Consider the following 64,380-nt stretch of genomic DNA (forward strand, 5'->3'; position numbering starts at 1 on the left):
ACAGAAACAAGGTTAAGAAAAATACGTAATAAAACCAGTATTTTTGGCAATGGTAATTTGCTCCGTCGTTACTACGAATAATTAGAACCATCCCTCTACAATTGCAGTTATTATTTTTCTAATTAAACAGCTTTCTTAAAATTTTCCTACGTGATGTTTTTTTTTTGAAAAATATAGGCTATAGAACAAAGTCGCGGATCTGGTTGCGATTTATAATTGTGTAGCGCAGTTCTGCACTCAGCCGTCGGCATCGTAAACTGAGCGGCAAAACGCAAAAGAGCGAACTAAAGTAAAACTTTCCTTTTCAATACCCAGGCTTTTAAAGGAAACGTAGAATAGACGAATGTATTTAGCTTTATATCTATGTAGGTACTTACATAACAACAAATAATCACACAATAGTAATTAGCTAATAATTGACTTTTTAAATTTGTATATAAGATATTATACACCTAAGATGTATTTTAAAGTACGCACTTGTGGTTAAATCAAGATTTGTTTTTTAAAATCTTAAAAATTAAAAATATTTTCAAATGCAATTAGTTCTACGCGATCTATCCCGACCGTTGGTGTTCTACAACATGTACCTGTCATGTGTCATGTCATGTAATATAGGTAATATTGTATGTGTAAAGCCTGTTGTTTTATCCAATATGGTAGTGAGCGAGCTTTGGATTATTTTATTAAAAATTAATGTTGCTTGAAAAATAAATTGAACTAACTTGATTTTTAATTATTTGCATTTAATATAGTAAAGATGGGAAAGTTGATAACGACAGTTGCACTGAGAAAATTTGCATTTTTCAGGCATCATCAATGTGGATATCTATACAAGTCTCCAAGGGTAATCCTGGAGGATAAGAGTCCCAGAAAAAGAGCACCAAGAAGACAAAAGTGGAGGAATGTGAAAGAGAGGAGCCTGCACAACTACTCAGAATTGAACATAATGCACATAGGTTTCATTTCATACCAACCGCTAAACTAGTAGGTACCTACCGTGTGACGGTGCTGAATTAACTTTAATTAAATGCTTATATAAAACAATTGCATAACTCGCTTTGCAGTCCACGAAGAGAATATAGAGACAGGTATAAAAATAAAAATAGAACAGTAAAAAAAGCCTTCGATTTACAAATTCCTATTAAAATGCACCAAGGTAACGTGTGGTCGATTCACAACCAACCAAATATTAGTTTTAAATAAAAAACTTTTTACTAAAAAGGTTTGTTTTATTCAACATAAGTGTATAAGTTCCTATACAAAGTATTATTAAGATAAACATTTTTAAAATATGAATCGCTAAATATTATAACTTCAGTTTGGTTATCTACGTATATATTTTTGTCTAGTATTAAAAATACTAAGTATAACAGCTTAAAGATCATTTTAGGGTTCAATGGTCTTTGTAGTTATTCATGTTTTTATCTTATTGGTTACATAGACAATATTATACTTACTCGCAGGCTTGCGTTATGTTTTGTGTTATAATTTAAGTCTAATTAATTATGTATATTTACTATTTAGTAATTATAAACAGAGTTTTATTTCGTCTAGCCCGCATCGCTTATATGAAATGCGTTAAACACGAGTACCCCCAGCTAACAATCTCTCAGAGTAATTAAACACACGTGTCACATAACATTCATTCGGTCTTTATTATAAATATATTATGATTCATTTTAAATAGGCATCCAAGTGAGTACATTAGATAGATATTATTAATTGTGAACGCAACTTGCTTAATATGTATTTAAAAAAATAATCTACTACTTAGTATAAGTTGATTATAACTATATTTAATTGTATTATGAGTAGTAATATTATATGTTTAAACCTAAAGATCGTAAATTTAAAGGTATCATAAATATATATATGTAAAGTTCAGTATTATTTAATAATTCAATAACGTCTTCCTCGATCTTTCTTTTTCTCTTCTTATTGCTGTTGCTCATGCAAATCTGTAACAATAAAAAATAATTAGTTTAACCATTACATAATAATTACAAGCGCATAAATATGTACGGAAAACGTACACACAATAAACGGAAATAATATTTACGAGTGTTGTAAGTGCGCAATTTATAATGGTTTTTCCTCAAATAATAAAACAGATCATTTTGATTTGTTTTCCGTTTAAATCTATGAATCTAGCAAGAAGGTTTTTAGAGCCCCAAATTATACTATCGGCAGCTAGCAGTTGAACCTCAGGCAATAAATTCCGGTATATATTTAGTGCGTCATACCCTAATGCGATCGAATGACGAGAAATAACGGTCTTGATAACGAGACTAATAAACTGACGCAGGGAATTTCACTTGAGTGCCTTGGGGTGCTACGATTTGATAAGGAATATGGAATGATTAAATACAGTCGTCAACAGTATTTTGCAATAGATATACCTATTGTTTATAAAAAAATCAAGGAGGTTTTATTATAGGATTACAAATTAATGAAGTAAATTATTAAAACTACCATATAAACTAGTGTGAAATTTCCTACTTATATTTTTATTCTTAGACATATTTGTGGCTCATTGTAGGCACAACAATAGAAATTCTTTATGATTTTATTATGTTCTAATTAGTATAGGTAGACTGTAAAACTTTGACATTGGAATTTTCGTAAAAGTTAGACGAACTTTCATTTTATGAAAGAATTTTAATTCCATTTGGTTTCGGTTCTTTGTTTGTAATTAAATCGGATAATTAGACATAAATTTACTTTAAGGCCTATATAATTTGTTTGCTTACCTTGCGGGTGGATTTAAAGGAGTTATAGACCTTACCTAATTTTTTTTTTATTACCAAAAAATATAAAATTCCATTGGTACAACTAACACTATATTGAAATCTAAATTACCAAATTAAATTTAAATACCTAATTATATTTTGTTTTTTAGAACCGATTCAAGTATACATAAGAAATGCAGTCAACTTATGATGAAAATCGTCAAACAAACGCAAAATATCTACGTCAGACAATTCCCGCAATCACCCTCATCCTTTTTGCTAAGTTTACTTTGAAAGTTGACACGATCTGCACCCCACATCTCATGTCTCTGTCTCTCTCATTGACCGCTAATAACTGTCTCACTCTGTCAAGAGCGTAATGGCGGATGCTGTAAGGTGGGGACAGGAAGTTTGAAGGGTGGAAGGGTGCTTATTCGAGTGAAATGAGACGATTTTAAGGGTAAATTTTGGAGGGGACCAATCAATATACTTATTTATAAAGCGCACACTTCCCTTTGTAATGATCGAATTTACAAAGTAATAATATAAATTGAAGCTGTATTTATGTATGAATGTACTTAAAGACATTAAATCTATTTTTCTATCGTAAAATATGTTATATTGAAAATATATTTTTTCGTCAGCGTCTTTGTACTTTCATAATTGATTACAACTTTTTACTTACGCCAAATGTTTGCGTTCCATTAAATTACTGTAAAACCTTTCATGTCAAACTTAATCACTCGAATCTTAAATAATACTTTATTATTTTATAAATATAATTTAACTTCTTTTATTTCAATGTTATCGCTAATCCGTTCGTATTTGTAAATTAAATTGAACTGCTTAACGCTACTATTGGCAAGTTAAACATAAAATAAAATAGCATTAAAAGCTACGAAAGTTAGGCTTAACTTTTTATTACTGAATAATCTTTATTCTATTTTAATGGTTTTCTTGAAATAATTTAATGATTAAATTCTACCAATAAATATATAAGTGTACATAGGTACCTATGGTTAAATAACTAACTTGAACTAATATAGATTACTCCTTTTCAAAATCAAAATTATAAAAAAAAACACTATCATTTTTAAAATGAATTATTTAAGATAGCTACTTACTTGGTACCTTTATTAGAATAAGTGCAATATTTAAATACTTATTAAACCATTAACACTACATCAATTCCCTTACCTACAATTCGATTAAATTAAACGATATTGTAATATAAATTGTACCTATACTTAAGTATTATTATATTGTTAAAACATAACTCGATCGTTAATAAATTGTTATTTTATTACCGTTGTTGTGCAAATCACAATTCCTAATCATGAAATTCAAGTAAGTTTCTTTACATTTATCACCAGATCCTCGAACACGGTCCATTCCCCATTCCCGTTGATTAGCACTAGAGGAATTTAATGATTACTTTCAGCTGTGTAATTATGTTCGACGCTACCGACGAGTTATGACCGCAGTAATAGCCAGCCGGTAATGGATCTTGTACAGTTCTTCTGCTTCGGACTACATTAGTACGAGAGTTAAAGCTATTACGTATTATACTATAAGTAGGTACAATAAATACTTTGGTGTTGCGTTCTGAGATTGTAATAGAATCATAACTACTTAATTCTAATGATAATTTTATGGCTAAAATAAGTATTATTTTATTAAAGACAATCTAATAGATATAAGTACCTACTTCCCGTAGCACTAAGTAGGCATATTACCTATTCCATTTTCACCATCACCAAAATGTGTACAATTCAGTTTTAGTTTACTAGATATATACATACATATGTTTTATGAGATTTGTTTTAAAGCTACATAAGGTGGGTGGACCATGGAAGGCCACGCTCCTTTGAAGGCCAACTATTGAAAATTCGTAGTTATTGACATGTGAAGACATATTCCTTCTGCTATACACTAAGATGTATCAAAATCAAAGCCACAGATGCAGCGGCAAGGCGCATGCGCCGCTATTGTGGCTGTGGGATCTCATGCTTTGTAGACTTTGTCGTCGACATTACAATTGTTAATCGCGCGCACAGAAAAACGAAAGTTGTTACTTTAATAACGTATTATTATCTCCTATTTGTTATGTAAATTATCGTATAAGGATATGTTTATGGTATTTTAGAAAATTAAATAGTTTTACCTCGATATAAGTTAAAATATTGGTAGTGTTCTTAGGATAGCCGTTAGTTCCTTATAAGGCCAATCAAAAATTTGACGGTTGGCCTTGCTAGGGTACATGGGCCTTACAAGGAACTTCTACAAACTATATAACATATGAACAGTTACTTTTTAGTTATAAATACGTACCGTTACAGATAAAACAATGTTTTATAATTATAATATTTTTATTTATAAGGTTTATTAATTTTTATAAGCCATATTGAATAGACTCTTTTTCAAAATTATTTTGACAAAACAATTAGAAGAGGATTTATCACAGCGAATCAAACGTTTTGCAAAACTGGGTATGTGTGGTTACGCCTAAATATATCAGTAAAGAAGCCTTTTTATTTTGTAAGAGGTTTAAAATCAAGAACACTTTCAATATGTATGCACAAGAATGGCCGGACACAAATGGCTCAAAACCCATCTATTTCAAAAAGAAAACTCCAGCTAATGAATCGAGCTAGAGCTCAAAAAATGAATAAGCCCATCGTAAAACATCATTTTGAAGAATCTCACTTCTTAAAAAAAGTAATTGATAATAATTGTTAGTTTGGCCTTCTAAGGAACATTTTGGCCTTACAAAGAACGGACCCATAAGAAGGCCGTTTTAGGTAAAAAAAAAAGTTTTAAATTTTATTACAAAACGCGTTAGCAAGTTATTTGATGTCAATATAATACTCGTTACTACTGTTTTTAAATAATTTCCATGAATATATTCTTAGTTATAGGATGGTGTTCAAGTAATGTTCGTTGAGTTTTTTATAGATGATAAAAACATATTGAGCATGTAATGTTTGGCTTAAATGAAAGAGCTTATTATGTAATTTTAAGAAAAGCAGATATATCATTTGTTACAATTCTATTTTTAAGATAAACGACTGATGTATAATATTGGCCTTGTTTGTAAGGTCATTTGGAAGAGCTTAATAAAACTTAATTTTAATAAAAATTGATTAAAGCTAGCTTAAAAAAAAGTGATTTATATGGTACACAATAAAACAAAGTATTACATAAAAATTTGATTCCTTAATTTATCCAGTTAATTAACGAATAAAAAGTGTTTGTTCGTTAAGGTGGCCTTCCAAGGTTCACCTACCTTAATAAGAATGTATCACGATGTCCAGGGTTCTAATAAAGCTTTCATAACAGTCCGATGCTAATTATAGAGTATCATATAGAGTTATGTCTCTCTAATTTAAATTATTTTAATTTAAATATACGTATTTTTAAATACTTTTTTATCAAAGTTAGTTAAGAACCAAGACATGAATCGAGTTGATAATACCTTTAAATACTTTAAAAATACATCCATTAGAAAACAACTTTACTTGTATTCTCAACAAGAGCCGAATTAGGACAACCAAAATCTTATATATCTTTCAAATTTTTATTTTAAATAAAAATACCTAAGTATCCTAATTAGAAAAGTTACATAATTTATTTTACTTGGTGGTCGAGCTTTTTCAAGCCCGCTTGGGTAGATTATGATATATTCTACCTTGAAATAGCAACACTTACCTACTTATTATGCGTTGTATTCCAGTTTGAAGGGTGAAACAAAAGACATAACATAACATACTTATCTTACCTACTGACTGAGGTTAACGGCGCATTGGCGATGTAAGGAATGATTAATATTTCTCACGCAGTGACCACTTACCGTCAGGTCAGGTAGCCCATTTGCCCGTCCAAATATGTAAACATTCCATTTACTTAATTACCTAGTTAACTAGTACAGAATAATAAAATGGGTAAAAATAAAATATTCAAGAAATGTGTGACCAACGCCATCTATAAATTCAATTTGTTACTAATAAGCTAAAACTTTGTGGCAAATGTAAGTTATAAAAGCGACATCTACACTTTTTTGCACAAACTATTACAAGAGTTTTGAACCACGGCATTTTGACATATTTGAACAAAGCTAATTGAATTTTTCTTCTTTATTTTGTGGCCATTCTTTTTATTTATTAAAAAAAAATGCGAATAAGAAGTGCGTGTTTTTCTATAAGTACTTCATAAATAATATATTCATTTTTCGAGCTACTTAAGTGTCATCTGTTGTAAGCATTATGAACTACTTTAAAAACTGTCATACCTTAACAGCTTACATTGTTAAGACTAAACTTTTTCCTGATAAGTTCTCTTTAACTAGATTTACTTTTTTCGATAAATATATTTTATTGAAATTTAAAATCAACAAGGCTACTTTAAATATAGAACGCATTTAATTCAATATATATTTAATAAAACAATTTATTGTTATAGTGACATCTCTTATTACTATTGCGAACCACCTGAACAAAATTATGAGCTTTTGAATTGTTACATGAAGTTTTTGCACGATGTATCTTCGTTCGCATCGATAGATACTTCATGAACGTCACAGTCGAATCTTAATATTATTTATATCATCCAATCGAATTTCCTACAATTCAGTAAATTATTATTAAACATTTTTTTTTAAATAAGTATATAAACGATTAGGTACATAAACGAACGCCCATTGTACATTCATGGTATTTTTGATATTGTAATATTTGCTGACGATAGGTAGGTATCTACTTATAATAAAGGTGCTTCTATAATTATTATTTAGTTGACAGAAAATAATATCAATAATGACGAGGTAAACAATGTACTTACTTAGGTAGGTAGGCTTACTTATTACCTGTCACTGATACACATTACCGTCTTTACCATAAGGCCACACGGGGCACGTGCCCATGGCCCTTTTGAGGGGGCCCCGAAGATCCAACAATTTCTCTCACACGTTGACTGCTATGAAAATTTAAGAATTTGAGAAGGAGTCAAAGACTGGTGGAACATCTTGTCTGATTGGCGGTACCTACATAAAGGTGTTGAGGTGCTTATACGACGCGTTTTCTATAACCACCCAAATCCAAAACCGCCCGGTCTAAGCCTATCCCACAGACTGGGGAGTGTGACAAGTGGATATTATCTTCCCAAAACTGTTCACTACGGCATTGGAGGATGTTTATTGCCTAGTATGCGGTATAAATATAAATTAATGGTATAGCACACACTTACGATTTACAAATGCTTCCTACTTTATAGGGACGCTTTTGAATAGGAAGGCAATTTGCATAGGCCTAGGTAATCAGGGTAACCCTTCTTTACCAACAAGTGGATACTTTATCACAATCGTTGCCCTTCAGTCGTACCTATTCCTATTCTGCTAACGTAACGATTCAGTTGGGGTTCGATTAAACTTGGATCGGAATATAAACGAGATCGTAAAGTAACCGATATACTTAAATAAATAGAATAACTTAAGGTAAGTTGGGTCGGAACAGAATCGGAGACGTATCGTTACCGTTATAAGTACCTACCTTAAATTGAAAGTAGGTAGGTAAATACAAGAGCCGAGATGGCCCAGTGGTTAGAACGCGTGCATCTTAACCGATGATTTCGGGTTCAAACCCAGGCAGGCATCACTGAATTTTCATGTGCTTAATTTGTGTTTATAATTCATCTCGTGCTCGACGGTGAAGAAAAACATCGTGAGGAAACCTGCATGTGTCTAATTTCAACGAAATTCTGCCACATGTGTATTCCACCAACCCGCATTGGAGCAGCGTGGTGGAATATGCTCCATACCTTCTCCTCAAAGGGAGAGGAGGCCTTAGCCCAGCAGTGGGAAATTTACAGGCTGATTATATTTTATTTTATTTATTGGTAAATACATTCTTCCTGGAACCAGGTAGTCGATTCTACAATAAAATCTATTTAATTAATAAATTTAAAACTCACGTGAAAAAATATATGTCAAGGTGACATAGTTAAATATTTAAATTCATTCATGTACCTAGTTACGTTGTAAAAAACTTTTTATATGCATGGACAAAAAATGAAATCGTTATACAAAATACCGCTTTGTTAAACTAAACATTGTGGAGTTTTATAGTGATCGTAAATAATTCGATTTTTAAAAGGAGTGATTATCACACGTATTGTTACTAAATGCGCCCAGTGTTTTTTTAGGTAGATGCAACCCGAGTTAGCGAACACCGCAGATACAGGGAGGTATTCAACTAAAAATAAATAATTGCTGGTTTATTAGGAAATCTTTATTTACTATACTAAGTAAGTATATCATTAATGACTACTAATGCAGGCTGAACTAATTAAATATTTTAAGTTTTACTTAGGTAAATAAGTACCTAATATACTTAGTTAAAATAGCTCTGTTGTTTAGTTGGTTACGTTTTAAATTACTTTTTACCCAATAAATACTTGACTTGGATAAATATACCGATATATACCTTATAATTTGTATAAGTACAACCCTGGCTCACCTAAATGTCTTACAAACTTTACGTCATGACTGAAAGATTTAGGGCACATAGTGTAGCTTGCGATTTTATTGACGTCACACAAAGGGGTGAAGCCAACTTACCAATCAAATAAACTTTTGAATTAGGTCAGTTACACGTTAGACACGGTCGTATAGATACCTATCGAATAAACAAACTAAGTAGGAAAGTCTAAACTATGAAAGTCGAGTTGAGAAATTAATCGTGATGTTACTAAAGTGTTATTGTTTCACGTGGTTAAATGGTATGTACCTACCTTGTAATTTTATAAATAATTTTATTTTCCTCTTTATGATTAATATAGTAGGTATATAACGGTCCTTGTATAGATTACGTAGGTAGGTAGGTACTTACGTACATACTGTCCAGCAACCACCGTTGTTAACATGCCTTTGTTAGCTATTAAAGGTAGGTAATAATAGATAGCCCTAAAAGTTCAAATAATGTATTGAGATCATTTCGGTTAAAGGAACGGTAGGTAGACAGTTAAAAAACTTTTGAGGAAAATTCAAACCTAACATACCTACGTAATTAATAGATCCCTATCTATATATCTTTAGGTAAGTTCTTTGGTTTGAAATCAAGAATCAAAGTAGGTATCTTTGGAACAGGTCATTAAAATAGGACCTAGTATCTAAGTTATTAGTAAGATGCGATACTAAAATTAGACAAAAGAATTTGGATAGATAAGTATTATTATTTAACTGCTTAATGAGTTAACTACCTTATTGAGTTAAATAAGAAAGATTATTTATTTATTATATTACGATTTTACATAATTTGATTTATCATAAGTATTTTAATTTTTAGTTAATTAGTAAAATAAAAAAACTTACCCGCTTGTTTCAGTTGTGCCCACTCCAATATTGTTACATTATTTCTACTTTAAAAATACAAAATCGTATAAGTAGAATACTTAATCATACCAGTGACAATACCTATTTAGTAAATGTTCCGATTTCAAACTTTACCAATCCGAAATGTTTCATGTTCTAAATTTAACCGATACCGTGTAAAAGTATTGTAAATAAACACCAATCGCAGCGCGCCGTCTATCAAACTGTCACTTTATATGTATAGAAATGGCGGCGCCATTTTGAATATGCGTTTTAAAGCGCATGCGCTCGCTCCCTCACTACAGGAGAAAGCTTTGGGCTGGCGAATCAGACACATTCTATTACCGCGCCATTGCTATTGAGGCGGGAACAACTGTCAAATTTGGGATCGATAAATGGTTTCTTATGAGACCAGACTTAAGTTTTTGATAAATGTAGATAGAGTAGGTATGGATAAAATATCGGTACTTAGGGATTCTTTTAAATAAAAAATATCCTTGTTTTTGTAAGTTAAATTAATTCTAAGAAAACTCAAAAAGCTTTTCATTTAGAAAAACTACAATAGATACATATTACTTACACCTTAACACCTATAGTATGATATACCTACTTACTTAGAATACTGTGATGTAATAATGTGTTAGTGACTAGTCACTTCAAGTTAATTTTATATTCTTTTATTTAGTAAACAAAATAAATTTATTTAGATACCATACAAATAAATTTAATATCCTTAAAAGTATGCATAGATATACTTATATTTGCATGTACGTACCTAGGTATATAAAAAAATTAATCATATAAATGATGGGAATTATAGGTAGGTATAACAAAATGGATTCGATAGAAAAAATAAAATATAGGTACCTATATCGCTTATATTAAATCATTTATTTGTGTTTCTTTTTCATTTGATATCTCAACAATGATCATTGATGGATATGTGAAAACTACACATGACCTTAATTATATAGTTTTTTTGAAACAACAAAAAAATACAGACCACATATCTCGTATTATGACGGGAGAGTTTACAGCAAAAAAAAAACAAAATTAACTTTCAAGATGGCGGAAAAAAATTTCTAAGTCTCCCTTACATACCTAATATCTAAAAATCAGCCTTTACTCGCATTTTAAAATGGAGGTAGGTACCTATACTGACATGCCTAATTGTATGAGCCTTATTTTTAAAAGATGTCAGAAATAAATGATCCTGTCCTTATATCAAATAATGTAGTAAAATTTTACTACTTTTTGGAGCTGCAAACAAATCATATACGCCGTGTACCTACCTACGCCTTTTTTCAATATTCCTCTTATATTTCAATATCTACATTTTTTTATGGTGTCAATAGGTGGACGATCAAATGGGCCACCTGATAGTAAGTGGTCACCACCGCCCAAAGACAATGGCGCTGTAAGAAATATATTTAAATGTAATTCTTACAGAAAGGAATGGCGCTACTTTTCATTATTTTTTTTATTATTTTTAATGTCTGTGTAATTACCTACTTGTAACCTTAATATAATACTTACATAGATACTATTAGTAACTATCTATTTTCAGCTTTCGAATGAAATAAACTATGCATATTAGGTAGAAAATTTCTATAAAATAAATGCATACTTAGTTTATTTCATTCGAAAGTTTATTTCTACTAGAAATTCCCTTTCTGGATAAAATAATTTTAACGATGTTTATATTGTAAGTACCTACTGGAAGTAGGTATTGTAATTTATACATAAATGTTTGATATTGACAATACAATATACAGAGACGAATTTGATTTTAAGCGCTTAAAATACTTATCTAATAAATGAAGAAAATAAATGTAGGTTGGTAGATACTTAGTTTCAACCTCGAACTTCGCTATTATTATTCATGTAAACGTATTATACGTTTTGTATAGATATGCTTAATGTTGCATAATGGATAGACGCAGGTTTATTTTACCTATACCTACCTTTTATAGACGGCAAACGTAAACGCAATTAAAACGATAATTCAAATCAAAATTATATACAGTGTTATTGGTAATTCGACGTAGGTATTCCCGTTAGGAGGTGATAGGGGTGATTATTTGCGATAATTTTAATCCCCATATGCATAATGCAAAAGTGAACCATGTTTGAGTTATCACGTTTTTTAGATTTTATCTAGTAATTTAGCCTAGTTCTTGCTCGAAGTGACTTCCCTTACTTATTTTGAAAAAATCTAAAAAACGCGATAACTCAAAAATGGTTCACTTTTGCATCATGCATATGGGGGTTAAAATTATCGCAAATAATCACCCCTATCACCTCCTTACGGGAATACGTCGAATTACCAATAACCCTGTATATGTAGAAGCATTACTTGGTTATTGATGAACAATACCATCGGTTCGGAAAAGAAAATACCTAAGAAGAACCGACGAAAGACTTAGTGGATTTATATTTTTTTTTTGTCAGTTTGTGATTTTTACATATATTCAATATCAAAAAAGAAATAGCCAGGAGGCGATCGTTTCATTCCCAAGGTGTGCTATCAACCATGTTCATCGCTCATAAATTGTATAATAAACTTTCGCACAAAAGTTCGTTTCGTTCTTTAACATTCTTTTTTTAAATTTAGAAACAGAGGTTTTCTGGGATACTGTTGTAGAACTCCCACGGGAGTTATTTACTCTATGCAGTCGAGTACCAGGAGTAACAAGATTGTGTTGGTCCTTGTGGTACTAGTCTATGTCACATTTTCTCACAAAATTATTAATATTTTTCCGTGCATAGATACATAACATTATAAAATATATATTGAGAAAAAACAATTAATATATTTTTTTTAGCATTAGCAGCCTGTAAATTTCCCACTGTTGAGGAAGAATTATAGGAGAAGGTTTGGAGCATATTCCACCACGCTGATCCAATGCGGGTTGGCGGAATACACATGTGGCAGAATTTCGTTCAAATTAGACACATGCAGGTTTCCTCACGATGTTTTCCTTCACCGCCGAACACGAGATGAATTATAAACACAAATTAAGCACATGAAAATTCAGTGGTGCCTGCCTGGGTTTGAATCCGAAATCATCGGTTAAGATGCACGCGTTCTAACCACTGGGCCATCTCGGCTCTTATCGCATCGCATCTTAATATCTTGAATTCTTTAATTTATACCTTAATGATTCCTTAGCTCCTAGGTTAGGTATAGATTGCGCGAATAGTTCTTTTCTGCAGCACAAATATCGTATGCATAGCGGGTTAAAGAAAAGAAAGAATAACACCGTTAGATTACCTATATACCTAGTGAAAGAAGCTGAAATATACAAAGCGAGCAGTATTAACGTCGGTAAATAATCTGAGTTTTTAACCACAAATGCCTTAGACCTTGGAGTACTTGCTTATATGGGTCGCTTATACGGGGGTATAGTCTATTGCTTATATTCCGATTCGTCCATTGTCCATTGATAAGAAGGTACATCAGGTTTTACATTTGTCAAATTTGGTGTATAAAATTTTTGTTTTTTTATTATTTAATCTAAGATGTAAATGACATTAAACATTGTTCACATCATCTTACTGCAGGTACCTGCTTTCTATTAATTAAAAAACATAAGGAAGTATCATCAGCAAACAAAACTATATCATGTTTGTTCCCTACAAATAATATAGTATGAACATTAATAAAATTTACCAACAAATATACCTAAACTCAAAATCGACATCAAACCCTGCCAATCTTTGCTAAGTTTTGCAGGCCCAAAACTCATGAGTCGGAATCTCGTGTTGCAACAAAGTACGTACAAAGTATTAAGTTGTGAAACTTTTTTTGTGACAAAAACAGCAACAGTGCAAAATTTTAACTCAATTAGATGAATATTATATAAAAGTACTTAGTATAGTTATGCACGAGGGACAAACAAACATTGTAGGTACCTATCTACTAGATCTACGTATTTACCTACTAAGTAAACGAGTGATGATAGTGACTTCTAATCATAACGATGAATAACTAGCAACTACTAGGTATATTTGTTTTTATCAACACTTATGTACTTAGGTATTAGTTCGACGACCAATTTATAAGGCCCAGCATTTTTTAAATGTTTATAATAGGTAATAAAATTCTAATAACCTTACCAGAAACATATAAAACTAAGTATTTACCAACGTTTAAAAAGTTTTTCATTCCGTTAAGATCGTTGGTTTTATGTCCCATAGTATATGTACAGTTTTATTGATCACATAAATAATTGAAGTAAACGGTAGCGGACACGTCCACAGTAAAAATAAAAAAGCAATACGTAACGTGATAAAAAATGTGCGGTCGTAAACTGAGCTAGCTGGATGTTTTCCTTAAGCAATTTCAGTGCTAGCAAACTCATACTCTTAGTTCCTATTAGTGTTGCCAACAACAAATTACTTAATTGGATATTTTATTTCGTTACGACTGAATACATATACTTACATAACTATACTTCGGACCTATAAAAACATAACCTACTTCCATAAAAATTAAATTAAAACGCTTAAACAATATGCACCTACCTATTGTAGCTATTTGTATAAGATTTCATTCAAATAAGTTGTAAAAAAATACATTAATAAAAAAGTATATTTTTCAATTTGATTTAATTAATACTTGTTGACTTCCAGGAAGGATATTTTATACACATAGGTACTTATATTAAACATTGTATTAAACTAACTTAACTTTGTATTTTGTAAATGTTGGAAATGAGTAACTACTGAGTTTCTTGCCGGTTCATCTCGGTAGAATCTATATTTGGAACCGGTGGTAGCTTCACTTAATATACTTATGTAGGGTACCTACTTAGTTTTGTCAAATGACGATTCAAAAGTGCTTCTGAAAGCCTATTTGAATAAAGTATACCTATTTTGATTCGATTTGATTTGACATTAGAACAATGACAGAAAGAGTAAATATAAACAAATTTTTGATAGATCTACACACATATTGCGGAATACTCATATGCGGATAGCTCTGCTATATTATACAGGAGGTAGGTAGGTACGTACATACAAGCATTTCTTAAATTTTATCCTATTATTATTTATAACTAACTGCACTTCCCGACTTCGCCTGGCTATAATAATTTTACCTCAATTTGGCAACACTTTTCATTGATACTCCGATCCTATTATTCGTAGCGTGATGCTATTGCGCCTTTCTCAATAAAGGGGCTGATAAAAATAAACTGATAAAAATTTTGAAATCGGATCAATAGTTACCCTGATGTTAACGCGGTCAACCAAACAAACAAACAAACTCCTCAGCTTTATAAAATGAGTACCTACCTTTATATGAGTGTATAAAATACTACAACATATTTCTATTTCTCGTACTAGCTAAGTAGGTAGGTACACTTGTTTTACTTATAATTAGAAGTTTAAGCATTGATTTACAAATTTTTGATTTCAAAAATTGCCTATTGCTATGCATTAGCAGTCCTCTATAAGTGATAGGTATATTTTTAAAATCCCTTCTATAGTAAGAAATTTATGTAAGTATAAATATTCATACTCGTAGACCTGAGGCTGAGCATAGTACCAATGTTTTATAAAGTACCTATATATTAAATATTGGAATAATTTATTTTCTTATTAATTTATAATATGAAAAAAATCGGAAAAAATCTCCTCCTTTGAATGGAATAGACTATCTAGAAAAGTAATTAATTACTTATTGAGATATATTAGTAAGTATATTATATTCCTAGGCACACAATTGTTTTATCTTACTGAATGATAGTAGCATCCAGTGTTAATAGAACAAATTAGGTAAAGTCTACCATGAATGTCATAACAAGAAAATCAAAATTCTCTGTTAAATAATTGCTAGAAATTGTTACGTAAATTTAAAAAAGTATCTAATTATGTTAGATATAGGTACTGTACGAAAGAATCGAGAGTGCCTTCAAGATTGAGATATGGAAGGTACTACTTTACTTCATAATAAAAAGAATAAAAAAAAGTATATTGAAACGGAATCTTTTAAAGTGATTCTAGCAAAATGTTTTAATTACCTAAGTATTTATTTTACTTTACAAAGTCCACAGCAACGATAGATAGGTACGTAACGTACCTCAACAACGTACCGTACGTTGCTGAGGATATTGCTGTGAATTTACCAACATAATTAGAATTATATTTTTTTAGGTATTCTAATTATAAAAATATTATTCTAGTTATTTTGCAAACTCTATTATTTTTATTTAAACATAAACAATGATAGGTACATAAGCTAACAAAATTTAAGAATAAGATATATTTTAATTTACTTAAATAAAGTACAGGTACAGTGATTCATTTTTCGCCCAAAGTATCGGAATTGGGATTCAACGGGGAAATCCTAGCCATCCTCCTATGGAATGATGGCTAGAATTCTTGCCATCATTCCACGTGGTGATGATTTGTAGAGTAGGTAACTATTTTTAATTTTTGTTTGTATATCGTTGGAACCTTATTATGTTAATATTTACCTATTACATAAATAATTCAAATATTGTTGTTAAAATAAAAATAAAAATTAGATATGTTATATATCAAATAATGTATATATGTGTGTTAACTTACTTCTACGAATAACTGAAATCGTAACTTATTTTTTCGAGCACAAAGCTTTTACAATTACATTACATACAAGTAAATTAAGATTACATCATTATTTTCCTAGTTGATGCCTACCTAAATGTTAAGATCCGGCGACTGTTTTACACATAGGTATATTAGTAGGTACCTACTCGTACATACGTGCTTAAGTACATAAAACAGAAAAACGACCCATTATCCATTACTACACCCTCTCATATATCCAAGTTATTCGTACTTACATACAAAGTCAGTGGGGCCCGAAAGGATATGGGAAAATATAAGATTTGTTCTGATTAGTTTCGGTTTACGCGATCGACCATAAAATATACGTTAACCGCTAATACGAGATTTACGATATCGTAAATCAGTGCTGTTTGGTCATGTTGTGATGAAAGCGAAGTCGACTATGAGAAATCGTCTATAAATCAAATTACTTTTATTCTAATAAACATCAAATTTCTCATATGGTTCTATTCTGTAGAGTGAATATATGTATTCTGAGTTTTTTAATTATTGGGGTGCAGATATCTATAATACATATTTAAAAAAAAACTATTGTCCATTTAAAATTTATCCTAAGTTTTATAAAGGAAACGTAACATCTGTTCTGTTTATATGGAGGTAGCAATAATTTGAAGAATTTTTTTTAAACCTCTACCATGGTCAGCCTAGAAAGGGTCGTAAAGTTACTATGATATTAATAATGTTATTTTTTTATTAATAAAGATGAATAAATATTTTAGGTTTGTAATCAGGGAATATAGAATACATATATTGCCCTGTGGAAAAGATTTTATCAATTTGTATTGAATCTGCATGTGTTTGGACTTTATTTATGAAATTTCTAAGCTCTAAATTAAATAGGATATCTTGTGCAAAGGTACATCTGACGCTTTGACATTAAAAAAAGTGAATACTTTACATAATTACATGGTTTTTTTTATATATTTTTTTTTTTTTTACAAAATGTTATATGAGCAAAATTACTATTACAAATCAGTGTGTGATATGGAATACAATAAGAGTATTTTGAATTATTTGTAAACTTCATATAGGTATTGTAATAAGTCGTTTAGTAAATTTATAAAACTGAATTTTGTTATTGCTATACATATTGATGTGACTAAAACGTCAAACGTTTTTTTCTAAGTATAATTACGATTGAGTTTGTTAACGGTCTTGACTTTTAATTAGGTATATTAGGTATCTTCTTCTAAGATTATTATCCCAGTAATGTAGGTAAAAAATACATATAGGTAAATATAAGAATAATGTAAAGTAAAAAACCGTAACTGTGTTACTATCGGGAATTAGCCCCCTCTCCTTTTAACGATAAGGTTTAATAAATTCGTACCTTTTCCACGGCGATGATTTATTCCGCGTTAGTGGATACACGTATCGGAATTTTATCCGAGATATTCGAATTTCCCACACGATATTTTTCTCCACCGCGACTGACACGAAATATATATATATTTAAACACATAGCTCATAAAGGCTCTTTAGTCCTTATACATATTTGGTTCGTGCTATTTTCACTAGTCTATCATGACCATAACATTGTTGACAATATTTTTTAAATTAAATATATAATAACATCGGTATATCCATACAAAAAAATGGCAGATCGTAAGTACCAAATCTAATACCTTTTGTAATAAAATTTATTGCTCCAAGGACTGTAGGCACGCATTATGCAGGGCATGCAATTTTCTTCCCAATCTCTATTCTACTTTTATGGCTGTCTACTTGAGTAATGAAAAACTATTAAAGTTTGGGGATGAAGCGAGGGTCGTTGGAACCTTCTACTTTTATTATGGCCCGACGAATGGCGCATCGCTATTTTTATAACTCCCTCAATTTCACGAGGCACCGCTCTGTCAATTTCAAGAGAATTCACCCCACATTTACTCGTTGGAATAAATAACTATGTACGTATACGAAATAAGAATCGATTTAATGTCACAAAAATGTTTTTTCTTTATTTACAATACAAGTGGATAGTTTGATTAAGCTTTATGATTAAATATACTATGGCTGTATTTACTTAATATAAATAATAAAATAATTGTTCGTTACTGACATATTCTGTAATTAAAATGGTGGAAAAGAGGAACTACCGAGTTTCTTGCCGGTTCGTCTCGGTAGAATCTACTTTCCGAAACCTGATACCTTTTAAAAGTGCTTTTATGAGCCTACTTGAATAAAGAATATCTTGATTTTGATTTTGACCTTTTTTTCAAATACGTAATATTAAATAAGTATATCTTCATATTAGGTATATAGGTTTCCTACTTATAAGGAGTTGGTAAGTACATTTCTATACTTATTAAATTAAAAAAAGGAAGATTATCTCTCAAAATCCGTTATAAGTTTTAATAATATATCTAGTTATATTTAGTTAAACCGACTTACTAAGTACTTACAACCTAAGCGAAACAAAAATAAATTGTCACTTTCGATTAATTTATTATATCACTAATTCACTACATACTTATTATAAATAATTTATCCCGCCATGTCTGTGTCTCTACTGATAGCAGTACGCCATAAACTCAAAAACTACCAGATGGTTTTTCGAAATTAGCAATTTTTAGTACTTACTTATTAAGTATTAGTAGCATCTTACCTACTTAGACTTTTCGCATATGGACTGACTCACTGTAATCGTGTGGTATGCCAGATCCACAGCCATTTATACATATATATATAAATGGTAGGTATTTATATTAACTGTCTTAAGTACATAGTCAAAGCTTTGACAATGCTTACGTCTATGCTGTAAAAAAATAGGTCCTGGTCCCTGTTTTTTTCAATTTGAGTTTTGTGGCATAAAAAATAACATATATAATTTTTTATAGGTATTTACAATGTTACCTATTTATTGACACCCTTTGTTTTTTTATCCTTTGTATGTTGGTACATATTATGCTTCTATCTATGGATGTTTACAAAAATACATTACGATATAGGTCCAAAATTTTTGATTATAAAGGCCGTCGGACAAATTCAAACAATAAATATTCAGCATAAGGCAACCATTTTTGAAATTCAAATTACAAAGTAAGTACCTTATAGGTTTGGAACAAGGAGAATTTATTCTAAAATTCATGATAATTAGAATAGATGTTAAGCCATGAATATGAAAACCGTGCTAAATTATGCACCTTTTGACATTCACTACAATTTACACTACTACGCATAAAAATACTTAGGCATGTATCCAAAGAGTACCCTAGGCATACCAATATAAACTTTAGGAAGTTATTAAATACAAAAAGAAGAAGAAACGAAACATCATATTTACAAATTAAATAAATACTTATAATAATATTTAGTTGGATTAATTTTCATAACAAAATAACAGTAAATATTTTCATATTGACGTTATCTACATATTAAGTATGTACAATTTTATAAAGAGGTCAGGTTACTTTTGGAACTAATGGTCGAATTCTAAAAATAATTATACCACTAGAAAGTTTCATTATTCCTATAGGGTATAAATTACATTTAAGTATATCATATCATTTTCTTTATGAATAAATTGAACCCGTGAGAAGCCGGGGTCGCTAATGCAAAATAAAGATGAATAAAGCTTTTGACAAATGTCGAAATAAATAGAATGGGTCGTTTTTATCGACACTGAAATTACACCTTAACACCTTGAAGGTACCGTTAGCCCATACATACATATACGATTATATAGGTCCATACGACCTATTTAAATTATTTTATTATCTTATTATAAGACAGGCAACAATACATTTTATTTAAGAGTTATGATGATTTTATCCTCCTGACCGATTTTGGTCGCGGCGGCCATTCTCAAAAAACACTTACCAAGTGCACTGAACATATTAAGGTGGACAAATGTGATCGCAAGCAGAGATGTACTCCCTATTCCCTCACTCTCATAATCCCCTGGAAACGGAAATCTGACACTACAAGAAAAAGTTTAGGCACCGAAATGCTATTAAGAATTTTTAGAACTTTTTTTACTGGCTTGACTGAGGATTTGTACTCAGAATCGATCAACGAGGCAATCAGAATAATAGCAATATATTATAACACCTAATACTTGACTGTACAGAGTCAGTGACTCTTTTAAAGGGCAAAGTACCCTATACGATATGAAAACAGGACCCCATAAGGCGTTCTAAATGCTTGTTGGTAGTTATGACATGACAGACATCTTGATATGCCATTTCGCTTATTCTACTAGATTTACCTGAGAGGTAACCGTACAACCCGATATACATTTACATAGATATACATACATTAACGAACATGCTGAAAACAGGTATTCCAATAAAAAACATTTATTTTTTATTATAAAAAATAAATGTTTTCTAACAAATACTATAAAAATTAATATTTTATACAAAAATGACAATTTTCATTCTTCTATGCCTTCTTAAATACTGTAAAAATATTCTCTTAGAGAACAATAAAGTGTTCTGTGGACATAAATTTGCTCGAGTAAGTATTGAATTGATTTATAAAACCATTACAATTATGACCAAGTCGCTAACCTCTTATAACTTTTTTGACAGTTTTTTTTTAAACATACATGGGTGCTATGTTTACGCTTTCCCATACCAACAACAAGACAAACCCAGATAAAAGACAGCCAACAAATTGCTAAGAACATCGGTACTAACACCAACCGACACTCAAATTCTGACCAGCCATGGGAGGTTCGCGGCATACTTCCACCGATTTAAAATCCAAAGATAGACCCTCTTGCGTCTGCACTCTGAATCCGAAGATATCCTCTACATAATATTAGAATGCCCAAGATTCGGCCTAGGAAGACTAGAACTGGAAAGCCAGATTCAAACCAGACTGGAGCAGTCTTCTTTCTAAATTATCATGGAGAAGGAGGATACAAAAACACCGTTCCTCGCAATCGCCAGAAAAGCCAGCCAAGTAGCCGCAAAAAGAAATAGTTCGTCCGCTGCACCATCTTTAACCATACACACAACCACATATTAAAAACACAACACCCTCACAGGCACAAACCACACCACATAGCACATAACACCAAACTCAACCTACATATCTGGTGTCGATTTCCCAGCATTCGACCCGGGTGATCAGTACCACCCTTAGGCAAAAGCTACACACTCTTCGTGGATTGCTCGTAAAAAGACACCAGCCCATCACGTCCAACCAGCCTTCTCAATACACCGCGTTCACGGAAATGTTGCAAAACGTATGAGAAAGCGGTACATCGGGCATCAAAAACAAAGATGTAGCTCTTTTTATGAATGGAGATACTGAGAGGGTGGGCATTGGATTCGGCCGCCTGGAGGGATCAGATCGCATGACTGTGTCTCCTGGATTAGCCTTACTCATTAAAGGGAGCTCTTCCAAAGTAAGCATCATGCGACCACCATCGACGCACTAACAATGCAAATTCCAGGTGCCTTGATCTGTCGACTGATGCGACTACAAAACAAAGTGGTCGCACTCTTCGAATGGGAAAGCGAAGCCCCCTTTGCAATGGCGTGCTCAATTCTCTTGAAAATGGGCGAGGAGTACCACGGAGGGAATCCGAGAACGATAAGTGTGGAAGCCATGAGCGTCAGCTTTGAAAAAGATGACATCGCAGTCTGCTACGAATTCCTGGTTCTGGTTTACTGAATTCTGGAAACCAGAGGTCCCAACAACTTTTTCCCACTGCAGAGCCGGCCACCATGGGGTCCCAATTAAGCGGATATGAGCGCCTGCAGCTAAAAATAGCGGCGCAGCGAACGACCCAGGTCCCGAAGAGCCGTCGAGACAGACGGCCGAGCCTTGGACAAGCAGTGACGGCGATGACGCATTTAATCCGCGATCTGGTATCTCCGAAGAACAAGACGTCGCATTCAGACCCCGGCCCGTCGGAGTCATCGGACCGACAGGCACAGTCGATGAGGGAATTATTGATGGACAACAATCCGGAAAAGCCCAAAACGACCCGCACCTACCTAACAAGGGCCGAAAAAGGTCAAAAAATACCACCATGGACCACCACATACCATATGGACATCGACGTACCTCTCGTAAATCAATAGTACGAACTTTGGCATCCGTACTGGTGAGTAGGTCAAACGAGAGCATATAGTGTACCGACTGACGGTCGACGAAGCCCTCGTGAACCATTTCGGAGCAATAGCAATGGCGACACAGTTGTCCGAAGCTAGCGAGGTGGTCCTCATCTGAGATGTCAATCAGTTGCGTTATATCGACAGACAAAATCTGTTCACATCACCAGTGTGTTATCCTGTACGTACTGAAACCCTCTGGATATGCCATTCGTATATTCCATTAGCGAGGTCTACCGTTGCATGTACTCCGCAAGCTCCATCATCCACTCCCTCAAAATTGAAGGATTCACCGACGCCAATATACCATCCGATCAAATCAAAACACTATATCTGTACATACGCAGGAAGAAAAGAAACTCCTGATGGACCAGGGATACAGAAAAGGCGAACGGTCAGGTATCATGACCATCCACAAATCTCAGGCACAGACCTACGGCGACGTTATCATAGTCCAGTCGAAGAATATGATGCTCCGTATTCATGAAAGTGTTTCTCACGCAGTTGTGGCACTAACTAGACACACTGGATATATATATTTTTTTATGTTATAGAGGGCAAACGAAACTGATGGAAAGTAATTACCACCGCCCATGGACATCTGCAACACCAGGGGGGTTGCAGGTGCGTTGCCGGCCTTTTAGGAGGGAGTACTTTTTGAATAATATATATAACAAAAACACTTATCATAATTTATATCAAATATAATATAGAAAAAAACATGTGGCTGTAAGAAACTTTCCATATTTATCGTAATAATAATAATTTAAAAAAAAGTAACAAAAGAAATATAAAGTATGAAAAAATAACAAATGTATATTAATTCAGTGTGAGCTACTTCTTTCGAGAAGACGATTAGCTCGAAGTCCAGTGAAAATCTGCTGATGTTCAGTAATAATAAGATAAAATATAAAACGCCAAAATGTATTAAAGTAAAATGTAAAAAAGACGCAGGTATCTGTGAGCCCTTAGATGTTGTTAAATTATTAAAAAAAAAACCGATAGTAAGCATCAACCTTCCAACCCTTGGAGTTATGAAGCGCTTTCGATTTCGATGCAACTTGGCAAATGGAAGTGTAGCTATACTTTTTGAGGCATTAATTCGATTGTCACTGTACTTAATTAATTTGAACCTAACTTTTATGAATCACTGTACTGTGTTGTGCACTGGAAAAACGACGTAATGGTTTATTAATTAGCGAGGCGAGGGTTCGATTGGGGGGGAAGAAGGAAGGGGTGGTTTTGCTCCGTTCCTGAGTAGCAAAAATAAATCTTACGATTCTAATCTTAAAGTTAGGTATTTTATCAACAATTTCGAAACTACGTAACTTTATTTGCCCTCGTTCGTTAATTTGGCGATGTAAGTATCAAGGGTGAACCGTTAACATTATTTTTCTCTAAGTTGTGTTGCCATGCAGAAAAGGAACCCAAAATAATGGTATATTTCCACACGATATTTTTTTGTTGTCAATGTCCTATGCACGACCCGCCAGGTGTGAAGGGGTTAATAAATGTTTCCTAACACTAAGTAAATATAAGTAACTCCTAAGCTTAAAGTCTACAACTACGCCCTTATGTCAATGTCATAATGCCATAATTTGGTTTTTATTTAGCTCTTGTATCTATTCCACATTTTAATTAATTTTTGAACTCAAATATACAGATATTTAATTTAATATTTTATCGTTTTCATTATTATAGGTACTCTTAAATATTTAATACATCAAAAGTATGCAAAATTCTAAATTTTCTTGGTTGTGGCTCCATTCATCCGAGTAATTGTATTAATATATCTTGTATGTTTTAGGTATTATTTTCTTTTATTATGTAAATAAATTAAATTAAATATAAATATATATATAAATTATTTAGTGAAAAAATATTTTAAATTTACTTGTTCACTTAAAAAAGAGTGCTAGAAATAATAAATACGATTAGAAGATACATTTAAACAATCAAAGCTGCAATAATATTATGATTTACTATTAAAAGCTAATTGTTTTTTGTCTTTTTTAAAAACAAAAAACCAATTAATTATTAAAAAATATTTCTTCTATCATTCGATCAAACTACTACTAGACTTTTAATAACAATTCAAGTCCGTTTTTTTAGTACAAAGAGCGCCTTCTCAACCAATGAGATTACTTCAAAAAGAACAGGTTTGCGTAGAAAATATATCACAAATTTGACTTTATCAGAACAATTGAATTATAATTTAAATAGATGACTTAATATATTTGACCTAATATAGAGCATATTTAACGATTCTAAAGACAATAATTTGTCTATGGTTTAAAGTCAGCGCCTATTGGCTGTAATTTGCTTCCTTGTTTTGCTTCGCCAATATGGCGCCGCTGGTGTTATGAGATGACAACATCGCAGTTTGTGTCCTATTTGTCATTATTAATGTTTGAGTCAACATTAATTACCTACCTCACAAGTTCAAAGAAAGTCAGTAATTGTAATGTAAGTTGTAATAAAGGCGAACGTGATTTATCTGACAATTATTATCAAATGAATACGTTCGAATGCGTCCGTGAGGAAAGTACATAGCTCCTGTAAAAATGGCGGGTGTGTTATCTTTATGGGTTGTGTTTTCATTGCTATTAGAGAAAGTCTAAGGAGTGATATTCTAGTGTTAATACATTTCTGAGTTGAGATATATAGTGGAATGCGTGAATAAGGACGACATGTGCTACTTGCTTCTTTGACATTTCAAGAAGTGATTGATTTAGTTAGACAGCGCAGGTGTCATTGTATTTGATGAAATTATCAGTATGTCGCGCTGGGGCAGAGGAAGAAGCGGCAGCGTGGCTGTGCCGCTGGACAGCGCTCTGTTCAGAGAAAATAGTAATTGCCCCTCAGCAGCCCGATCGGCGGGGACGGTGGGCAAGTGGGGAATTACGAGTTTCACATCAATCAGAAGCGCACCGTACGGTAAATATCATTCACCAATACATTCTTGTTTAGCCTTGAATTACATCAGGTAAACACAATTTCGTATTAAAATTGCTTCAATTTTAGCCAAAATTGTGAAAGTATACTTATTGCAATTCAGTTTTTGAACAATTTGTTCTAATTAGATTACATTATCGTTTTATGCTTAATCTTGGATAGTTTAGACCTAACTCTGTACTTTTATTACAGCATATCAAAATAATGTTCATAAGAAGACTGTTCAAGATCAGAATAGTCCTTTGACAGTGCCAGCTGTAGAAACTGAACAACCACCACCGAAGCCAAAAAAGTTTTTTAAATCTCGCAATGCAGAATTGTACCCACCAGTACCACAAATTACATATGCTCCACCAGTACCTGCTGCACCTCTCTCACCTGAACATCCTTCTAATAAAGAAAAGAAAACAAATAAAAGAAGTAGATACAATAGGGATTCTTCATCACCAGAATTACCCAGACGTAATTCTGAAAAAGGTAAAACGAAGAAGAATGTGGCCACTAAGGCATCAAAAAAGGAAGAAACAACTGCGGAAAATACACAACCACCAAACAAACGATATTTGGTTCGTAATCGTGATAAAGTAATAAATTATGCTGAGGATGGAAGCAACAGTCCAATCCCAGAATTCACAAGATATGAATCATTACAACCTAAGGTGCCTTCACCAAAGGCTAGTCCTTTGGTTACAAGTCCATCTCCAGTTAAGATGGACGTAGTTAGTCCGTCAACAAGTAAAGAAACAAGTGAGGAACGTAAACCCCCTCCTATAGTACTACGAATATCCAAAGGTACATCGAGGATAGTAAGTACAGATTCTAATGAAGGTTTTACATCACCTAGTTCAGACAGACATTCTTCTATGGATACCCATTCTGATATGGGTTCAGATCACAAAAGGAGTCCTACAATGGAAAGCATATGCTCACCTAAACATGAAGGTCTTAAAATAACTATTAAATGTTCAGGGATAAATCAGGATGCAAAAAAAGAGAAGAAAAAGGAAAAAAAAGAACACAAATCTCATAAACGTCACCACAAAAATTCTGATGACGAACCTCTCAAAAAACCTTCTTCACCACAACCAGGTTCAGATACATATGATTTATATAAAACTCTTGCATCTCCGGTACATGAAACAGAAAGTGAATCTAATAAGAACAAACAAACTGACAGTACTATAGAATCACAGTTAGCAAAATTAGACTCAACAAATATTGAGCCGAAATCTCCAGTTCCAGAAAAGCAGCCTAAGGATGCTCAACCTGAACCAAAACCACCTGAAAACAGAGGGAGATCAAGAAGAAATAGGCCAAATATTAACTATAGTGAAAATGATGATGATTTAGAAGCTTTAGCAACTAAATCTACAGGTAAACAAGTAATTAGAACAGTGAGTGATTTGAAAAAAGAAGCTAAAAAGAGTAGACGGAAACAAGAGGCAGTAGCGGACATGCCTGTAACTAATGTAACTTCACCAGATAATCAACAAGGAATTGACACAGAATCTGAATCTCACATAGAACAGAATGACCTTATTGATATATTATCTGGAAGCGATAACAGTAAGACTGATGTTGTGACTAATAAAAAGGCAAAAAAACAAAAAAATAAGAACAGTAAACATTCAAGTCCTAATGCAGAAATGGATGCGCAAGACACATTGCCTAGCCAAGAAGAACTTAATCATGATAAAGATACAGAATCACTTGAAGAACCAGCAACAGTGGACTCTGATCCTGTGGTGGAACCAAATGAAGCTCAAATACAAACACATTCTTCTGATTCTGCTTATAACAGCTGTCCTCATGAGTTTTCTGAGGAAGAGTCACAAAAATGTCAACAAGATGAAGTTTTCAAATCTCCACATGGTGTAGATTCTGAAGAACATATTGAAGACAAACCAAGTGTTAAGTTGGTCATTACTAAAAAGAAAGGTTCTATATTTAAAAGTAAATCTTTAGTAAATGACAATCCTTCACCATTACCAGCTAGGAAAAGACGTCATCTCTACAAACACGAATGGGCGAATGATGTAAGTTTAATTATAACTTATATATACTTTTTGCTAAAGTTACTTTTTGTTAAATATTATGGTATCTATATTTCTACTTTTATAAATGTAAATTGTGATCATATCACAAAAGATCAATTCAAAGCTTGATTAACCTGTACTTTCAAGTTTTTTTATATAACTATACTAATTATAAAAAATACTTAAAACTTAAAATCTATATTTGAATATTGTTAAACTTTTAGAAAGGAAATGAGACACCTAGACCTGAACAAACGGAGACACAGGAAGTTAGAAATCCAGTGACAGAAGTGTCTGAAGAATTAACTAGAGTCACAAGATATAGAGCAGCTGATCCAATCATGGATGATCCAACATCGAACGAACCAGTTAAACCATACACAAGTGTCAAATGTGCTAAAGAAGCTAAAGAGGTAACATTTATAATTAAGTTAAGTTTAGACAATAACAGATATTGTTACACAAATTTTTGTACCGTTTTCATTGTCAGATTTTTTCTGCCTCTGAATAAATAGTATCTGTTCTTTTTAAGAACATAACTATGTTGATTTTCAGTGAATAATCTATTATATAAATATTCACTCATGCACACTTAGTGTATAAACTGAGTGTATGGTGTCATGACTTGTATGGTGTGAAATTTTTCAAAATATTTTTCACAATATCATGTTGAAATAAAAATAAAAAAAACATAGTGATTATATAAAGTAGTAAATGCACTAAAACAAAAACTATTTTAAGATAATTATTTTATGTCCGAATTAATAAACACTCTAGTTTATTTTATTATTCCCATACAATATTTATAGAATTTTAAATAATAACAATTTCTGTTTTAGTACTACACGGTTGTGCGGAATGTTAAGAAGGCACATCAAATACAAGAAATTGGAGAATTCCTGGAATTCAATGAGGATGTAGATTATCTTTTAGATGCATTGCAAGTGAGTATTCTAATATTTAAGTTTTAAGTTTGTTCTAGAGTATCTAAACATAAGGCATATTTTATTTTAACATTTGCATCCACTATACCGGTGACCGAATTCTAAAGTTTAATTTACGAATAAGGGAGATTTAAAAAATTTGAAATTTCACCCCAAATCTCGATTGGAGATCCAGAGGACATACAGTAATTAAACACATTTCCTTAGGACAACAACCCAATGTCGACTCGCTGCCTGTCGGCCATCACGCTGGCCAGCAAGTGCACGGCGCCCGCCTTCCGCATGCACCTGCGCGCACACGGCACCGTGCAGAAGTTCTTCAGCGCGCTGCACGACGCCACCAACGATCAGGTCAGTTTGTACCAAAACACTTACATCTGTTTTTCCATTATTAATTTACAGGTATATTTTTATGATGTGAATTTAAACACTATAAAATAATACTATTATTATTTTAAAAAGTCAAGCATTTTCTTAGTTAATGAATTTAATAAATATCTGTTATCGTAATATACTGAGTATATATTCTAGAGCCTGGGATTGTGTACAGCGACAGTGATGTTTGTGCTTTCACAAGATCGTCTAAACATGGATCTGGATCGAGAGTCACTTGAACTTATGTTGAATCTACTTGAGTCTGATGTATCACACAAGTAAGTTATACACTTGATTAATATATCATGATAAACTGATAGATAAATTATTGTACTATTCATGTAACTAAAGTGAACTATGTTATCCTACATGTCATAGAGATTTTTAGTTCTAATTGTAGTTATTCAATTGTTTTCGTAATTTTTACACAGAAATGCTCTTGATGACTGCGGCTTAACATCAGCTCAACTGGCAAAAACTCAGGAAAGAGTGCGAGAACTATGCGCTGAAATTAAAAGTCAAGGAAAGGCAAATCATTTGGATTTGGATAATATCACAGTAAGTTAGCAGTTCAGTTTAAAAACAAAGACAGAAAAAGATACTTTTTAAATATTCCATAAATATAGAAATTCAAATGAAAGGATTTCACACCCAAAATAACCATTTTATTGGTTTTCTGCAATGTAGTTAACAAATAATAGAAATCATATGAGAGAATGTTGGTCTGTTACGGTTACATTTATGACTATTCTCAGGTCGGTCACCTCGCCATGGAGACATTGCTGTCGTTGACCTCGAAGCGAGCCGGCGAGTGGTTCAAGGAGGAGCTCCGCAACCTGGGCGGGGTGGACCACATCGTGCGCACCATACAGGACTGCGCCGCGCGCCTCGAGTCGCCCGCCGCCGACTGGACCAGCGCCGAGGTCGACGTCTTGCGGAAGGCCGACAGGTGTATGCGCGTCCTGGAGAATGTGAGCTACTTTCTTTTTTTTACCCTTAAATTCTCGACAATTACCATGAAATGAGGTTATTTCTATAGCTGAAATAAAAAAGAACACACTTGTAGTAATGTGCATATTAAATTACATAAAAGTATAAAGTAACGGAAATCATTCATCATAGTCGGTCCAGTGGCTAGTATAAAAGGTTTCCGAACCCAAGGGTTACAAACAAGGGTACAACGCCAACTTGGGTCAGTAAAAGTTTTATCTGTCGATAAATTGGGGCCGGAATAAGCGTCTCGTCCCGTTCTGAGAGCGCACTACACCGTCGCCACGCCACGAGACGCGAGTAACACAGAGCACGGCGGCCGCAGGTGACGCAGCAGAACGAGGCCAACCAGCAGTACCTGGTGTCGGGGTCGCTGGGCGCGGCGCGCACGCTGGCGGCGCTGCTGCGGCGCTGCGCGAGCGAGGCGCGCGCGTCGCAGCCGCTGCGCGCCGCGCTGCTGGACGCCGCGCTGCCCGCCGTCAAGGTGCTCGTCAACCTGTCGCACTCCTTCGGCGTCGCCTGTGAGTATATCAAAATAGGTATATTTGACATTTATTTCAGTAAAAACGCAACATTACAAGTTATTGATTGATTCGTATTTTACTTGGTGGTAGGGCTGTGTGCAAGCCCGTTTGGATATTTACAAACCCCTCGTCAGATATTCTACCGCCAAACAACACTACTTAGTATTGTTGTGTTCCAGTTTGAAGGGCGAGTGAGTCAGTGTAGCTACAGGCGCAAGGGACATAATATCATAGCTCCCAAGGTTGGTGGGGCATTAGTGTGATCTAAGGAATTGTTATTATTTCTTACAGCGCCAATGTCTGGGCGGAGGTGACATTTATCCGTCCGCCTAGCTATTACATAAAAAAAGTCGTGCTATTGCCCCATTGTACTGTAGATTGGGAATTCAAACTCAGACAAGCACAGTGAGCTTTCACTTGCACCATTGCGAGGAAACATGCTCAAATCGGATGAATTACTACAGCATTTGTATCCGTTGTCCTATACTAAGAGGGCGTGGGATACTACTAAAACCCTCTCTTTGAGTGATGAGTAGGCATTTGTTCAGCAGTAGGCCAAATATAATAAGAATTTTAATTGAAATCAATTTCTTTATCATTTCAAGCATCGGCAGTTGGAGCTCAAGTTGTGGGTGAACAGCCATCGCTCATGGAAATCTGCTTGATAATGTTAAATAATCAAGGCAACTTCATACCTGATAACAGAAATTTTGATTTTTGTGTTTGTGTAAGTATATTATTAAGTTGATTTCTTTTACAATTATATGTTGTGTTGTATTCTAAAATATTATGTTTACTTTTAGGTGTTGATGCTTTTAATAAATCTGGTACAGAACAATGATGTAAATACTCAAAGACTGTTAAGTGTTCGAATTAGAGTTGACAATGAAAGTGATATCATATCTCGGAGTGTATCGGCGCTGGACCTTATCGTCGACTTATTCTACAAGCGAGAGGAGCTAGCCAGGTGAGAATACACTTCAGTAATATAAGTGAAGATAATTCAATTTTGAGCATACAAATATCTTATTAGGTTATAAGTGACTATTGGAAAATGTTATAATCGGAAGTAAGAAAATAGTGCTTCTTAAAAATAAATATTGGTGAAATATGCTAGTATTTATTCATAACTTATAGTTTTTTATGCTGTTTGAATATATTTTTAATATGCTTCATATAATATTAGAACAGTGATAATAATTTACTAATGATTTATTTACTTAAAAAAAAAATTATAAAGAGGTTTCTCTGTCACCTTACACAATAAAATTAAGGTTTTATTTGAGATGTAAAAGGTAATATTAATTTGAGTCAAAACTTTGAAATTGAGTGTTCTTTTTTCTTCTGAGACTTGCAACCTGTAACTGCCTGCATAATACTGATACTTCATACAGAGAATATAATTTAAACTTTCTAAATTAAAATAAGGTTTATAGTCTAAAACATATCGTTTTTACGTCTTATTTATATGTGAATAATGAGTGCAACATAATCAGTATGAGTCAGATATTTAAATGGTGCTGGTCTACATCGTCGCTTTAATGTGTGGTATGGTTAAACATTTCCATTGTTTACATACACGAACAAATGTTATTTCTTACCTATTCCACCCTCATCAAACTCGAGTGATCTCACTCGAGTTTGAAATCAGATGATAATAATATGTTTATGTTTTGTCTGATATAGAAATATATTTGCTATGATATTTATGATGTTGTTATTATTATTAGAAGGTTCAATTATCAATACAGATCAGAGAAGTCTAATTTAATATGCAATCAATTTCTTAGTATTATCCATTTTTTAATCAAAAAAAAAGCTGTTATATATAGCATAGCCACAGAGTATGACCATCATAGAACTATCCCACATTATTTTATGTCACATTTTCCCATCTCATTGGAGGAAATAAAAAACTTCTTCTGTTTTATTTTTACTATTTACATGTTCTAATGATAATGTTACCTGAAAATGTATAATAGGCGTAAGTGCTTTAACTTTATTTTTTTGATATTACATGCACAAATAACATTTTTGATTCCATTGCAACTACTTAAAATTTCAAAATACTTTAAGAATCTAGTTATTTAGAACTCACAAAGAACTAAATTTGTAAGTAGACATTAATCTATATAATATACAGTCAATTTTTTTTATTTTAAAATGTTTCGTTAATCTTTATAGGAGGGCAGAAGAAAACACAGATGCTCTACTAGATGGCGAAAAAGACGAGGAAACAGAAAATGACAAAAAGAAGCAATCACAAGATGATATTGACGAAACCGTGGCTAAATGTAAGGGAATATTACCTATTAAACAGTTTATACATTTTTCTGCTCTGTTTGTTTGTTTTCTCTGTTATTGAAAATTGTATATTATAGTGTGTATTCAATTTAAAAAAAGTAAAAAATGTTAATTATAAAATATTAAAAAAGGTTTGCCACTTCTTCGATTGAAATTGAGTACTACTACTTATTTTCCACTTTAATTTTACTTTCAATATTCGCCGCAAATCCATAATGAATATTAATAGATTATTCAAGCTCTCGACCGATGATGTCGCGTCAACATGATATCGAAAGGTGCTAATCTAGCTCTCGTCCTCCAATGGTTGCAATATACTGTATGTAATACAAGCGTGCCCCTCGCAGTGCTGGCGCGCGCGGGCACGCACATGGAGCACACCATGGTGGGCGCGTACCTGGCGCTGCTGCTGGGCAACATGGCGGTGGCGGCGCCGGCCAGCGCGGCCGCCGTGCGCGCGCGCGTGCCGCTCTACGCGCCGCTGCTGCCCACGCTGCAGAAGTACTTCACCTTCCTGTCGCTCACCGCCAGCGTGAGTAGCCCCGTCCGCTTCTCGCCGACTCTCGCCTCCGCCGACGGAGTACGCTGACGTGTTCCGTCCATATGTTTCAGGCCGAGGCCGCGATCGTAGCTCACGTGAAGTCGACCCAGCGCATAATCGAGTTCATGGAGAACAGCGACAAGCAGGCCGGTCAGCCGGCCCGGCCGGAGCCGGCTCCGGCCGCGCCGTACACGGCCGCCTACCCGAGCTACTATCAGACGTCGCCGTCCGACGTGCCGCAGGACATGTCGCTCAGCAATCTCAACTACTCCATGAACTACATGAACAGCTCGTCGAGTTCGGATCGGATGTCGTCGTCGATGGAGATAGATGGTTACCACTGAAATCGATATCACTTTTTAGTTCGGTCCCGCTAGCGACGTGTCGTCGCCGGACGATATCCGGTTTGGTCGCCTCCCAAATTGTACCGAGTGTGAAACATGAGTTTAGTTTTATATCGACGTAAAGAAACGTTTTGATTTTATTGTATTATATTATACTACCATTATTAAAGAAACACACCGAAATTATTTCTGATTACATATTACTATAAAATTGTTTTTGTGGGATAAGCTGAATGATATGCCACTATCAAATGCAGCATATTAAATAGCTACGACAGTGTACCGTCTATATTGAAACTTAAATAAAATGTTAGGAGTGTGACTAGATCTGGTGAGTCTGATTTATTTACGTTACATTTTAAAACTTGTAAATATAAACCATTAAAATTCTGATTGAGTCAACGTAGTAATAGACATAGTATGCCATTTGTAAAAATAAATCGTTTATATTTCAGTAGATGAATGCGTTATTGCACTCGGCTAGTACCTCATCCTTTCTGTAACGATATTTCTTCCTTCTTTAAAATAATCTTGTAAATATAGTTCGCCGGCTATTTAATAAGGTGTAGTTAGCTGCGTTGATTGAATATGGGTTATGAAATCTTAATTAAATTGAGATATTCCGAGTTTAAGCCACTGACCTGGCAATATAAAAGTGCAAACATAGTCGAGTAAGTGTATAATAGATATGTATTCTTTTATGTGAATATTGTGTCAGCACTTTTTGTATTATAGGTTTTTGAGAGAGTTACAAATTATCGAGTATTGTTCTGATGAGGCACAATTCTTTATTGTAAATAATTTAGCTAGTGTTAATAGATCGGTCTCTGTTGACTAAAATAGGATAGGCGAGGTTATTTGTATGCGAATATATGAGATTCTAAAGATCGTTGCTTGTCCGTTCGGAGAGCCGAGACCTCTCCGTGCGATATGTACAAACACTAACTATGTTAGTTGCTCGCAAATGAGAGATGATTTTTGCTTACATTAATAAATAGGACAATCTATGATGTTTGACTTTTAATCAATAGCTGATAGCGTTATCGCATATCCTCATGTTTCCCTAATTTTGAAAATTACTTCAGACAATTGACACACTAGACTACAGACAGAGGGCCTGAGTTAATGTTCTAATATCAGAATCATTTCGGTCATCACGCACAATCACTAATAACGACCAATTTCTATTTAACTAGTGTCGATGTCGAAAGGTATTCAGTATAATGCAACGTGTCTGTGCGCAGTGACCCTTACATAACATTAAATCGAGGTGTAGTTACGTCTGTACTAGGGAATTTATTAGTATTTTATATGACGCTAGAATTGATTAGTAGCTATTTAAATATATCTTCAAAAGTGAAACGGTAGAAAATATCCCCCTAATAGCCCCTTTTAAATTGGTCGACAGTTATTTTCAGAAATAGTTATTAAATTAATGTATGTTTATGAATTGTTAATGACAGCTTTTTAGCTATAAAGTACAGAAATATGTATAAAGGCATTCTACTTAATGTGTTTGTTGGTTTTCTAAAACGTTTTATCTATGCACGAATAGTGTTATCTATCTTTTAAATGACGTTAAGAAAAAAAAATGAATTAATCTGTTGACTTATTAGTGAATCATAAATAACAAAAGGGAACTATTTATTAGCAGATTATGCTACTTTAACGTGATGACATAAAAATACTGGCTTATTTTCAATTGAATACATGATACAAGATTAACTTTCATTTGCTATTGTCAAAAGTCAAGTATATTAAATGAGGCACTTAGTTTTATAACGTGTCTTCGACGCTTGATAGAAGTCAAATTCGACATAAACACAATATTGTTTCTAAAATTTCGACGGCAAATGTTATGTTAATGAATTGTGGTGACAAAAAAAATATAATGTGTAATTGTTGGTTGGTTTTCTGTCGAATTACAAACAGAAATTGAATGGATTTAAGTCGAATATCGAAACTGAATTGAACAGTGCCTCACTTATATATCTTATATTTTAATTTAATTTTGAAATCTATACTTTATCTACGCAAGGTAACTTTGAATTTGATTGAGTTACAATTGTGAGATTCGATTAAATATTATACAGGTATTATGAAATCGCAACAATTGGTTTAGCATAAAGATTTCACTTCAGTAAATCAAACGACATTTTTGTGACAGCTTTACTTAATTTTTAAGAATTTATTTAGCTGTATCTTGTAGTTTTATCATAGAGGGAATCTAAAACCAACTTATTTTGGATTATTTTAGTTTAACACTTAGGATTTTATAGACTGCGTTTTTGTGTTTGTTGTACAGTTATAATGATTCTTATTGCCTAAATTATATTTACGTAATTTATTGACTTGTAGGTGTACGAACTAAGCTTAGCTCCATGCATTTCGTTATCAATTTTCACTTTTATCACACTTGTGTTTTAATACTTTTATTATATGTTATTTTAGATAATCGGGAGAGTTTGATATCTTGAGAAATTATTATTGTAAATGTAATGTAATAATTATGTTATTAAATATTACATGTAATTATATTAAAAGAAGGACAATTTAAATATTGTATCTCTTAACTGTCCTTTACCCCGTGACTGATTAATAATAAAAATATTTTATCTATAATAATATTTATATTTTGTGAAAATATTACATACTATATTACTGTGGCAATAACTATGTATCTTTCACACCACGCTCTAGACAATCAATTCAATAAATATTTCAAAGGCGTAAGCTTAACTATTGTTTTTTTCACTACAGTTCATTTTGTAAATTAATTATGTTATTAGATGCTTTTTTCGTGACAGTACAGTTGATATACAAGCTAGATCTAGAAAAACATTTAATATTGCCACATTCTACATCAAATGCTTTAAATTAAGCGCCTAAAAATAAACAAAATAATGTAAAGTAGCTAAAAGAGTAAATACAATTGTCATGATTTCAGTACACAATAAATATTGTTAAATTTTTTCGACGGCGTCTACTCGAGCAATCGCAGGAGCGCGGACATCGGCCCAGTCGCCACTCTCTGTGATTCGTTTGTTTACCGTCACTATTTGTTCAAAGTTTGCTTTGGCGAGCTTGTGTTGGTTTTTCACTTTTTGAACGAGTTCATCATCATAAACCATTTCGGGATGCTCTAGTTTCAAATGTGCTTTCATTTCTTGAACTGTGATTAGGAAACAGTTCCACGGGGACCAGTCCTCATTGACATGCCATCGACACAATCTGAGCTCCGTCATGTCCCTACATTCGCTGATTGCGGAATGAGAATGCCATAGTTTTTCAACAATGAAAAATATATCTTTCTCTTGCAGAACAAATGCTAAGGATCCCCAACATTTTCTTCGTCTTTCGTCGCGTTGCACGGTTCGCAAGATAAACTTATATGGTGTCATATCTATCCAACAACGTTCCGAAACATCTTTCCACGAACAAGATGTGCAGACCAAAAAACCGTTCATTTTTGCATTTAAGGGAAAAGCCGTATTCAATTTAACTTGGTGACACATCTCACAAAAGTATAATCTCTCGTTCTCCATTTTCTTGTAGTCTCTTATATCTTTACATTTTGTTACTTCAGAATTAAGTTCAGAGGTTTTAATCAACTGAAATACGCAAGCGGCTACTCGTCGTCTTAAAAATTCAAGTTGATGATCATTACATCTTCGGACCAGCAGATCGCACTCCCTATCCAAAAGTGTTATAATTTCTTCAGCTAACGGATGACGAAAATCTTGCAAGGCAAATTTCATATCGACGAGTAATTCGATACGTTCTTTGCCTTCCAAATCTTGCTTTACAAAGGAGTTGTAGAGCTCTTTGAGTTTCCTTGCTTTTTGAATTTCAACAGTTTCCATTGTAATTAATTTTCCATCTCGTCCATACCAGGCGACGGGTTTAGAGATTTCTTCTAAAAATTGTTTTTCCTTAATTTTTTTGCTATCCTCTTTTACTTTAACCCGGTAACCTTCGATGCATCGCAAAAGTTCAACTTCTTTATCTAATAAAAGTGTAAATTCAGCTATTTTAGGCCCTTTAGAATGAAGTCGAGATATTCTTGCTATTTCAGCATGTTTCCAGCGATCGACCTTATAATAAAAATAATATGAATGATGAGTAAAAAATACAGTTTTTTTTTAAAATGGTAGTGTAGTGTATCAATGTCTTAGTGGCTTGACAAGATAAAAGAAGATTAAGACACACACATGCTAAACAAATCTTTATTTTAAGTTTTCATCTACTATAAATTCTAAAGGTATGTTAGTCCTAAGGGGAAAGGTGAAAAAAGACCACTCGGTTTGCGTTCCATTAGTTTTGAAATAAGAAACAACTGACATCTACGTGACCACTTACCATCAGTGGTGACCATTTTATCTATAGTAACATTACCATTACCCTATTTGCATCACTTTCTTTTTTACAAATTATAATAAATGAATAATTAAAACTTGAATTACCATGGCATAAAGTTGATCAAAATCTTCACGTGTCCTTGGAAATGTTTTAGTAACTAAATCTTTTTTCAATCTTCTTTCCATAGCTTCGCGTTCTAATCTTTTCTCTTCTTCCATTCTCGCAATTCTCTCCCTGTAGATAGTCATGTCAAGTTATTGTTAACAATTCTCTTTTTCTTTAGAGTTAAATAATAGAAACTTTCATAAATGAAATCTCATTAGTGTACTTAACATTGGCTTCGTATCCATATATCGTAATTAAATATAATTTAAATAAAAAAACTTACATGCATATCATCAGCCAATTTTTCACTTTTTGTCTGAACTGGTGGCGCCTAAAAGCTCTTTGTATTATAGAAGCATAGAAATTATGGTTTAATCTGGCAATCATAGCGTCGTAAGTCTCATAAGGTTTCGGCACAATAATTCGGTCAGCGACACTTGGTATGTATGCATGTACGGTGTTCATTTGAGTCGCACGACTGTAATTTGTGTCCTAAAAAATATACAAATTAAGGTTATCATTACTATTTATAACAATTAGCAAGAAGGCAACGGAATTTTCACCAAATTATGTATATTATAAAAAATATTTGGATGAAAGTCTTAACAAATTATTTAACCGGTATCTACTACATTACCGCAATATTAAGTAATATTAGGATAATTAAGAGTATGTTCTCTTACGTAAGATTGTTAAGCTTAATCAAATGCTTACATATATTTTTTCACGCATTTCTGCTGTTTGAGTATCTCGACAATTTTTATTTTCTGGAGGTAGCTTTTCAGGCTTCTGTGGTGTTTGTGTATAGGCGTGATGAAAAATCGCACCTAAAATTATACAATAAATGAAGATATTTTACAACATATTCAATTGCTTCGAATGAAGTTTTGCAGTTTATGCAGATATTAAAGGTAAGTTGATGAGTTATTTTCTTAAGTAATTGATTATATAATATATTAGAATAAATTATTTTAATCAACCTGTATGCACGTTTCTGTAGCCACCAAGAAAAGGTTTCCTAATTAACTCCGAAAATATTTCAACGTTGATATGTTTTAATGAACTACCGAATGGCACCATAACTGTTAAAACATCATTTATGGGCATTTCTTTATACAACTTTTCTACGTCTAGTTTCTCATTATCTTTAGTTAGAAGTTCCACTTCTACTATTCCATACTTATCGTAGTCTAGGTCTATTAGAGCCATACGATCCTTCAATGGGCGTTCTTCCCGCAGTAATACTAAATTGTCTGGATCGACTTGAAAGACACCTGCTAAATTCTTCTTTACCTCGTGTACTTTCATAATTGAATGGTAGGAACGAGTGAATACACCATTTTGATTCCTTATTTTGAATTTAATAGCAATAAATGGCATTGTCTTCTTTTTTGGCATCATTGTTTGTATCAGTTCGTGAACATATGATTCTTTCGGAATAGATGATAGCGAAAACTCCTCAGAGTCCTTCGTAAACACGTCTATCATAAGATTTCCTAGCGCATTAGTCTTTAGTTCAGAAATAAGGCACGTTTCTTTTAGTACGTTCCTATTTTTCGTCAATAGAAGATTATTATTCGATACAGACAGTAATTTTGCTAATTTTCTTTTAACTAATTTGATTGGGGTATTAGATGGGAAGACTTTGTTGAACACTTCGTTGGGATGAAGAGGCGATTTGAAATTAATGAGAATGTGACTAACTGGGCATTTATATTGTTCAAATTCTCGAGCACAGGGCGCTGTTTGCAAACGAGATTTTGCCTCATCTTCTACGGCACGAGAGGTACATTTATAGGGTGGAGCTGTAAGTAATTTTTCTCGGCCTAGTTCACATTGACAAGCAACAGCGCCAGTCACACATTCTGGATTTGGAGCAATACCTATTGTCCTTTGAGGGTCCATTTTGATCTTATACTGTAAATAAATAATATACAGTATTATATAAAAGAAAATAAACAATTTGTAACAATGGTTTATGTAAACTCTAAAAACTTCACGAAAATTACAACTATTAAAATATTATTTTTGCTACGATACTGTTGCTAGGAGATAAGACATTAAGGCAGTGGCAATATAACCATTAATTGTATAATATAATTGCCATAAAGAAATAGTGTATTTTATGAAAAAAAAAGTAATAACAAGAAATTAATTGTATATAGACAGGTACATAATTAAATGTAAAAGGTTTAATAGTTTCCGAATTTTTAATGTATAGAACAAACAAGCAACTTCGCATGAGTTAAAATTAAATCAAGTTTTTTTTTTTATTTTATGCAATAATTATAAATTGTGTGTAATATATAATCATTATCATCGTCAGAAATTCACTGCAGGACATAGGCCTTTCCCAAAATGCGCTAAAGCCCCGGACCTTCAAAATCCAATTGGCTCCCGTCACCTCCAGCAGCTCATCTGTCCACCTGGCCGAAGGTACAATGCGTTTGTCGATCGAACATAACAAACAAAACAACCAAGCTGTATACATTACTAAAAAAATATTTTATATGAAGAACTGCCTTACAAACTTTCATCCCCCAAGAACCTCACATCGGTGATATTTTTTCTAAATATACACTTATCCAACTATAAAATAGTTAAACACCGAATTCTGTGTTACCAATATTAACTTTTTCCATATCAGCCAGCACCAATCCACCAGTCTCCACCGCCCATATACATGGCTGTATATGGGTAACTGAATGTAATAAATGATTTGGTGATAATTAGTTTTAAACGAGAAAATAGTGTATTATTATCGTTTTCTTAAATATTGAGTAAGTGTTTAAGTTAGTAGGACTAGATTAATTGACTTATTATAAAAGTTTGGTTGTTTGTTTCGAAGTCATATCATAAAAGCTAAAACGATTTATAATTGAACATTCACATTAAGTTCTGGTTAGAATTATAAATAAAATTAGCAATTTCGAATTAACAATATACCAACTAGGCAACAGTGATGTTATTGTCATTCATTAGCCTAATGGCGACCAAAAAAACTGACCCAACGTGTGATGTCTCCAGTAAGTAATGAAGTCTTAATTAATACGTTATGGCCAAATATGACCAATAAGATTTTGTGCTAATTTTTGGCTTGGATTGTTTATTAGGTACTTATATGTAAGTTCCATAATGGTAGTGATTAGCTACAACTTCTACCTATTGTCTTCTTAGTTGAGTCTGTTCAATTTAGAATCAGAGTTCCTAGATCGGTCGGTCCAATACAGAGCCGGGGATATTTGAAAAAAAATCTCTGTCATAATAAGTTGGCTGTGTACATTCCGTGCCTCGGAAAGTACATAATCCATTGGTCCTGTGCCTAATCTCGTTCCAGTCAAATCAGACTGCCATCCTATCGCAAAGTTATAAAAGTGAGAGAATGAAGACTGCACAAGTGTGTACGCAAATAAGTGTATTTGCGTACACACTAAGATAAGTCGTTTGAAATCGGCTACCACCGAGACCTTAATCGACTTGGAAGGCATTAACATATTAGGATCTGTCATAAGGTTTTTTTCATTACATATTTTGTGAGAAAAACATTTATAGTTATATACTTTATATAATAACATTTAAGTTTAGATATACTTAAAATGTTTTCATTTAATTTCCACAATACTTCAAATAAATAAAACAGACTAAAAATATATTTTTTTAAAAATATGTATAATTTATTTATTGAAATCGAATTAAATATACCATTACATATCCAGAAAAACAAAGTAACTCGACCTAGACACCGAAGTATAATTTGCAAAAATCAAGAATAAATAAACCTTAATTTGCTTCGTAGCAAAAATGAAAGGAACCATATTTAACAGCCAAGTTACAAAGAAAACGTTACAATACATTTAAAGAAATATAAGAGATATTAACAAAATTATACGCCGATTTGCCACAAATTACTTCAAGGATTGCTAGTCGTACGTAATTATCTGGTTCTTGATCATAAAGGAAAAGCACACGGAACGCTTCGGGGCTTGCTATGAAATTATAATAGACAGTGAAGAAGCAGAATACACTATAAAGAAAGAATTAACCGCTTAGCTTTAAAAAAAACTGTAAACTCCTTTGAATATTTTAAAAAGATCTAAGAACAAACTCTTTAAGCAATCTGTAGATACTTTATTCTAATTTCATTTAATTTTATACGCCACGTTTGCATTGTAAGCCTTTAGCTTAGTAATTAGTTTTACTTAAGAAACTGATATACATGTATATATAATGAGTAATTACCTTTAAAAAGTTTTAACCTTATACCGTCGTTTCGAACGATCTTATTGATTCATAAAATAGGAATCTAAGTAGGTAGTAGTTGATAGTTAATAAAAATTGAGAAAACAATAAAATTACAGCGCAATAAAAGAGCGAATGTGCGGAGCATAGCTGGCGTCATATTAAATTCCTCCGAAAACATAAAAATGATTTTCGACCGTAAAACTATAATTTACAGACGTAAAATGTGCTGACATATATTTTACGTGCAGTGAGAAACTACTAATCAATTTCTCTGTAGGATTTCCTTATGGTAAAGTCTACTAAAATTTGCTTGATTGCGAATGTAGACAGGTAATCGGTGGAAATAGTTCAATGTAGCATACTCACACTATCACAAGAGCTAGTACATGAGAACAGCGAGATCTACACCTTACTAATTGATTTACCTGCCTCGAGCGGTAGGTAGCTCAGTCTGCTTATGTGTTTACCAACTTAGTACTTAATGTTAACAGATAATTCATAATAATTTTTTTTTTTAAGAATTTCAATGAAATCTAATTATTTGCTAGTTCTTAAAAAAATGTTAAATTTAAGATATATACATATGTATACGAGTAAATTAAAATAATAACACATTTCATGATAAGAAGAAACTAAAGCATATAAAAAAGAAAAAGTCCGTTACTTATGGGATTCACTTTGTATGAGCATTTTAATTTTATATCTAAAATAGCCCCCCCAAGTGGGGTAATGATAGCGATGTTCAAGCCGACCCGTTCATATTATTGCATTTAAACGTAGAGGACGTGCGTTCTGTAAACACGTGTTTTAATCAAGCCTGTTGCTTCACTTCCGTTTGCTGCCGCCACTGCTCGCTTAGCAAAGAAAAACTTTGCATGTGTTTTATTACGACGGATACGGATTTGCCGCAAGGCTTAATTTTGAAGCCGACATAGCTCGTTCTGATTGTTTTGTCTCCTGTTGGCCACTGTTAAAAAAACTTAGATATATTATTTGATTTTGCTTTTGCCTCGTAGAATATCTTCCAATATTGATTAATGATGGCGGTATTCTTTTAATCGTAGGTAAGTGAATAGTATACATTTTTGCGCGTGACAGACAATGCCTGGGGCGGGAAAGCGTGTGAGGGGCGCGGATTTATTCGATTAAAACCCCTGTATACGGAAATTATCAAACGAAACACACCGGCTGTTCAGCCGACCGTGAGAGGCTCTACATTAATAGTTTTTGTTTCCCAACTCGCTTGTTTCGTCATAGAAAGATGAACCGAACTTTCGTTCGGAGTTTTTCTTTGTATAAGCGAATAAAGCGTTTTCATCACTCGGTAGTTTTGAAGCATCCACTTCAGGAACTATCTGAAATTGTGCGTTTAGAAGTATTTAACTAATTTTTTTTGCTGCTTTGAGAAACTTAATATTGTATTTTTAAAAAGATAACAAATAAGTGTTATAAAATATTTTGTCTGTAAGAAGAAATATTAAATGGAGCTTATAAAAGAAACACGATGCTATTTGTAGAGAGACTTTAAACGATAATGTTATTTAAATACGTTTAATATATATATATTCTAAATATACCTATATAGGTACTGTGAAGCACAAACCGCGAAGATAAGTCTCATTCATTTTACAGCAAACAAAACGAATATCTGTTTTCATTTGGACTCGCTAATAGTAGTTCAAATCTATTTCTATTCACTGGGAAAGATTGACGATCTATCATTTATAATATCATAAATTTCACTTACAAACTTCCTTCGTAATTAGAATCGTAATTAATCATACGTATTTATGCTGTAATTAACAGTATTTGAACGACCAAAGAATATTGCACAGAATAGTTTCAGCATTTTTTGACAATCAAATTGGTACAGGTTGTTTCAATATCTGTACAGATTTATCACATTGTACTTCTCGCTATTATTAAATTAGTATATTTGAACAAATTTTACGGCCGCCACTAACTATTCGATTAAAATATTTTGCTATTTCATTTGTCACTATGTTGACAAGTGATAATTATAATTATGTAGAGATGTATAAGAATATGAGCTTCGTAGGTATACGTGATAAGTATTAGGTATTTTTCGCTCTGCGTAAATAAGTAGTACAGATTATTTTTCATGAAAAAAATTGACCAGGGGTTCCAATTTCGAAACATGGAATTCTATGCAAAATTTTCGCAATCAAGATATTCGGAACTGATTATTTAATATTAAATAGTATTCAGAAAAAGAAAACCTAGTTAGAAGAGGACAAAAAAAAGATAAAAAGAGTATTATAAAGATTTATCCGATTTCTGATCCTGGATTCTGATAATATGAAACAACAGAAGGTGGATATAAAAAATATAGCAGAGTTATAAAAAAAATCAAGAAATACTGAAAATTATTTAATTTATTCTAGGTAGGTTTAGTAGGAACACAGGCTATGTCCACTTTCTCATATAGTTAGATAAATATAATCGTAATGCGAAACTGGATCGCCGTAATGAAGGTTGATTAATCTCGTCACAGTTCAAATTAGTTGGTCAACGAACGAAACCTATTAGTTGTTTGATGAGTTGATAATTCATTTTGATTTATAGCTTTTGAATCAGTTTTTTTAATAAGCGTACCATATATTTTAATTTATTGACACACATAAAAAATATATACCATATTATAGGAGAAGATGGTAATGTGGCCCCCTACTTTGTTTTTGAGGCCTCACGTAAAAAACACCACACTTATAAATAAAATAAATACATCATATGGTTCCTTACTCTTTGCCTTATGGATGCCTAACTGTAGATTAATAAAATAATAACAGAATTATCAATAACTTCATTTATTCTCAAAGAAAAAAACAACTTAACACTATGTGAGGGTTATACCCTGGGGGCCAAATTTAATGTATTGGACTTTAATTCAATTTAACATGTTAGAATATCTGGCTCCACAAAATATGCAGCTCGTATGTACATTTTCATTTGGATTGAAACGGTTCTTATCATATTTAGAGTGAGTTTCTACTCCTGCGTCACTTTCAAAGCTACGGCTGGATATACTTACTCTCTGGCGTCGTCGATTAGCACTGCTCCCGCTGCCCACTCCACCACGTTTAAATTGTATTTGGATATGATTAAGAGTCAGCTGATAGGCCATTTTTCTAACATCCATCCTAGTAAGTCCGAAGTATATAGCTTCCATAAACAAAATATACTTTACTAACTTTTTTTCCAGGACAGGTGGAAGTAAGGGCTTTCTAACAAGAGATTTCTGCACAAGTGACTCTAAAGACTCTTCAGAGTCCTTCAATAATCAACGTTGACTTTGGCACAGAAAACATTTTTACAGCCTTTTTGTAGCCCATGACCTTTGTTCTACAGCGTCAACTGCCATTTTCTTTTGATCAGGATCCCATGTTTTCCTCTTCTTCGAAGATGGGAGTAGTAGACTGAGTCGTGGCGTCTGAAATCGGATTAAAAATAATTGATGCACAAATTATATATAGCTCATACATGTTATATGGCCCCCGGGGCCATAATAGGAACAATGTGAGGGGGCCAAATTACAAGTATTAATACAATATAAACAAACTAAAACACATATAACTGTAAAATGATTTTGCATAATTACCGCCATAATTACCAATCCAGTAGGGAAACGTTTCACAAACACTATGTCCAAATAACCTAACGTAAAACTTAGTTTCTCCGAAAAAAAAAATCAATAAAATGCAGCGCAATTATAAATGTTTGCCGTTGCATGTTTCGAATGACTCCAAATAACAAATGAGCATTACGCCATCTCACAGATTTGTTGGTTACTATTTGGTAGCTGTCACAAGAGCCTCGCGTTGCACGTAAATTATACTATATGGCACGTTTCTAAATCATAAAAACACAATATATCTGCAGGGGCCACATTACCACCTTCTCCTATATAAGGTAGGTATTTTTTTGATACTTATAATATACAGATAATCATCTGAATCATATATATTTTCTTCTATTTTCTCTAGTTCTTTTTTCCTAATTATATTTTTGCTTATAATATTAAATAAACATTCGATATGAAGTTATATAAATTTATAAATTATAAGGTGAGTATAATAAAATTTAAATTTACCTTTTTATTAAAATGTTTAAATACGAAATGAAGACATTACTTGCACTTTTTACTTATTGATACCTATAACATAATAGGGCCAATTTATTTCGCTGTTGTCGCGCTCTTTCTATTAATTTCAATAAAGTTAAAAGCTTCAATCGAACCATCATTAGCAGGTATTTAGCCTTTTTCCGATTGCGGTTTTCAGTCAATTTGCCGAGTGCATTTCCATCTGCGCCCAGCACTCAACCGATCCAAATGTGCTTTATTAATTATTTATGAAATTAATTCCAATCGCAAAAACAACACGAACGATGTATCGGAGTAGTGTGTACTCGTGATCTTTATTGAATTAGCGGATCAGATAGTCTATAATTTATTCTATTTCAACATCAAAAACGGCCGTCCCGTACCCTTTTGAATTTGTTAGTTTTAACAATCTAGTTTTTATGTGAATAATTTATCTCCTTTAAATGTCCACTCATAGCCTGGTATCATTTTTTTTTGTTTCAATGAGTATTTTTTTCATGTTCTGTTTCGAAATAATTAAGTCAAAACAGCACTCAAAGCGCGACAATTTAACTCGATCCTTCAGTTGGAACTCCGAAACACACTCTTTTAACGCATATAGTTTTCTAGATTTCTAAACGCTCTACTGGCATAATGTTCATAAGCAGTGAATACGGATAAATGACTAATTTTATGTATTTATTTAGAACTTCATTAGGGATAAATTAAGGAAATACCCAATAAAGTATTGAAATCAAAAAGTTTATTATACCTATGTATTAAATAACATTCTAAAAAAACTTTGATAACTATTTATAATGCACACTAGGAATGTAGCCAGAAAAAAATAGAAAAGGTAGGACATAGTCCTAAAAGACAAATGTAAATGTTTTCTCTTTGTACATGAGTATACAGACAGTATAATTATATTATATTTCTATAGATAATTTAAAAAAATAACTATTAAACCTTTTTAATTTTTTTTTGCTAGACTGAACAGAGGTGCAATAGTCTCTTCAATTAGAAACAGTAAAACAGTAGTATGGGTAACACAGTAGTTTAGCTGGACATTGCCAAAACAAGAAGACCACGAGAATGCAGGGAAATGAGAAATCTTAGTGGTTTAATTAACAAAACATTGAAATATAGATTTTACTTGGTGGACGGGTTTGGTGCAAGCCCGTGTTGGTTGGCACTATCTAGTCATCGTATACACTACCGCCAAGTTAATAGGTACTATTGTTTGTTTGTGTTCTGGTTTTAAGTGTGAATCAATTGCACAAAAGGCATAACTTCTTAGTTCCCAACGTTGGCGGTGCAGTGACGGTGAAGAAGAAATTCAAGAAATATTCATTTGTTACTGTGACGATGTTGATTGGCGATAACAGCCACTTATCATCAATTTGATTAAATAATTATTTTAAATAAAAGGTATTAATTAAGCTACGAATTAAGAAATTTAATATTAAAAATAAGTATTAGAACATGTGGTGATTATTTCATCAGATGGCAAAGTGAGAAGAATCGCCTACCTGCTAAGAATATGGACCATCGTGTTTAAGTACGACTTCTCAGCTCCGTGCCCTGTTAGCGGCAGTAAGGGAAGACCTCTCGCTACCCAGTGTGGTAAATGCCATGCTTGTTAGTTATTCCACTGTCGGGGGTCATATGGTGCTGTGGGTATATCAGATACACCAAAGACGACCGCTGGAATAAATCCCCCGCAACATCCAACACTATTTTAAGAAGCCTAGCCAGGCCTGACAGCGTTTTTAGAACCCAGTGAAGTCCCATAATGACGGAGATGGTACCACTGATTTTTAGTAGGTAGTCTGGCATTCCGCCAAGAGCATACACCCCCGACGCTAACCAAAACGCTTAAAAGCGTATTTAAAAAAAAATAGATTTCATTCACTCATTTCATTTGGATCTTAATAAAGTTTTATTAAAGCGGCGAAGTGATTCACTAAGTTAGAGTAGTCATATCCTGAGTTCATCATATATGAATATTATGACATAAGTAGACGGTTTTATTGCGTTGCGGACAGACGTGGCCAAGGATTGGGAGCTGGCAAAATTCACGAGAATAATATAATAACCGTACACCTTCCCTGCCGTCGACGAGTTCTCTTAATATACTTTCTTTATTGCCTCTTCAAATTTACGCTATTAATGCGTTTTATGTTCAAACGAAATAAAACATATTTTCAATTCTTTATACAGGTATTGAAGAAACAATATTATAATGCATAAAAGCACTACCTACTGGTAATATAATTTGAATTCAGGTTCTCAGCTTTGTTAAAATTAAAGCATACGTACAGCGCGTGAAAGTAATTTCCTAACAAAAAAAATCTTAAAAATCGTCACAATGCAACGTTGGTTGTGCTGCAAATTAGCTGCCAATTGCATCGAACACTATTATAAGTTGGGACATTGTTTTACCTACTGTTTTTAGAACTCGTATAAAGTTGGATTAGCTCTGTTATGAATTCAGTATCGCATCAAACGCCTAGTTTTTTTAAAGGTAACATTTAATTTTTTAATCTAAATTTATTTTTTCATAAAAACTAAGTTATAATATATATATATCGGTTAATAAATAATACTGAAATACTTATATTTTGCAATTCATTTAAATTTATTTGTTATTATGCTTAATGCGTATCAGCGCAACGAGACGGCTGATATTGAATGTTGATATTTGTGAACGAGACGCACAAACATATTAGTATAGGTTGGTAAATCCTTGTCAAACGGAGCGAGCTCCGTGCGTGACAGCCTCGCCGTTGCCGGGATCTCGTATCTACGCAGCTTGCATAACCGTTCATGGTTTTCATAGCTCTCAAGGACTCACATAGCCAAAGCTGTTTCGGAATGAAATAGACGTCCATTTAAATATATATATATTTTAATTATCTACTATACGTATCCAACTCGAAGTTTGCTTGCCTTATTATTTTTATATATTAATTAAAAAGTTTCAATATAATGTATACAAATGTAAATTAAAACGCAGTTCCGATTTTAATACGTACTGTGTAATGTTAATTCTGATATTCTGTTAGTTTCTTTTTAATTTTTTAAAATATTTTTCAATTTATTCAAGCGTATCAGTAATCAAGGGAAGTAGTTCCGTTCACAAATGTGAAAAGCGGTTAATACAAATGTACATAAAAATGCACGTGTTTACGGACCCTGCAGGCCAATATCCAGCAGACTGATTGCTTCTTTACTGTTACACGATAAAAATTTTATTAGATACCCATAAAGTGTACGCCGATGACTTGCGAGACCCAGTAGCCAATATAATTCAAACTGGCCTGTAACTAAACGTTATAAACTTATTTTCTGAAATAATTTCAACTATAACAATGGCTTACGTTATTTAAAGTCATATATTATTTCATGATTTGTTATATATTTTTAATATATCTTTCGTTTTAAAATTACTGTTTGTAGGAAGTAATGTAATAGACATATAACATAACTCGTAGGAACTCGTTATTATCACTCGACTTGATTACAACTACAACTATAGATGAATAATATGATGGATTTTAAATATAAAATGGCAAATCTATGCATCGGATACACAAGCGTACTCATATATCTCATCTATATATTGGGTGCGTGTTTAAAAATATTTTTTCAGAAGAAGGAATTTATTTCACAATGGCCAACGCAAAAAAGCGCGCTCGGATGCGCAAACCGTCGAACTGTTCAAATCGTTTAGTAAACGCCGAATAGGTTGTATACAGGTGAGGTACAACGATTTTAATCGAATGGAAACGGAACAAAGTGAAAATGTACACCTCAATTATTCCAGCAGTTGCGTGAGGACAAATAGCCATGTGTCAACAAGACCGGTCCTAATGTGGTCCAGAATGACTGATAAACTATTAACCTTAAACGAATCTTTTTTTATATGGTTTTTTCTGCTTTATACGAATAAAAATAATTAATTAGTCTATTGTATACATATTTTGAAGATAAAGCTAATAACTATTAAATATTTAACTCATCTCAATTTTAGACGTAGGTTTGTAGTTTGTTTTTCAGAAATATGTTCTCAGCGGTGAGTTTCGTCAGCTGACTTTTTTTTATTAGCTTATCAGTAAACATTTATACATGTCAGCAGTTAGTGTCTCAACAATCCCTATGGTAACGAAAAATAATCTCACCGCTAAAGAATTCCCAACGATAGTTGACGTCGGGGCATAAAAGTACCATTTATATTTTTTCTTGAAAAATTATAAACACACTGCACCAATCACAAGTAAATAGAATTGTACAAGATAACGATGATGACTTTAATGTAGATCAGCTATATGTTGAATGTTTGTCCACGGGAGGGCATTACTTAATTACAGAGGAGCGAGCAGGTTAGAGGCTTTAACACACCAAATTTGAGATGCGAATTTATTTATTTATGTCTATTTTATTTATAATTAACACGTTTTTTACTCCTGTTTGGCGATATACCTTTACATGATTTTCAATACCTCATTATTTATTCGTATGTCCGTAAGCATCAAAAATATCACAACCATGGAAAAAAACTGACCTACATAAGTTGATGAAAGAGCTAATTAAACAGTTCCGTTTCAGTTAATATCAAGCTATTATTGAGTAAGCCTCATAAAAAGAACTCAATAAAACATAAAGCTTTGGTCCGTGGCGCTTGGCCTCGAGTCGACTCGTCTCCAATAAAATACAAATAGCGTCGATTGAAATGCAGGACGAACGCGGGTGTTTACTTGATGCCGCTCCGATGCCATCGTCGACCAAGGCACCGATAACCAAGATTGCTTTTTTCAGTCTCCAATCACTTGTAAAATGTTGATGCGAAAATTAAAAGTTTTTATTGCTTAGATCGCAATTAGTTATGCCTATATATGTCAAGAACAAACATCAAGGGCTGATATGAATTAGATAATCTTGTTACTCAACACTGGTAACGTGCTCCTATACGCACAATAAGGCAGTTTCTAATTAATAACCATTTTAATATTGCTGACTTCACTGGATTTATTTTAATGGCCCATTGAAAATTAATGCGATTCGATCAATACGATAACACCTATACATTGACAGCATTATTGGAGCCATGCAAGATTACTTAATTAAAAATATCGATAAAACATAATAGTAGCAAAAACAATAAAGTAAAATTCAGTATAATTTCATTAGTCGCCACTAAAACTTTGACGCTCAGTATTATGGATTTAGTTATTTGTAAGAATATTACCGTGCTAATATATATTATCTCGACTGCATTACTATTACTTAACTAAATATATTGTATTACAGGTATTATATTTCTTTATTTAACACATATAATAGCATCAAATGACGTAAATTTACCTAATCATCTCAGCCAGTTGTTAAATAAATTGATAAAAGAAACTGAAAATAAAAGTGAGAACAAAACTTCATTTGAAATAATAGAGCCGGGTAATGCTTCGAAAATTATTTACGTTAAAGAAAAAGCAAACCCAAAAGTTATTTGGCAAGTTAAATATGAAGATATTACGGACAAACGCATTGAAGATGTAATGAAAAAAACAAATATGTTTCAAGAATTTGTTCATGATAAAAACATAAATCATACTGTCTATGGTCATTTTATGAATCCTAAAGATATTGACAAAAAAAGTATACCGTCTTTTGAATACATCCTAGAACATATACCTGAACATACAACGCTTAAAGATTCATCACCTGTAAACGAAGAAATTACTACAGAATATGGTAAAAAAGTCGGACGCTATAAATATCCAAACGTGATTGATGAAATAGCTTTAGATAAAAATAACATTAAAGATTCTGAAAATATTCTCAATAACCTAACCGAACTTATTTCAAGTAAAAATAGTGTGGATAACTTAGATATGATAAATTTAAATAAAAATTATGAAGAGTTATTAAAAGAAATACAAGAAATCAAAATATTACATCAAAAGGAAAATTTAATAGACAAAATAAGAGTATCTCAGCCGTTATTGACACATGGTACAGCATTACGTTCCGCTTATCCTAAACCTTTATTAACAAATTACCGTATTTTACCAAACGTTGGTGCTTCATCAAGTAGACAAATTTTACTTCAAATGCCAGTTTACAGAAAACAGTTTACAAATTATGTACCAGCGTTGGTAAAAAAAAGTTTCTTAACAAATTATCAAAAAGGATCGACATTTACATCGCATATACATCATGTCATCGGAGATCCTTAGAAAACAAGTTTCATCTAGAATTTTTTACACATAGTTTAGTTTAGAGTTTTATTTTTTATTTAAAAAAATACCATTTTATTGGTTATAAATTTATATGAATATTAATTAAGTTGAACCTTAGTGCTACGTTTTTAAGTGGTAGTTACCGCCAGCTAGTTAGCAAGTTGTGAATCCGAAACACAAAGAAGCTACCCACAATTCAGACTCTAACTAGTGAACACCTGACAAACATGATCAAACCGAAGTCCAAACTGTGCTCAAAGATCTAGTTAGCTGTTGGGATGACTCAACTCTTCATTGACATGTTTGCGATTTCGCTATGGTTGGTTAAAACCGCTTTCTGTCAGTCAATCCCTTGAGGCATACTGCATAGTGTTCGAATAAAATGTGAGTTTATATTTAAACATAGACTGGGTTTATAATATTATCAACATCTTAATGCATTATTTTTTCTACTAACAATATACACCACATCATAAAATATATTCGATATATTGTATCTACTTAACATATATTTTTAAATCGCTAAAGTTCAATTTAAAAAGTATCAAATGAACTAATCATTTCTAGTTCAAGTATGTTTAGTCGATTATGATTGACTAACATGTATTTGTATACTTACGTATGTATGTGTAGGTATGTGAAGTACTCGTACTCAATAATTAAAAAACTTAAAAATAAATCAGAATATGTATAAAAGGTTGAAAAATAGTTCAAGCTCTTTTTATATTAAAATAATTCCAGTCACCTTTACCTAGACTCTGAATAAAAAAAATCCACTGCAATTATTTTTAAATCTTTAATGCATTTTCTATTATTTATTCAATTCGGCCTAATTTTGTAACATTTTTCGTTATTTATTATAAATGTAGGACTTACATCGGCATACATCTTTACATCGCAATTATAAATGCATTTTAAATATCCAAATCGGTGTAGGCATATCCGAGCCAAATTTGAAAATATCATCGCGTGGCTCATAGAATCTTATTGTATATTTTTAACAAACCTGAAAATTAGGTCTGTTAAAAATATACTGATAAAATGAAATGACTTGGCATTTAGACAATCTGTTTTAATCCTTTATGAAATAATTTCCCAGTTGGTGTTGAGTTATGGATAGGCATTGCTTACCTCCCTGTGTATTTCGTTATATTTCTTATAATATTTTTAATTAAAATAGTTCTCTATAACAAAATAGATAATTTTACTTTTCAGTTAATTGTTTTATTGACATTGAGCTGTTATTATTTAGTATGTTTATATTTGATTTATGTATAAATATACTAGTAATAGGCAAATCTTATTAACCTAAGTTAAAAATAGTGATAGTCAATATTATAAACAAGCATTCTCTTTTGATCTGCAACATTGTCACAAAATAGCACCAGTGAGTCTAGGAAGGGGTGTATTTTTCAGTCTGAGTTCTCTTGTACGTATGCATTATAATAAGACAACTCTCAACTTCATATTCGCCGTGTGAGTAATCCTTAAACGCGTATTATCACAGCACGTGTTAATCTCCGTGAGGGGCTTTCAATAGCGTTTCGCATATAGAAAAGTTTCGGTGAAAATGTTTCAAACTTCTCATCGGAACGCGTTGGCTGAAGTTGCTATGTTAATGTATTTCCCTCTTTGTATCAGAAACTGTCTGCTCGTTAAATACGACCTATCCTACGCGTCGAAATGCTTCAAGAGGTTTATTTGGATGTTTTACTTATGAGTTTCATAATAAATATCTACATGCACTTAGACGAAGTATTATGCATATGTACTTAGTATATTTGCAGGTATGCTTTGTGATTTTCGATTTAAAATACGACTAAACAAGCACTTTACTGCGGTTCGTCCAACGCATTTGTAGTTTAAATTCTGTGGTTATTTTTTATAACTGAAATAAAGAATTACTTCTTTTATAAAACAAAATCCTAAAGATTTTTTTTGTTTGAATAAATATAAGCAGTTGGCGACATCTGACGATAATAGTCAACGCTATAAATAGCTTTGGAAATAATTAATAAAAGATATACGAGTATTGCTGATACCGTAAGAATTTAAAAATTAGTGTGAAAATTAATTTATACCTTTCGAAACATGGTAAACTAACCAGATCTATCTGGTAACTACCAGGTACTGAGTTTTTTAGTGGTTCTTACTTGGTTCTTAGAGATTCTGTTTAGAAACAATATTGTTTAATTAATTTACAATTTTAGTATCTCGAAATATAATTAGAATAATAAAAAAGACAGAAAAAATATATTATATCTTTTCATATATATAATATTTAAAAATATAAAATATGTGAATAGTAAGCAGACATGTATATGTGAGTTGGAGATCGCGTAAGCTCAGTTATTAGACCATTGAGCTTGAATAATAGCGGCCCGCTAATCCTTGCGGGAAACAAAGTAAATATTTCTTCATGTAGCTTTAAGATACTCATACAAATCCAATTTATTTTCCATTTCCTCACTTCATGAAAACTTAAATATACTCGCCAGGTAAACCACTTTGAAAGCAATCCTTTGATCGTGGTTATCTCTTTATGCGAAATTGTATCAAAATTTTAAACATGAATCTTCAAACGTTTTTATTTTCACAACAGATTGTTTTCTTTAAATAATTCGAGTCTCTAATATTTACTTATTTTAAATATATGGCATATTATTTATAAACTGTATGTATAGTTCATTTCTTATTATTCAATTAGCAAAGTTAATCAAATATATACGTTATTTATATAAAACGATCGCAACTTATTTACATTCTTAAACAAGCGGCATCTGATCAGTGAGATAAAACAAATTGTTTCCGTTTATCTGAAGATACGGTATCAAGATGCAAGCGACTTAATAAGAATTCAAAAGACTAAACAGGTTACAATCACGCTTATCAACCTGGAAGTTAACCGAAACAAGAATTTAAATTTTCTTTACAAAAAATGAGATTGAAAAAAATATCTCAATATAAGAAGGTAATCAAATGAATTATTTTGCATTTTCATTACATTCGCTTACTTTAGTATCGTAAAAGGATTGTTCGAAATACAAAGCGAATAGAATTATTGTAACTACGCTTTTGCAATTTATGTCAGAAATCAACAATACAAGAAAATTCTGTGCGTTAGTAGAGTAGACGAAAATATGCAGTTTTTAAAAATTGACAATATGACTTCGTTATGAATGGTTTAGTGGTAACTTTGAATATCAGATTCAAAATAATATAGGACAAAATAATAATTGTCAAATACCTTATGCTTCATATAAAAGATCAATTGTTATCAATATTATATAGTTTAAATATTAACAAAAAGTTTATTTTAAGTATAATATTTGTATCGCAAGTTCTTGTTTATTTTTGTTTTTGAAATCGATAAATTAATATATTAATCGATATCGATAAAATAATAAATAGTTACACATTAATATTAATAAATAGTTACATATTAATATGTTAAAAATAATTTGGTATATTTTTATCTAGAAATATATCGACGAGTAATTTTTATTCACACCTAGCGACACAACGAGTATACCACTCTAAAGTTTAAGAATCGTGCATGAGATAGAAATTAACTTGTACAAGGAGTTCGACATAGCCGTCACACACACAGTTTCGAAGCGGAATCACAAAGAGTAAAATATTAACACGAGCTACTTATTTCGAAAGCTATTGCAAACTTTCCTACACAATTTTGTATGTCGGCAATTTCTCAAGCAACTTTATCATCTGAGATTCACTTGGAACGTGTTGCGAGTGCGTCCTCTTTTTTCTGTTGTTTCCAGTTTGAATAATTTATGCGTTCTTTCCACGAAATACTAATGTATTTTGGAACGCTAAAATTCCATATTTTATTTTTTAAGCGTAATATAAAATGTAAGTACGATTGATTTAAATTGAAACACTCAAATTAAAAATGTACTTAATTGTTAAAATATACATAATTAAGAACGCTAACTTAAAATTTCAGTTGTCAGAAAATAATCATAACGTTTCCGTTAGTCGTTGCTGATTTTGCTGCTTCACGACATGATTCATTGATTTCCGTTGTATGATTACAGTTTTCCCTTTTGCATTGACAAGTGTAATTGTGTAAGAAGGCTTAATAGAGTTTACGTTATGGCCAAGTTGTGTTTTGACGTAAATTATAGGATATAGCTATTTGCTTACTCGGTTTTAAAGTGTTCTATTTTCCTAAAAAAAAATTCTTCTTTAAATATCTTATATATTTATATTTTATAGAATAGTTATTTATCGTTACAATGTTTCTTAATACATATTCAATTAATATAAATATATGATTTAGTTTTATAATAATTGTTATTACAATATTAACTACGTTATTTAATCAGTACTTGTCTATTCTAGAAAATATATAATATAAAATTATCTCTCATTTATACGCCGCGATATAAAATTTACCTTAGTTACCGTGGCTTAAGAGATCCTTATATTTTTAGTGAGCACATATACCAAGCACGAGTTACGCTTGTTTTACAACACTTTAAAACAAGGCACTTACGTCTTGCGGGTATTTCGCGGCTATGAAAGAATGCAAGCAGGTTTACGTTGCCATCTCTCGAACTATTTCCACCGAAATAATTAAAAGTTTTTATGATCGCTCCCTAGTGCCGGGGTAAGATTCTGACGACGGTGCACGTAAAGCAGTAACTCGACATACCTACCAATAAATACGGTCCATGGGTTGCATTGAAAATACAATTAATTGTCTTAAAATTGAAATGTTTACGACGTTTATTGTTACGGTTATTTACGATACTAATGCGTATCTACAGTTTATAAGATTGTTAATTATATAATTATTTATTATACTGAGGATAAATGTAGACAAAGCAATTTTTGTATAGTTTTGAGATTCGTTAACAAAATATTAAGATTTTTAAAAAAAATTAGGGATACCTAAAATAAAAAGAACCATCAGATTTTATATACTTGATCAACATGCTAATATGCTTGATTTTTCAAAGACTTGGCTGGTATCTATCAACTAGAAAAATATAAACGTGTATAAATATGGCTCGCGGGTATACCTACACACGTATAGCCGCCGGCCTTTATCTGATACAAGCGATAAAGGTCTTGTTTGCAAATATTACCATCAAACAGATTTTAATACTTTCGTTGTGTATGTAGATGTGATTATATGCACATACGAACTGATATCAATTTTGAATCTTTTATCAAAGAGCGATTTTAAAAATTGAAACTTAGTAACTAGAACTAGTTACTTTAAAGGTCGTTCGTTTATTGAATTAAGTTTTAGTAAAAGATAAATTGTATTTTGTACAAGAATATACTAAAGTTTCAAGGATATGGCAAGTGGCTTTTAATACAACGTATTTCATGATTCGACCAATATATTTATTAAATTTTTTGAGAGCGGTTATAAAAGTTTTTAATTTTTGCTACTAAGAAATATTTATGAATTTTTTCTCAAGTTTATGTTGGAAAACTATTAATTGTACACAATACTTACAAAAAACTGTAACACAAATTTAGAAAATATTTTAGAGACTGTACAATAATTATTGCAAATATCTAAGATTGCTACGCTACACTGCGTAGCGCAACCAATGCGTAACGGCTACGGCTACGTCCCGACTCCCGGCCTACACGCTCGGACGCAATTAAAAGTTTATAAGCGACGGAGTCATCGCACGAGCGAGTCTGTAAGCGACTGCATGTAAACATTCGTTTCTAATTGGAGTAGCTGCGTTTTAATGAAATGCGAAGCTCTCTTTAAAAATATAAAGCAATTAGTTTCACCTGCTTGTATATCTTATGTAATTCCTTCTTCTTAGTACATCTAATGTGAGCTTCTTTATTTTAAATATTATAATAAAAAAAAAATAAAAAAAACTATAAACAAAAATGATTAATAAAAATGAATGTCAGCTATGGACGTTTTACTTAATCAAACTAAATTATATTATTTATAAATCTTTACTACTATTATAAAACAGCCTTACATGTTGTTTATAAGTTTAAAGATTGAACTTGTTTTAAATTAAATAAAGACATGCTGTTACAGAATAATCTAAAATAATATTTAGAAGCTAATAAGATAAGCTAGTAAAAATTTCCTTCGTGTGAAAAATAATTAATAGATACAAAGACGGATGCAAGCGACGTTGTAAAGCGGCTGCGAAAATTATTACTGAGATGAAGCGGTTGTTTTCAAGAGTAATGGGTACTATATGCGTGAGAAAATGTTTTTTAAGATAAACCACGGTAGAGTAAAATTATATTACGATACTGAACCTTTTCAATACACAGATGTGCACTATATGTTTCGAGCGAAGAAAGAATAAAAATCTATTGTAATGCAGACTATCAGAACTACGTCATGACGTGGAACAAGAATTTATGACCGACGATCTGTAAAAATGTAAATCAATATAAATTAATAATAATAATTGACCAAAACTAAGACATATATAAACTATACTAATACTGTTTGTAGAATAGAAAATAACTAGAAAAACCACTAGAATTAATACTTACCTTCTCATTTGAACTTTGACTTCTGTTTGTATTTACGTCTAATGTCGGTCGACCGAGGTATCCTTTAGTGATAAATTGATTAGTAATAGTATCCTTTTTTCTTAAGATCCGGTTAATGACGAGCTATATATACATATATTACATATATCTAATTTATTAAATAAAATATTTAAAAAAAATCACTCTAGAAGGATATAAACTACTAAGTTACACTAAACTATCTGCATTTGATAGATACATGAGCAAAGATACATTAGGCATTGACCTAACCTATTGAATTGAATCTGTGGCTTAAGTCCAAGCTCAATGGTAAAACTCGCTATTCAGTACATTCGACAGAATGATCTTAATGCTCCGTGCTCATCGACGGAAGCCAATTTGTGCAGGAATACCGAAAGTTAAACAATGGAGAACATTTGTAAGGTAACGAAGAATCAGAGATCAGAGATATACATAAACAAAAGTATTTGTAATTTTCCAACGGTTTAATCTATTTTTGTTTAAAAAATAACTTTTTGTTTTGCCTGAGGCTGTGGTGTATTGATTGTTGGATTCATTTTAGACTAAATAAAAATACCAGCACCGACCTCAAAACAAATCTCGACGTGTGTACTGAATTAGGTACATTTTCTTTTTTGTATTTTAGACCAATCCGTTTTTTAATTTGGTTTTTCTTTCCGTAAGTTCTAAAAAATATTATTATTTTGTACCAAAGAGTACTATATTTCATATTTAACTATTCAGTAGTTCGTACAGTAGTAGTACCAAATACACTCTTTTGGACTTTTACATCAACTTTAAAGAATAACATAAAAATAAAAACTATACAACTACATATTGACGACCTCCGTGGTCGAGTAGTGTGTACACCGGTTTTCATGGGTACGCCACTCCGAGGTCCCGGGTTCGATTCCCAGCCGAGTCGATGTAGAAAAACTTCATTAGTTTTCTATGTTGTCTTGGGTCTGGGTATTTGTGGTGCCGTCGTTACTTCTGATGTCCATAACACAAGTGCTTTAGCTACTTACATTGGGATCAGAGTAATGTATGTGATGTTGTCCAATATTTATTGTCCAATATTTATTTACATATCAATATTTTTTTACGAGTAATTTACCTATATCTCTGGAACAATTGAACTGATTTTAATGAAACAGTTCCCTAAGATGAAGTGTATCTAACTTAAAATAAATATGGTCATCTCGATACCATTTTTAGTTTTCGACAAATTCGTGGATAATCATACAAAGACACACTAACGAAATTAAGCATACGTGCTTGCAAGCCTAAATGGATCATCATATTAAAAAAAATTCAATTCTAACATATTACATACATACATGTCGACCTGATATCCTCCTTTTTTTGAAGTCGGTTAAAAAAGACCCAACTGTTCATAACTTCCAGAGTTTCAATACAATTCAATGCCACCATTAAATTTATTTTTGATAATATTTAATAAACTACCATCAAATAAAATCAAATCGGGACAAACAAAACAAAATAGGTTCAATCTATCGATAGCCTCTTAATTTGAATGATTGTAGCATTGTTTGTAAAACATTATTTTTTGTTGACTTCGAGAGTTTTCGATCCGTTAATTAAATTCACTTCATTGTTACATTGAAAACTTTTTATTCGAATAACATTTTTTTTTATAATTTGACATTGACAATACAAAATCTACAAAATAAAACTTAAGTTTACAAAATATAAAACAATTTATTTATAAAATGAAAAACAAATTAGAGCGTTGAAAAACCGCTCATACTAACTAATATATACCTACATATATTATTTATCCCGTAGTACCTGTCACGGCTTCACACGGGTACAATAAGGTTCTATATATACAACTTTTAGATTTAAGAACAAACATATTTTTTTTTGACGATCAATTCTGGGCTATATTGATAAAACTTCATTCGTACAGACGGCGGGAAGTCGAAGTTCGAAAGTCATAGTAAACTGGTATATGAAGCTGAAGATTTACTCTCCAATAAAAGTTAGCTCTAAGTACGTAGTCTAAGTAATTTAAGCTATTTTCCCATAAGCATAGTAATAAAAAAATATGGAAATGAGAACGGCCGTCTCTATCTATCTATTTATACCATATATCTTTTAATAATATAAAATAATTCAGGAGGAAGTACAATTTCGTGTCATCAAATAAACTTTAATAGTTTTTACGGCCACCAAGAACGAGGCTGTGAAATGACTCTGGAAATTATCGGGATGTTCGTCAGGTAATGTCGTAAACAAGTTCAGACAAAGCTTCGACCATGTGAGTAACTAAAAGAAAATTACTCCTCAGAGTCATCATTTTTTGAGTTATACATCTTCTTCATAAGTATTATTTTTATTATTATTTGCTAAGATTGAATGAGAGTCCGTGACTTTCGTTAAAAAAAATTCTAATGCTCCACAACAATATTCTAAAGAAACAGCTTGTAAATGTTCCACAGCGCTCGGTTTTAAAAGAGATCAGGACCTAATTTGACTACTCTGGTCCAATGCGGATTGGTGAATACACATGTGTTGGATTTTTATCTAACACGTGCATGCTGCCTCTTGACGTACTTTCACCGCTGGGTACAAGATGAATTATAATCAGAAATCAAACAATCACAAGCACCCCAAACCGAAAATTTAACGTATATACAATTTTCGGTTAAAATGCAGGTGCTCTAATTACTGGGTCATCTCGACTCACGCATACGTTCAAAAGTAACAATAAATATGCATTGTAGGTAAAGATCTAACATTGTCCATGTAGTTGTAGCACAGTTACTCAGGGTGCTGCACTGTTCAAACAATTTTTATAATTACATAATCTTAATAATGTAACGTAACATTATAATATCGTATAATATCGCATCGAAACATATTTCTTAATAAACTCATTTACTAATTTGGTGTTGGATCAAAATCTCGCTCTATTTGGCCATTTCGTGACGTGCTCGCAGTGTGAATGTATGTCACGATTCTAGGCCGAGTATTGCGTGTGCCTGAGTTAGGTGAAGTACCTTAACGCATACGCAATATAGACTTTCGCAATTAAAAATAAGCATCTTATGTAAAAAAATTACTATAGCTGAATTAGTAATAATTTCTTGCCAGATCCGAGACGAATCTTTGAGACGTTTTTATTACTCTTTGAGAAAATTAAATCAAGATGCATAAAGTTGTTAATAATTGAATCATGACTTTTAATAAAATATTAAAACAGACTTTATTGTCAGCCTAAAAATACTAATTATTATTAACAATATAATGAAAAGGTAAGTTTTGTAAGTTTTCTGTATTCACGAAAGTACTACTAATCCGATTTATATCTTCATATTAAGATAGAAAATAACAGTTTCAGGACGGACATAGTTTAAATAGTATGTTTTTGTTTTGACAGACCGAACACACCGGACAGAAAAATGGTCCAACCCGGGCTAGTCCCATGCGAACTCTGACAAAACTACATACATTACGTTTTATCGGAGTTCGCATGATAGACACATATAGTATGTATAATTTGTATATAATAACGATCCACATAAATTATTTGTGTTACCATGCGAAATCACTTAAATTATTTCCCATTTTTAATAATTATCATAAGTGTACCATTAAGTCGAATATTTCCGTGAAGATTACTAGATGTTATTTAAAAACAGTTTCTGTATTGTGCGTTCCCCAGAGCCACGCCGCCATCCTCTATCGCGGGCCTAATTGCAAAATGAAAATACCATTCCAGCCATCGACAGCCGAGTCTTGTTTACAAGGGGGAAATGTCAGCTTAGAAAATATATTTTTATTACTCATTAAATATTCTTTATTACTTTATTATTATAAATATTATAATAAATATTATAAATATTGGACAACATCACATACATTACTCTGATCCCAATGTAAGTAACTAAAGCACTTGTGTTATGGAAAATCAGAAGTAACGACGGTACCACATACACTCAGACCCAAGACAACATGGAAAACTGATGAACTCTTTCTACATCGACTCGGCCGGGAATCGAACCCGGGACCTCGGAGTGGCGTACCCATGAATACCGGTGTACACACTACTCGACCACGGAGGTCGAGTAGTGTGTCGGAGATTATTATAATTCACTCGTGAGAGTAATTTTACTTTTTTTAGTTAACTAGGCTATGTTACATAATAAAAAAAAACATTAAAATATTAGTAACAGTTAGCATATATATATATAATATATAAATAAATAAATATTTAGATACATGGATTTTATAAATAATGAACAAGTAAAATTCGACTGGCCCAGTGTTTATTGTTATTCTCAGGTAAGATTTAGGATTATATTTAAAATAAAGCTTTGTATGAGTCATACATATATTAACTTGGTAATAGACATTTGACTTTTTATTTGATTTAAATAATTTATAATTATTTATAATTTATAACGTTAACGTATTTGAAATGAACCAGTATTTTAGTACTTTTGATGTTAAATGCTTTCGTAAGGGATAAAATATTTTAGAACCTCAGGTAACTACGTGATGAACCCTAGGCTTATAATTATAAAAACAACCTACAAATAGCAGCGGTATTTTTATATTCCTGGTTCATTTAATATGCCTATGTAGTTAATTAAATTATAGTTTACGCGCTATTGACTTTAAAAAAAAACGCTTGACGGGATATTGACAATAATGTCGTGTCAATCACTAGACTCGCAAAATTTTCAGCGTTGAAGCGATGTACTCGCGACACACAAATTATAGTATTCAATATACCTCGTTATACTTTAATATGAATAAAATGTCAGTTGATACGTGACGCTCTCAGACAGACAGAACATAGGTTACAACTTATACTATATACTACTAAATGTATCATTTATTACAAACTTATTTTAAACATAACCTTTAATAAAATCACAACAGAATTCTTTTCAACACAAGAAAGTTCATTTATATTATAAGAAACAAGTTGGTCTTCATATTAATAATTCGATTAATATTCAGCGTTTAATAAAACAAGGATGTT

At 32.4% G+C, this 64,380-nt stretch overlaps 3 protein-coding genes across 3 annotated transcripts; 2 read left to right on the top strand and 1 right to left on the bottom strand.

Annotated features, from left to right (window-relative positions):
• Window positions 1-25,097: 25,097 nt before the first annotated feature.
• Window positions 25,098-36,349, top strand: LOC113392886 (protein wings apart-like). The gene is made up of 14 exons (XM_026629497.2): window positions 25,098-25,715; window positions 25,926-27,769; window positions 27,994-28,182; window positions 28,609-28,713; window positions 28,921-29,064; window positions 29,245-29,366; window positions 29,520-29,646; window positions 29,844-30,059; window positions 30,404-30,599; window positions 31,208-31,329; window positions 31,406-31,569; window positions 32,787-32,896; window positions 33,254-33,438; window positions 33,519-36,349. The coding sequence occupies exons 1-14, from the start codon at window positions 25,556-25,558 to the stop codon at window positions 33,789-33,791; spliced, it is 3,957 nt and encodes a 1,318-aa protein (XP_026485282.2). The 5' UTR covers window positions 25,098-25,555; the 3' UTR covers window positions 33,792-36,349.
• LOC113392887 (IQ and ubiquitin-like domain-containing protein) lies at window positions 36,057-40,180 on the bottom strand. Its single transcript, XM_026629498.2, has 5 exons — window positions 39,236-40,180; window positions 38,970-39,082; window positions 38,539-38,747; window positions 38,255-38,384; window positions 36,057-37,885 (listed from the first exon to the last, which is right to left on the bottom strand). Exons 1-5 carry the CDS (start codon window positions 40,158-40,160, stop codon window positions 36,755-36,757), a joined length of 2,508 nt encoding a protein of 835 aa, XP_026485283.2. The 5' UTR covers window positions 40,161-40,180; the 3' UTR covers window positions 36,057-36,754.
• An 11,619-nt stretch (window positions 40,181-51,799) lies between these two features.
• On the top strand, window positions 51,800-53,256 carry LOC135193552 (uncharacterized). The gene is made up of 2 exons (XM_064216504.1): window positions 51,800-51,837; window positions 51,913-53,256. Exons 1-2 carry the CDS (start codon window positions 51,822-51,824, stop codon window positions 52,836-52,838), a joined length of 942 nt encoding a protein of 313 aa, XP_064072574.1. The 5' UTR covers window positions 51,800-51,821; the 3' UTR covers window positions 52,839-53,256.
• The last annotated feature ends 11,124 nt before the right edge of the window (window positions 53,257-64,380 follow it).

Source organism: Vanessa tameamea, chromosome 12, assembly GCF_037043105.1.
Source record: "Vanessa tameamea isolate UH-Manoa-2023 chromosome 12, ilVanTame1 primary haplotype, whole genome shotgun sequence".
In the NCBI taxonomy this organism is placed as follows: domain Eukaryota; kingdom Metazoa; phylum Arthropoda; class Insecta; order Lepidoptera; family Nymphalidae; genus Vanessa; species Vanessa tameamea.

Excerpts from the sequence above, each read along its gene's own strand:
- LOC113392886 (XM_026629497.2), top strand. The coding sequence starts at position 25,556 with ATGTCGCGCTGGGGCAGAGGAAGAAGCGGCAGCGTGGCTGTGCCGCTG. Across the intron at positions 30,600-31,207 it reads GCACTCCTTCGGCGTCGCCT|CATCGGCAGTTGGAGCTCAA; the intron begins GTGAGTATATCA and ends TATCATTTCAAG. Across the intron at positions 31,570-32,786 it reads AAGCGAGAGGAGCTAGCCAG|GAGGGCAGAAGAAAACACAG; the intron begins GTGAGAATACAC and ends TAATCTTTATAG.
- LOC113392887 (XM_026629498.2), bottom strand. The coding sequence starts at position 40,160 with ATGGACCCTCAAAGGACAATAGGTATTGCTCCAAATCCAGAATGTGTG. Across the intron at positions 38,385-38,538 it reads AATTGGCTGATGATATGCAT|GGAGAGAATTGCGAGAATGG; the intron begins GTAAGTTTTTTT and ends GACTATCTACAG. Across the intron at positions 37,886-38,254 it reads TTGATCAACTTTATGCCATG|GTCGATCGCTGGAAACATGC; the intron begins GTAATTCAAGTT and ends TTTTATTATAAG.